At 44.4% G+C, this 72,089-nt stretch overlaps 1 protein-coding gene across 1 annotated transcript; it reads left to right on the forward strand.

Annotated features, from left to right (window-relative positions):
- Nucleotides 1-1,658: 1,658 nt before the first annotated feature.
- Nucleotides 1,659-46,250, forward strand: fgf10a (fibroblast growth factor 10a; the record flags this gene model as incomplete). Its single annotated transcript, XM_080742965.1, has 3 exons — nucleotides 1,659-2,202; nucleotides 30,948-31,051; nucleotides 46,050-46,250. The coding sequence occupies 3 exons, from the start codon at nucleotides 1,659-1,661 to the stop codon at nucleotides 46,248-46,250; spliced, it is 849 nt and encodes a 282-aa protein (XP_080599091.1).
- Between the last annotated feature and the right edge of the window lie 25,839 nt (nucleotides 46,251-72,089).

Consider the following 72,089-nt stretch of genomic DNA (forward strand, 5'->3'; position numbering starts at 1 on the left):
GCTGACAGAGAGAGAGAGAGAGAGAGAGAGGGAGAGACTCACTCACACACACACACACACACACACACACACACACACACACACACACACACACACACACACACACACACACACACACACGCACGCGTTGCGCACACACACACACAGAAGAGAGAGAGGGAGAGGGAGAGGGAGAGACTCACTCACACACACACACACACACACACACACACACACACACACACACACACACACACACGCACGCGTTGCGCACACACACACAGAAGAGAGGGAGAGGGAGAGAGGCAGAGGAGAGAGGGAGGGGGCCTGAGGAGAGGAAGCCACACACAGGAGGATAGAAGAGAGGCAGCACACGGCTGCAGCCCTCAGACTCCCAGAGACGGACACAGGAGAGATAGAGAGCTCAGCTCTACTGACACACACAGAGTGAGAGAGAGAGAGAGAGAGAGAGAGAGAGAGACAGGAGAGCTCTTAGTCTCAGTTACACACACACAAAGTAACTTCAAACCAGCTTTGAAAAAAATCCAGAGAGAGAAGAAAAGAAAGAAAGAAAGATAGAAAGGAAAAAAAAGAAACAAAGAAGGAAAGAAAATCTGGATTATGTGACAACTTTTTTTTTCTTCAATCATTTTCTCGTTCTACCTTGTGTGGATTTCTTTGGATATTTTATGAGAAGCAGCTTTTTTTAGTGCTTCTCTTGCGTTTGTTTGTTTGCCTGTATTTTGTTCCTTTTTTATTTACTGAACAGTTTGGCATCTCTGGCCGTCCATCTCCCATCCTCCACCTCCTCCTCCACGGGACAGCGGCCAGCGGAGCTGCTGCACACACAGTCGATTAGGAAAACGTGTATGAATGTACTTGCACTGCGCCAACGGGGCTTGGATGTGAGAGCGTGAAGAGCTACGGCACATGTGTACGACTGTATATGTGTATGTCCTCAGTTTGAGAAGGAGAGCGTGTGTGTGGTTGCCTTGTGTGTGTGTGTGTGTGCGTGTGTGTAAACGTGTGCGTGCGCGTGTGTGTGTGTGTGTGAGTGAGTGTTAGGGGAGTGAAGAGCGGTTGACTTGGGAGGAGAAGGAGGAGGGCAGAGGTCTCTGAGGCGAGCCCCCGGTCGTTCCCATTGCGAGGTGATCTGAGTTATGGATGTTGACACATTCCTGTGGCACTGCTGAGGAATAAACAACAGTGGGAACTGTAGCGGGATCAGCCACAGCACTTGCAGGCTTTCACCAGTATCACCTCCAGCTGCATATCGCTCTCGCCTCCCCGATAGTGAAGACCCAGCGCTGTCACCGCCGCCAGGGCAGCTCATCAGCTCTAGCACGGGACAGACGCCCCGACCCCATCGTCAGCGCTGACTGCCCCGCCGTAGAGACCCCCCGCCAGGGCCCCCCGGCTCCGCAGCGATACCTGTGGCACCAGAGGCGGTGTCGTCGGCAGCAGCAGCAGCAGCACCTCGGAGGAAGACAGCCATTCTGCGCGTTCGGGCGCCTGCCGCGGTCCAGGCGAGGTGGTGGGTCTCCGGAGGGAGGAGGTGGAGGAGGTGGTGTCCTCGGCCGGTCAGGGGGGGCTTCTCCCGCTCTACACCCCTCTCCCTGCCCCCAGCTCAGCATGCCCCAGCCCCTGAGCCTCTCCACAGCGCTCTCAGCTCCACTACCATGTGTAGATGGACAGTGACACAAGGTGCACCGGTCGCCTGGTCCTCCTCCCGCCTCCGCCGCAGACCTCCCTCCTCGTTCCTCCTCTCCCTCACCTTCCTTCTCCTCCTGGTGCTGGTGCTCGGCCCGTCGCCTTCCTCCTCCTTGTCGTTGTCCCCCGCTTCTCCATTGTCGTCATCGTCATCATCGTCGTCATCTTCATCTGCGCTGCGTTCAGACTCCGAAAGAGACCACAATGCACCAGGAGGAGGCAACCCTCGCTTCCGCGTCCTGCGTTCCTCCTCGTCGGCATCGTCAGCATCATCATCATCATCATCACCTCCGCCACCACTGCCGGCGGTCTCCTCTGCGAGGTTGCCACGGGCAACCAACGTGTCGTCGCCATCGTCCCCGGCAACGGTCGTCGGGCGTCATGTGCGGAGCAGCTACAACCATCTCCAGGGAGATGTGCGTCGGAGGAAGCTCTTCTCCTTCCAGAAGTTCTTCCTGCGCATCGACAAGAAAGGAAAGGTCAACGGCACCAAGAGTGAAGACGACCCCTACAGTAAGTCCAGCTCCCTTTGCACCTCATCTCTTTGAAGGGTTTACGGTTCATACTGTGTGTCCCCATAGAACGCCTCTCAGGGAATCCTCTCAGCTCTTAACCATGTAAACCCTATATTCTTAGTAAAAATGGACATGAGTACTGTACTTGGGTGGCTTTTTTTTCTCGGTCTACACCAAATCTCTTCGCCAACTATAGCAAATCTACAAACTTGCGTTGTAGATCTGCTATTCTTGCGAATGTCCCCCCCCCCAGAATAAGCATGCTAAGCATGCTGGGGTTCAAGTGGGTAACCACTTTCAACCTGCATGCCATTCCTATTTTGGATAATGTGAATGTATTTCAGACTTTAACAAAAACATAAAAAATGGCAAATGAGGTTGCCTGCGATGTTTTGAAAACAGGGCTTTGTTAAACGGTGGTTTAATTGATTGTGATGGTCATTTAACCTCCCTTTGCCTGGGCGTGCCAACATCCAAGGGAACGGGTGGGTGGCAGGGTGGTATGGTGGTTAGATTGACCAGCCTGTAATTGGGAGCCCCACGTTTAGTCTCCAGTGCTGCCATTTTGTGCTGTCAAAATGTCACTGAGCAAACTTATTGAACCCATGAGTGTACTTACTCGCTCGGTGGAGGTTGCTCTCAATAAGAGCACAAACAATATTGGATACATTTGGAGTGCTCTTCCAAAAATACTTTTCACCTTTTCACGTTTGCTGAAGAAACAATAACGGCCAAAACGGCCTAAAAGTACACAGCCTAAAAAATTATTTCCAATGTCATCAGCATTCATGATGTTTCATCCAGGCCATCTTTTTTTATACACTGTAAAAAATACTCTCTAGTGTGCTGACAAATGAATGGTCTGTCTCCCATTTTGTTTCCCACTTTATTTGGTATGTTTTCTGTGGAGTGTAATAGTTTCCCTTGAGCCCTTTGTGGGGGCAGGCAGGTGAAGACAGTAGAACTGAACTGATAACTGGGCTGTAGGCGGTTTGTTCCCTGGCTTTCACCATGTGTAGATCGGCCTGCCTACACATGTATGTCATTTGTAGAAAGTCTGGGACTAGAGTGCTATTAAGGAGGAGGGTGAGCAAGGTGATGGAGAGGAGAGGAGATGTTTTAACAGAGATTGCACAGAGAACGTTGTGCTTCTTTTGGGAAAACATCAAGAATAAACACATCATCAAACCTGACAGATATACTGTGCTCAGTACAAGCTGCTATTTTATGTTAGGATTTACTTGGTGGTGCAATGTGTAAAGTCATGTTAAATTAAAGCTGCAATTCGTAACTTTTTTTAAGTTACTAAAACGTGTGTTCTTCTAACGCATCTGTATGGGAGAGTATGTTAATACAATATAACTAATACAGCTGCTTGGTTAGAGATGCCCTTCTATTGTGACATTTATATCCTGTGGTAGGGGAGGACCACTACTGGTTGATGAGAGGTATTGCATGAAATTCAAATGGAAATATTTCCCCATATGAACTCTCCGTATAGCTCAACAGTTGAGACGTTGCTGCTCAAATGGGGGGGCCGCGGTTGGAATCCAGGACATGAAAGGTATAGATTGCGAGACTCCGACGTCATTGCGACGTGTTGGCTGGATGTGAATGTTTTAATAGTCATTCATAGAAGAAAGGAAAGCTGTAGTCTACAGTATTTGTATTGCAGGTTTCGTGAAGCAACAAAACGTGCTCTGCTTTAAACCAGTGGTTCTCAAACATTTCCATACCAAGGACCCCCATATTTATATGGCCGCGGACCCCCAACTGAAAAGATTTTTTTGCCAGGATCCCACATGAGAATAAAAGAAAGAAGAAATTATTCAAAAATGTTCCACAAATGTGCGCTTTCTGTTTTAGAATAACCGAAGTATGCAATAGTGTTAAAGTGGTTTCCGATGCTGCATTATATTAACTGGTCTTGCCGGGGGGACCCCCCGGATCCCCCACAAGGACCACCGCTTTAGACAAACACGAGTGAGGCAAAGCACAAGAACGCTCTTGTCTCTTTCGTTTTACCACCGTCATGCATCTCACAGTCTTTAATGCCTGGCAGCCACCCAAAACAATCCACATGTCTCTTCTGGGGTCCAGTAAGCTGATGGTGGGTTAATGTACAGTAATGGAGGGGGAACAATAGTTATTAATGGGGGGAGACATAACTTTATAAATATGAAACAGAACGCAGTCTATTGAAACCTTAACAGTAAAATTGTCAATGTTAATTTGACTCTGGAACTAAGTGTACATAAACGTAACCACCAAATGTTACGAGTTGATTAATTAACACTGAGGATTTCACGGCGTTGGGTAATCGCATTTGGCTGGCAATATTTACGTGTATTTATAATTGCACTTGTTTGATGTTAACTTAATGGGATATAATTGCTCGGTGCTATTTGCCGGCTTTGGAACAGTTTATCCCGTGACCCGTTTGAGAGTCAAACAAAGTTAAAACATTTCCGCTCACTCAAATGCATCGCTGTTCTTGTATGTATCAGAATAACATCGTCATCAGCAACAACAACAGCAACAACAAAAACAAAAACAACCATAGCGTCACTGTCATGCAGAAACCTTGTATCTCCAAGTTTCAAATTCGAATGGTTTTTTTCTCTCCAGAAATTAAAGCCCCCCTGCCTCATCGTACTGTATAATTTTGTTGCACAAATCTAGTGAAAATGGCAGATCTACAAGCACACAACGTCTTGTGGTGTGTGTCCATACAGTATACTAAACATGCTCTTATTTGCCTACAATCAGGTGCATTTACTGTATGTTTTTACAAAGACAGCAACTATATTTTTCGTACACAAGTGAGGGTTTCGTACACAACTGAGGGTTTTGATGTGCAACCCATGTGTAACACGTGATCAGGGGTGTCACAAGGGTGGGGAGGGTGGGGGGGGAGTGGGACTGAGTTACTAGGGCCCAAGGTGGAGGGGCCTTCATTATTTTATATACTTTAGCTATTGAAAAATAGCAGATATGCAAGCTCCGAGTGCCGCGCAAGATCTGCTATTTTTGAAAAGTCGTGAAAACATATGCAAATCTTTGAATATATGTACTTTTTAAGCGAACATTTGTAACTCAAATTTTGCTTCTGGGTGGTCCCTGGAACCAAATATTTTGAGATGGGGGTCCGTGGCCAAATACATATAATTTTGGGATTCCTTCACATAAAAAAGTTTGAGCACCACTGACACAGAAAGATAGGTTTTTAAAAAAAAACTTTAGAAGAATTTGAAATATTCAAAGACTAAGATTTTCACAAATTTTCAAAAATAGCAGATCTACAAGACTGCTACTGCTATTTTTCAATGGTTAAAGCACAAAATGTGAGTGAATCCTTGTACCCAGGGCACAGAATTTGCGTGTGACACCCCTGCACGTGATCGCATTGTTTCATCACACAGCTGGGCCTACTTGTTATCCCTAAGATGCAGTTTTCCCACCATTATTTGATGTTTCACATTCACAGCACAGTTGATACCAAATTAAATAATTGATGACCATTTCATCGTTCTCTTTTCCCCTGCCAGGCGGTCTGGGGATTCAGGGCTGAGGGCTTCCAGATTACAAGCTCTTTCCTCTAACCTACACCGTTTAATCCACGGTGTTAATTTAACTCTGCACACAGAGAGTATGAAAGGGAACCAAATTGACCCTCTCACGGCCACGGTTCCATTTGCACTCTCTAATGCAGGATTGCATAATAGGCCATATTTTCAGATAGGGGTCCGTTTGCATATCAATTTGGGGGCCCTTGATGGGAAAATGGTCTCCAGTGGTGGAAAAAAGTACTCAGATTTTTTTTTACTTCAGTAAAAGTATCAATACTGGAGTTTAGAAATACTCTGTAAGTAAAAGTCTGGAATGAAAAAATGACTTGAGTAAATGTACAAAAGTATTGGCATCAATATATACTTTGAAAAAATGTTTGAAAATAGCAGATCTACAAGCTCGATGCGTTGTGAGCTTGTATGACCGGCTATTTTCAAATGGCTTATAGCTATAAAATAGGGCTAAAGTGGATTAATGTATGTTTTATAATATAGTTATTTATATATGTGCATAGTTACTAGCAACTAAAAGTATTGGAAATATAGGACATACTCAAGTAAAAGTACAAATTCCTCAATTAAGTACGGTACTTAAAGGGGAAGACCACCCATTTTCAATATTGAACTATGTCATTAATATACCTTAGAGGAGTTGTTCCCCCCCCTTCTGTGTTGCCTAGAACTGGAGGATTGATTTTGGGGTTTGTATTGTAAAGTACAACTTGATGACATCACACCGTTGGATCAAAGGTGAATTGATCCCAGTGCATGACGAAGGACAATTTCACGATATATAAAGATCTCCACGATGCGATTATTGTGAGCATGTTCTTTTTTTTTTATATCACGATAACGATTATCGTCCCATCCCTATACTTGCAGTATCCCTACGGCCCACCAGAGGTTGAGCGTCCCTGTTTGGGACGGGTGGGAGGGAAGCAACAACACGTGTCCCGGGGCTCGTAACGTCTTTATCGCTGTGTTCACCTACACACACACACACGCACGCGTCCCATGGATCTGGTGCCGTCCATAAAGTGGACTTTATCACTCATTCTCCTACAGTACGTACACGTGTCATGATGTGTATCAGCCTGTCCATCTCTGGGCTCGTACAAGACGCCCTCCTGCTGAAAGAGAACATGGGCAACAAACGCACGGATGCAGACACATGCACACACACACACACACACACACACACTTGTGAGCAAGGAGAGGCCAGTTTTGCACATGGCCTCCATATGGCAAAGCCCATTTTTATTAGGGCCTGTGTGTGTGTGTGTGTGTGTGTGTGTGTGTGTGTGTGTGTGTGTGTGTGTGTGTGTGTGTGTGTGTGTGTGTGTGTGTGTGTGTGTGTGTGTGTGTGTGTGTGTGTGTGTGTGTGTGTGTGTGTGTGTGCGCGTGCGTGCGTGCGCGCGCGTGTTTCATTCAGACACCAAGGCTCTGCCAGACATGGCTGAAGGAATTTCAATTAGCGTCTCTTTCCCCCTCCCCTTGCCTGCAGCCCTCGCTAACACACACACACACACACACACACGCACACATGCACGCTCACGCACTCACACCCTCACACGCCTCACGCACTCATGCAACACATCGCCAACTATAAAAGGTCATGGCTTTAAAGAGATTGTCCAACAGATAAACAGTCCATTCTGTTGTGGTGTACTGAGATCTGACATGCATCTGCATTCATCTGAGAGCCCTCTGAAATATGAAGTTGTGTGTGAGGATGCCAGGGCTTTGCAGGTCATATTTCCTCTCTCTCTCTCTCTCTCTCGCCGTTTCTGACAATCGTTGTTGCAACTGAAAGTGGTTGCATGCGTCTGTCCGTTTGTTTCATAAATATTTAACCGATGAAATGTATTAACGGGCGCCTGTGACAAAGGTTTTTCAATTTCCTGAAAAGAAACTGTTATGGACACACAAGGTTATACCCGACAGCGACTATACAGTATATCGTCGTTATCGGGTGGAAACCTCGTATCTCCAAGTTTCAAATCTGTATGTTTTTTCGCAAAGTAAAGCCCTGCTTCATTGTACAAGGCCGTCACACAAAAGTAGTGAAAACAGCCGATCTACAAGCACACAACGCCAAATCATTTTTAAAATGATAAATGCAAAACGAACGGTTTTGGACTTACAAGGTTTTCACCCGACAACGACGATATATACCCTACCAGTCAAAAGTTTGGACACAGCTTCTTCTCACACACATTAAATGAGAGCTGTGTCCAAACGTTTGACTGGTAGGGTATATATACTTTCTTCCAGAAAGTGCAGATGTTCAACATATTTCAGACGCAACATAGCCAGAATTTTGAGCGATTGATATCGGTTGATAAAGGGGAGAGAGTTGTCTGTCTGCGTAAGCCTTAACCACTTATGTCTATACATACGTCATTGTACGACAAAAATAGCAGATCTACAAGCTTGTAAAGGTGCTATTTTTGGGGAAATGTATATAATGACTGTGTGTGTGTGTGTGTGTGTGTGTGTGTGTGTGTGTGTGTGTGTGTGTGTGTGTGTGTGTGTGTGTGTGTGTGTGTGTGTGTGTGTGTGTGTGTGTGTGTGTGTGTGTGTGTGTGTGAGAGCATGCGCGCGCCTGCAGGGCAATCATAGAAATGAGTTTGCTTATGTTAACACTAATCTGTCACGTCACATTAGTCAGGCTCTGCGGTAAAATGACCAGAGGTTAAACAAGTCCTTTCCTAAAACAACACGGTCAGATTCCAGCCCTTCAACCAAAGGACATGTTACGTTAACGTATCATATTAGTTGTATTTTATTAGATCTTACACTATAATCATGAGGATACTTAATTTTCCGGAGACTTCTGAGCATGTGTGAGAAACACACGCACGCACGCACGCACGCACGCACGCACGCGCGCACACACACACACACACACACACACACACACACACACACACACACACACACACACACACACACACACAGAAAGATAGAGAGGGTCCCAAGAGTTACTACAGGGGGGCCTCCAAATCTTTGTGTGATAGAAACCTTTTTCTCCTTTTTTATATTAACCACTTGAACCCGATTGTCCATATTCTGAAAACCTTTGCCAAAAATAGCAGATCTACAAGCTCTACAAGCAGCGCGAGGCGTTGTGAGCTTGTAGATCGGCTATATTTCTGCAAAAGTGTTTGGTGTAGAGGGGAAAAAAGAGCACACTAAGTACAGAGTGAAAGGTCAAGTTTATTAAGTATAGACGGTTCAAGTGGTTAAATATCTGAAAACACACATTGACATGAATCCAAAATACACTGATGATTGTGCGGTCAAACGATTAAACTATATATATGGAATCTATGAAAAGCTTGTGGGGGTCCCTGCTTCATTTCTCTCTCAACCAAAGGGTCCTTTTTTAACTTTGTCTTTATTTTAGATTGCACCAATTAAACAAAAATGATAAGACACTCCAAATCAACTAAGGGGTCCTTGGCCTGAAAACACTGAAGACCCCTGATCTAGAGTGAGAGAGAGAGAGAGAGAGGCTGCATGCATGTTGGTGAACACATTCATCAGCTTCCAGTATGCTCTGTTTGTTTCAGCTCATGTCGGTTTCTTTTTTCCCGTCTATCTACCATCCACCCCCTCTTCTCCCTGGAGTATTGTCCTCTTCAATAGCTCACATACAGTGGGTGAAACCCTACCCGGGTCCCAAATGTGTTGCTCCCTTTCACAATCCATCTGCTGCGAGTTGCGCTAAGAGTCTCTGGACTTTAGAAATATGGCCCGAATTCCGACGACAGCTGAACTCTTGTCGGATGTGTCAGATGTGTCAAATTGCAACTATAACAACAAAATAAAGCCAACCCGTCCCCACACCACACACACACACGCGCACACACGCTCACGCACGCACGCACACACACACACACACACACACACACACACACACACACACACCGCAAAAAAAAAGAATCACCATTAGAAATCGCTCTTGACCGTTCCGTACACTGCAAAGATCCTGCATAAATGTTTACAGAATACTGTCACTGTTGTTGTGCTGGACTCGCTATGAATGTTACAGTTCATTAGTTCTAGCCCTTGCACCCCTATCCTGGGAATGCCATAACAGGTGAACATTTGACAAAAATAGAAGATCTACGGTACAAGCAAGGTAATAATGCATCGTGTGAGCTTGTAGATCGTTCGTCTACTCTGGCTACAGTGGGCTCAAGGTGGTTGGAACTTGGCACTCATCGGTATCAGATATTAGCTCTGGACACACACACTCACTGTCACTGCACTAACGACACCTACAGGTCGACTGGGCAGTGGTGGAAAGTAACGTGCACTCAAGCATTGTACTCATATTGTACTTTGCGCCGCGTTGGGGGTTGTGGATCTGCTACTTTGGATGCGTTTGTGTGACGCTGTGGTATGATCAAGTAATCATGTCAGACGTTAATTTACCTAAACAACACAAATAGTGATAATATGGAGATGCCCATATTGCCCAACAGCAACGGTATCTTTCGTAGTTAAAGAGTGCAACTGCCCTCCTAAAGACCATTGACACAGTGAGTGACTGTGAATACAAACCTAAACATCGAGAGATTTGCCGTCTGTGTCACACGCCTGACATCATTTATTTGGCTAATACTGTGGGACCCCAACCTTTTAGATGCAGTTGGCAGTGACTTGTTTGCCTCCAAATCAGTGTCATTATGACAGATTTGATTGAGGAGATGGAAAAGGAGAGAGGCCCACACACCCAGCCTTTCTAATCATGTTGTCAAAGATCAGGGTAGTACATCACATGGAGGTCAGGGTCATAGAGTGTGTGTGTGTGTGTGTGTGTGTGTGTGTGTGTGTGTGTGTGTGTGTGTGTGTGTGTGTGTGTGTGTGTGTGTGTGTGTGTGTGTGTGTGTGTGTGTGTGTGTGTGTGTGTGTGTGTGTGTGTGTGTGTGTGTGTGTGTGTGTGTGTGCGTGTGTGTGCACATGTGTGCACGTGTGTTTGCGTGACTCTGTTGCATGCCGAAAATAGCAGATCTACAAGCTCACAACACGTCACGCTGTAAGGCTTAGTGAGCTTTTAGATCTGCTATTTCTGGCAAGTGACACTAGCGCGCAACTAAGTATAAACCAAGCCTTTGTGTGCATGCGCGAGCGTGTGTGTGTGGAGTGTTTAAGTATGCGCGTGTACCCACAAATAAGATTAGGCCAATGGCCATCGACAGTATTTATCCTCTCACTTCATAAGGCTCCATTCAAGGCTGAGCACTCATAGAATTAAAACCCCCAAATTCTGCGCGGCATTATGTGATTAGCATTGATAATGCTGCCAACCTAAGGCTACAGAACCGTCCTTGTTTTCTATCCTGCGTATGGCATGGACTGTCATATCTTGTTTGCAAACAAACGAATAAAACAAAAGACACAAATAGACATGTGTTTGCAGTTTGCCTGTACTCTTGTGTTTTATGTGGCTCAATTAGGACGGGCTTGTGCCAGCTTCACTAAAATTTGGATTGTGATTCTTTCTGCGGCCCAAAATCCGCCGCGCTCATTTGTTCATGTTGATAAACACTGTGTGAATATTTCACTGCACTCGACTGTCGACTCCTCTCCCACGTCAATAAAACAAACGAAAAGCCCTCGCTCAGAGTCCGAAGTCCGAAGTGTATTCATTAATAAAAGAAAATATTCAATCAGTTTTTAACGCATTTTGAATAAAATGTAACTGGGTTTGTTTGAAAAAACAACCGCAGCCTCAAGAGTTTCTTTAATAAAAAAATCTCTTCCTTTTTTTCGTACAAGGGCTTGTAAAGTGTACATTTTATTCTATATTTACCTTCAGGAGTGAGGAAGGTGCAGTAAATACAGCCAGGAAGCTTTGTTTATACATTTTTGGTTTTCCTCTTGCCATGCCAAAGTTGGGATGGGATGGGAGTGGAGATGGGGTGAGCTGAGCTGGCACTCCAGGGAACAATTTTACATTAGATATGGTAGAGCTTTCACTTCCTGAAATCTCTGCCATTCCCCCTCGATCTGCAAGTCTGATTCGTACTTTAATCGTACTGCTTTGCATAATTTAGGCGTTGGGACCCCCAGGTGGGTCCCCAAATTATTTTGGGGCCAGGGTTCCCCAGATGATTAACTGAATGTGCAACATTGTTTTCTCTCTCAAAAGTAAACAAACCAGCATAATATAGAGGATATCTGCACATTTCTAAAGTGACAATTTAAGGACTTTTTAATACCTCTAAAATTACAAATTAAACATTAGGCAAATTGTCAAATATTAGAGGCAGAAATTGTGAAAATATATCGGCTATTTTCACAATAGAACCGTGTTATACACAATAGAACCGTGTTATACAAAATGTAATGCTTCAACTCTTCATGCTCGTCAGGGTTTGGGGGTCCCCGGTTAAAATATGATTATTTTGGGGTCACAGCCTGAAAAGGTTGAGAACCACTGACTTAGGCATCCCACTTCCCTTTTCTCTGGTCCTCTCTCGCTCCTTCTCTCTCTCTCTCCCTCCCTCGCGCCCTCTTGATCTCCATGCTCTCTCGCCCTGTCCTACTCTCTGCTTGACAAGCCTATTAAGAGTTCTCATGGGAAAAGGTAACAGCATGCGCCATAAAAAGAGAGTTATGAGGAGGCACATGGATGCTGCAGAGGTTAGTGTCAGCGTTGCTTTTCATTCTATGTAACCCTGACATCTTCATAGACTTTCTTCTCCGCCGGTCGTAAATAAACCTGTGTGTGCATAATGCCACCACTGCTCAGGGCTGTTTAAAATCTACCTAAGATAATAACCATAATATTTGCCGCAGACCATTATGAAAATCAACATGAGTTAAATATACTTCAAGCACCAAAAGTAAAAGTACAAAATGTTGGAAAACAGCTTACCATGTGATTTCAAATAGCCTAGGTATAAAATAGTGTTAAAGTGATTAAAGTATGTTTTATAATACTATAATGTATATGTGCAAAGTAACTAGTAACTAAAGTTTTCAAATAATTATAGTGGAGTAAAGTAAAAGTATCAGAAATTGGAAATACTCAAATAAACTACAAATACCTCAAAATCTTACTTAAGTACAGTACTAAGTAAATGCACTTATAGTTGCTACTTTACACCACTGTCTGCCTTTGCGATGTAATCTTTCTTCCAGGTCCACTGGTATTACTGGTGTGTTAGTGGTAGACGTCCTGTTCCCATGGGTGTTTTGATTGACTGGAAAGAAAAAATATACTGTATAGATAAACTTTTTGGGCTCTGGGGGCCCAAAAATGTGTAAGAAACAGCAACTTGGTTTGGTTCTTCTACGTTCCTAGTCCACTTCCTCCCGAGTGCTTCTGTGTTTATTCCCAACACAACAACACTGTTGTTGTTATAGTGTTTAGGGCAATGGTGCTGAGAGACTACGCTCACCCTGATACTGAAGCTCACATAACATATTACAAGCTATTCGATTATACACCTTTCATGAAGGACCACAATGCAAAGTTCAAACAACTTTCATGAAGGACCACAATGCAAAGTTCAAACAACACTGAAACATGTTCAAACAGTTACAGTAAATAATAGCAGACATAATTTGCTGCCTTTACATCATCTGTAATACCACCAATATCCTGTAGAAACATATGGATCATCATATGGATTTAACAAGTCCCTTATTTGTCCAACATGTTTTGGTCGAATGTGTTTTCAAATGGCAAATCAGAACGCAATTATATAAAATATTGCGGAGAAACAAAGTAAACGCAGCACATTGGACCAATCTTATAATCCCACACAGATTTTCACATAAATTTCACTAATGAATCCCTGTTAAGTGAAAGATTCAGTCCAGGATCACACTCGATTTGAGTTTGAGAAATGAACACCTCATTACAATGGTTTGGCTCTGAACCATTCATTCCCCAAGACTGTGCTGGGGGATATTATAAATAATACTGTCGGGTGGGAACCTCATATATGTCAGGAACTGTTACTTCTCAGGATTCCAATTAAAAAAGTGTTGTGATGCGACGCGTTTTGAGCATGTAGATCCGCTATGTTGTTTGGGCGACAGTAGTATAATAATAATAATAATAATAATAATACATTTTATTTATAAGGCGCCTTTCAAGGCACTCAAGGTCGCCGTACAACAATATAAAAACAGCAGTTAATACAAAGGACAAAACACAAAATCACAACTAGATCAAATTGCAGCAGAGCACAACAATATAAAACAGCAGTTAATATAGAGGACAAATCACAAAATCACAATAAAAACAGAACAATTAGCTGCAGAGCAACAAAGAGGTCAGGCATATGCCTGCCTAAAGAAGTGAGTTTTGAGGTGGGTTTTAAACGTGGGGAGTAATTCACAGTTTCTGATGTCGGGGGGTAGGGAGTTCCAGAGGTGAGGGGCAGTATGATCAAGTAGGGCAATAATTTACGTGAAAGAAAACAAAAAGTTAAAATATGGAGAAACAATATCATACCTGATTGTATTATGGATACCATTACATTTGTAGCTTCGTAAGATCTGATACTCACTGGTGTGGGCCTTATATTTAGGAATTGGGGTTGAGTGCGGCCTGGCCTATAGAATGTTTGGTTTTTGTTGTGAAATTATAAATCAAGTTGATCTTCTTGACATCTGAAATGTATTTAGTTCATTAAATGTCTGAAAGAATGTGCCAATTGGTTGTTCATTGTCTTTTGATTTAAGTTTGGATTTAAGCTTAACCTTTGAACGTGGCACTTTCAGCTCACACATGGTATATATACACCATATCGTCGTTGTCGGGTGGAAACCTCGTATCTCAAAGATTCAAATTTGTATGTTTCTTTCGCAAAGTAAACCCTACTTCATCATACAAGGCCGTCGCACAAAAGTATTGAAAACAGGCGATCTACAAGCACACAACGCCTCGCGGTGCGAGGCGTTGTGTGCTTGTAGATCGGCTGTTTTCACTAGTTTTAATCCTTTTTAAAATGTTAAATGCAAAACGAACGGTTTTGGACATACAGGGTTTTCACCCGACAACGACGATATCATTTCAGCGTATCAATCTGACCACGTAATATCAGCTGTAATAAAACCACTCCTCACTTCTGCTCCCCAAACACGCCCCTCTTTAGCACTGTTCAGAGGTCACTCGCGTATGCGTGCATGCATGCACACACAGAAGTGTAGTAGAGGTCCGGAGGTCCAGATGTATGAGTAACCTTTGACACCATTACTCAGAGTACAGGGTCATCTACGGAGCGTGTGTGTTTGTGTGGGTGCATGCATGGCTGCACGCGTGCGTGCGTGCGTGCGTACGTACGTGCGTGCGTGTGTGTGCGTGTGCCAGAGAGAGAGCGCAACAGAGAGATGAGCACGGTTTGAGTGTTGATTTTGTCAACTAAAACTATGACGAAAAATGATTGTCGACTGCGTTTTTTTCACTGACAAAAACTAAAAAACGAAATAAAATCTGAGCTGTGATGACTAAATATATTGACAATTTCGTCAACAAAATAAAAACTAGACTAAAACGTTAGGGAGGGACTAGTGGAGAAGAGAGTCATTTTATGTTTGGTTGCTCTCAGGTGTTGCGCGCTGAAAATAGCTGCGACGCATTGTGAGCTTGTAGATCTGCTATTTTCAGCACGCAACCAAGTGTAAAATCAGTCATTACGATGCCATCAAGGCCTGCCAAAATACATTTCAGTTGACAAAATCAACTGTAGATTTTGTCACCTAAAACATAATGATATTTAGTCGACTAAGATTAGACTAAAACTAAAACTTTTCAGGTGACTAAATTATGACTAAAACTAAAAGACATTTTATTCAAAAGACTATGACTAAAACTAAATCAAAATTTGCTGTCAAAAACAACACTGGTGTGTGCGTGCCAGAGAGATGAGCACGGTTCGAGTGGGTGAACTTATCTGGACAATCATATCCGCCCCACAAATAAAAACCACAAATAAAAGAGAACATTCCCATTTCCTCACACACAGATAATTCATTCATACAGTCATGGTTAGACTGTAGTTTTTCATCTTTTTTCAAAGATGAAGAGCTTTTGACCAGACTCACTGGGGAGTGGAGCTGGGAGGACTGTGTCATCTCCCTTTTCAATCATTATTTACATATTTCTTGTCGTCATTGCCTGATACCCTTCCATCTGTTTAACTCTCTTTTCTATTAACTTGTCGGCTACAACATGCGTGAAATAAGGCCCAGATTTCGTCTGGAAGCCACAGGCAGCGACGCTGCTACAGCCTCATTTATACATTGGCGTACGAAGGTATCACTTGCCCGGAGATAGCCAATTTACAAGCTCATAACGCGTTGCCTCGCAAATGCTCTGGGTGCTTGTAAGTCTGCTATCTTTGGCAGACCGCTAAACAAAAAGTCTCAAGAGTAGAAAAATCTCTTCTCTGTAAGAGAAATCTCTTCTGTCACGTCGCGTCGTTTCAACTCTCGGGGGAGAGAGTGGCTTCAGACATCAAGAGACCCATTACTATCCGCAGGAATCTTAAGTTGGGGCTTATTTGTTTTGACAAAGCGTCTTTCTCATTGTTTATATTATGTGACAGATTCTCGCCGAGCATACAGTACACCGGACACACTCGCCAGACAGAGAAATTCAAAAAAAAAAAACATGACAAACAAACAGAGGAAGAACTGAAGAGAAAGGGGAAAAAGAAAGACAGAGAAGAGAGCAATAAAGCCCTTTGAATTGAATTGAGAGAGAGAAGTAACTAAATGAGTTAAATGAATGTTGAGGATTTTATGTATAATTATTTTAGTCTGAGCCGATCCATTGCTGCAAAATGTGTTTTTCTAGATGCAATAATGCTGGTCCAGTATTGGTCCGGTATTGGCCCTGGTATTGGCCCAACCGGAATTGGCCCGGTATTGGCCTGGTATTGGCCCGGTATTGGCCCGGTATTGGCCTGGTATTGGCCCGGTATTGGCCTGGTATTGTCCTGGTATTGGCCTGGTATTGGCCTGGTATTGGCCCGGTATTGGCCCGGTATTGGCCTGGTATTGGCCTGGTATTGGCCTGGTATTGGCCCGGTATTGGCCCGGTATTGGCCCGGTATTGGCCTGGTATTGGCCCGGTATTGGCCTGGGTGCTGGTGCAGTGTGGGAACATGCAGGATTTGTGGCCGGTAAAGCAGTGGGAGGTGGGGTGTAGCATCTGTGATGGATAAGATCCAGGGCTGCTGCCCCAGCCACCAGTTGCCTCAGGAAAAGCCCCCCTCCTAACACACACACACACACACACACACACACACACACACACACACACACACACACACACACACACACACACACACGTGCGCGCACGCGCGCACACTGCCATATATGTATACCCATTCTCCTGTATGCGTGCATGCCCCGACGCACACAGGAACAGATGAAAGTGTGTGTTTGTGTTTGTGCGTGCGTGCGTGTGTGTGTGTGTGTGTGTGTGTGTGTGTGTGTGTGTGCGTGCGTGCGCAGATGCGTGCACGCCTGTGTATGTGTGTGTGAGGGCCTTAATGGAGCCATCAAAGGTAAAACTGGGAGCCCAGGGTTGAGTCGACAGGGAAGCATCTGGAGAGCCTAGCCGTTTGAACAGAACAGGCAGGAATGCCGGCTAATTAGACTCAGTCTGTGTGTGTGTGTGTGTGTGTGTGTGTGCGTGCGTGCATGTGGGTGTGTGTACACGTGTGATGCATGAGTCTACATGTACTGTACTGTATGTAGAGTGCATAATATCTGCGGTGCAAAGTGACATGGTGGTTTCCATAACTAAAAAAGGTTGAATGCCAACAACGAAAACCACAACAATTAGACAGCACTGCGTTGGCAACTGTAATGTAAATGGGGGGAAAAAATGCGGGAAAACGCAGACTGCTGTCACATGTAGGGCCTCTCCTCGGAAAGCAAATTTTTGCCCCTCAGTCGTTGCCCTGTGAAATGTTTTGACAGAAGCTGGCAGTCGTCGTGTTACAAAGTCAACTGCGTTACAGGAATCACAATAACTCAGACGGCATTTTTTCTTTGATCTAACCACCATTAACATCACTGTGAATTTGCTTCAGTTGTTGTTTTTTTGTTTTTTTAACTCTAAATGAGAGTTACATAATGTTCTGCGGTACTAGTGGTGGTGTTGGTGTTAACCACTTAAACCCTATATCGTCACTGTCGGGCAGAAACCTTGTATCTCCCAAGTTTCAAATTGGTACATTGTTTTCGTAAAGTACAAGACTGTTGTGCAGAACTAGTGAAAATAGCAGATCTCTTCACAATTTTAAATCATTTTTTAAAATGATAAATACAAAACTAACGGTTTTGGACATACAAGGTTTCCACCCGCCAACAACGATATGCTTTGCTGAACACAGTCCCCCAGGGCTCCATGCTAGGACCGCTCCTGTTTTCCCTCGACACCACTCTTTCTCTTCGGGACCCATTTTTTTTCCACTATTAAATAGTGCTTAAAATGCTTCGATTTGTTTCTAAGTTTGCATCCCAGCTACTGTATAGGAGACACCACATTTATCTTTTGGGTCTCGAGCTCAAAAGTTTGGGAACCCACACTCTACGCCAACTGTCTTAAGTGAAAGTAGCCCATCTCCAACAAGCTCACACCTCACTGCATCGCGTTGCGCACCAAACACAACCAACTACAAGACGTGAGCTTGTAGATCGGTTGTCTTTGGCACGCTGGCAATCTTTATTACTTTGTTGCACGACTGTTTAACAGTAAAATGATCTACAGCCCATGCGGACCGGAATGAAGTCTGTGGCAGAGGAAATGTAATGCTATCTGTTGGCTGGGTACAGGCAGACCTCTGGTATTTTAAACATGGGCTTTACACTCAGGTGATCCTATTTGTTTTGTTTTCAGAATAATCTGGACTTGCTTTTCTTTGTGTACCTCGGCCAGATTTCAAATCACACACAGCTTGAACAGTGCGGTTTTGGCCCACTCTGCCCAGGGAGAGAGAGAGAGAGAGAGAGAGAGAGAGAGAGAGAGAGAGAGAGAGAGAGAGAGAGAGGGAGGGAGAGTGAGAGAAGGAGAGGGAGAGGGGGGAGGAGAGAGGGGAGAGAGAGATAGAGAGAGATCCTGTCAGGAAAGGAAATAAAACCATTATGTACTGTAGGCAAGAATAAGCTAAATAGATCAGTGAGCATAGGTCACAACTCCTCCTACTGACAGTGATGTAAAGTATCCTAGTGCATTTACTCAAGTACTTAAGTAACATTTTGAGGTATTTGTACTTTACTTGAGTATTTCCAATTTCCAATATACTTTTACTTCTACTCCACTACATCTCCGGATCCAAATATTATACTTTTACTCCTCTATACGCTTGCGACCACCAACCCCATGTCGGTTTTACGAAAATGTGATATTGTGGAGTTCCATGGGCAAAAGAATGTGATGAAATACCGTGAAATAGGTTTTGAAAACAAAAAAACTTATTTTTTTCTTTTCTACCCAAGAATTTTTACTCTACGTATAAAAATGTTTGGTCGTACTGAAATGAGAAACAGACTGGTGTTGTTTCGGCTCTGGTCAGAACCACTGGCCAGAGATGACTTTGATGTGAGCAGTTAGTGTAGGATGATACTGTTTTCAGCCACATGAGTGCAAACCAGTACCTCGGCAGTACCGCACAGTAGGGATGGGACGATATGAACATTTCAAATCACGATTATTGCGATCAAAGAAATCACGATTTACGATATTATCGCGATTATCAAAATATACCCAACATCCATTATCCTGGGGCGGAACATTTGCCAAAAAGTAGCAGATCTACAAACTCACAACGCGTCGCGTTAGATCGGCAATTTTTTGGCAAAGAGATTTGATAGAGAGTGGGGAAAAAAGACTGTATCAAGTAAGTATATTATAAGTACGTTTTACCAATAGAGGGTTTAAATATGCAGCTCGACACATAAAAGGTGAATTGATCCCTGCGCATGGTGGATGATTTCACGATAACTTAAATCTCCTCGATACGATTATCGTCTGAGTTTTTATCACGATAAACGATAATATCGCTTATCGTCCCATCCCTAACCGCACATGCACAAGTTCTTTTCCAGGCCCAATATGAGCTTCTTTTCTTGTTCTGTCACATCTGTGCTTATAGGAATGGAAAGAAAATCTAAGAAACAACCTGCTCAAGAAATAATATTGGAAAGTAAACAGCTGGGGTTTTGCAACGATGAAAACCTGTTAGTTTCAAATAATTCATTTTCATGGCACAACCCTGTAAGAGACACACAGTCTCGGAGAGGGGCCTGTGTGTGTGTGTGTGTGTGTGTGTGTGTGTGTGTGTGTGTGTGTGTGTGTGTGTGTGTGCGTGTGTGCGTGTGCGCGTGTACCTAGGGCTAAACTCGCAAACCACTGGACCGATCACACCAAATCTCTTGTGCACACTGCCAGTATGCCAAAGAAGTAGCTCCACAAATGTTTTTCACATACTGTACGTTTTATGTGTTTTGAAATATTTAACTTACATTTTTAATGGCAGTGAAAGGAGCTCAGATTGGGTGGAATTGGGCACCATATTGTCATATAGACACTTGATATATGACTTATGTCATAGCCTGTCAGATCAAATGTTTTGTTAGTTTATAAAATGCATATTTCAAGCATCTTGTTTATCCTATGAGGTTGCTACAGTCGCATTTTTCATTTCTGAATGTTTTGTCTTCTCCATTGGTATACATTTCTTCCTGCCAGTCAGTCATTGCCAGTTACATAGACGTACTGTAGATTCTCGTGATACATTTTCGGGCACTTTGTTGCCATACTTTAAAAGAGAAACATGATCTTTGTGCTTAGACCTCAACTAATGCAAATTAAACATGATATGCTAAAAACGCAGACGAGGTCCCTTTTTGCAAAGGCAGGGGAAAAACTAAAAGTATTTTCTTGGACATGACTTTTTTATTTAACATCGAAATGTTTGGGGGGAAAATGTATGAATATACACAGGAAAGGGGGGTTAATCTTTCCCCCCCAAAAAACGTAATAATGTGAGCACCAGGGACGTGCTGGGCCCCTGATTCAGCCCGGGAAAAAGAGTTGGAGAGGCCCTCATTGCGCGCTATAGAGAGAGATCTCTCTCTATAGCCAATTACATGAGTTATATTTTGTCGTTGTCGGGTGGAAACCTTGTATGTCCAAAACCGTTTGTTTTGTATTTATCATTTAAAGCTACTAGAAGCTGGGCCGCCCTTCGGGCGGCCCAGCGTCTAGTCGGCGACCTTATTATACCTGTTTTCATAGGACCCGTTTTGACCATCTGTCTGCCTGTGTCCATTTATGCCCATATATGGAGATATCTGTATCTGTCTGTCTGTCTGTCGGCGTCCATTTTATGTCCATATATGGAGATCACTGCAGTTATAGTTCTGGGTCCATTTTATGCCCATATATGGAGATATCTGTCTATCTGCGTCCATTTTATGCCCATATATGGAGTATCTGTCTGTGCCTCCAACTGTGTTGCAGACACAGTGCCGGTTCCCCCTTTAATGCAAACCTCATTATACCTGTTGTCATAGGACCCGTTTTGAACATCTGTTTGCCTGTGTCCATTTATGCCCATATATGGAGATATCTGTATCTGTCTGTCTGCGTCCATTTTATGCCCATATATGGAGATCTTTGACCATCTGTTTGCCTCTGTCCATTTATGTCCATATATGGAGATATCTGTATCTGTCTGTCTGCAATCCATTTTATGCCCATATATGGGGGCATTCATTTTATGCCCATATATGGAGAACGCGCGTGCCCGTGGGACGAACGGTTCTCGAGATACGCGGATTACATACATACATACACACTCACAGAGATTTTTTGTTGACTCATGTGGCGTACGTGATGTCAGAGCCTTTTATGAAGTGATGTCACAATGAGTCAGAGCTTTCGCCGATTTCCTCCGGAACAGCCTGATGTCAACAATCAACCCCGCATAAGGAGATTCCGAACGTTTCGCGCCGGTTCGGGAAAACCGCGCGTCGGGTCGGGTCGAGACCCGGCACTGCACTCCGTGCCGCGGCGGGGAACGCGCGTGCCGAATCTGAAGCCGGTGGGACGAACGGTTCTCGAGATACGCGGATTACAGACACACAGACAGACAGACAGACAGACAGACAGACACACACGCAGAGACTTCTCGCATTTATAGATAGATACTGTGTAAGTTGCTCAACTAGTGGTCAGTAGCGTCCGCGTCTTTCGGCCGTTTTTCGCCGCGGACCGGGCCTCACACCCCCGCGTCACCCCCGCGTCTGCCTCCACCTCGCCGAGATCTATCTTTAGAGGGGTCCCTGGTTCCTGTGCGTTCAGGCATTCCGGAGAAACGGAGTGTTTCACCCGAGTATAGATAGAGACACACGGGCGCCTACAAATATGGCCGCCCTATTGTGATAGCTAGCGACCCCACTTCAAGATGCGCTGTGATTGGCCGGCAGTGTATAACCCTCGCTGTGATTGGCCGATAGTGTATGATGACGTAGTTTTTGCGCGAAAACCGGACCCCGGTCAGGATCATAGAAAACATATAAAGAGAAGGCTTCAGAAGCTGAAAATAACGGAGTGGGTGTTCTAAAACTTTAGCGATTTAAGAGTTAGAACAATTTTAAGATTTGTTTTATAAAAAAAGTTACATGGTACAACTTTAAAAATGATTTAAACTAGTGAAAACAGCCGATCTACAAGCACACAACGCCTCGCACTGTGCTTGTAGATCTGCTGTTTTCACTACTTTTGTGCAACGGCCTTGTATGATGAAGCAGGGCTTTGCTTTGCGGAAAAAAAAAAATACAAATTTGAAACTTGGAGATACAAGGTTTCTTCCCGACAGTGAAGATTTACTTTGTTGGCCGCCCAGCCCCCAAAATGGAACGAAGGCCGACATTTTATTTGTATGAACCGGCCATTCGGGAGTTGTCCCGCTTTTCCCAATGGCCAGCACGTCCCTGGACTGAGCACTGGAATCGTATGAAAGAACCAAGTCATCATATAAACCTCTCACTGGGCGAGGGGTGTTCCCGACACTGTTAACAAGTGAAGTTATTTCACAATACACACACACACACGCCGGCTGCGGACCCCAGCACTCACTCACTGCGCGTCGTAGAGTGCTGATGAGGTCACCATGTGAGAGCAGCCGCAGTATAATCTTCAAAAAGCCCTTGGATAAACAGTGGAAACATTTTCACAACCTCCCCTAACCTTTAGGTTCAGCCTGGAGTCTCCCTGGCCGTGTTCCTGGAGACGGGGGGCAACCAGGGTACAGGGGACGGGGTCAAGGGGAGGTGTGTGTGTGTGTGTGTGTGTGTGTGTGTGTGTGTGTGTGTGTGTGTGTGTGTGTGTGTGTGTGTGTGTGCGTGTGCGTGTGTGTGTGTGTGTGTGCGTGTGTGTGCAGGGGTGTTTCTGGGCCCTGGGTACAAGGATTCACTGCGGGGCCCCCCATGAATGTTCTTCATAAGGGGATGGGGTTTAACCCATTTAGACTGGGACTGGGGATTACACGTTATTTTGTGCTTTAACTATTGAAAAATAGCATATACAAGCTCACAGCGAGCTTGTAGATCTGCTATTTTTTTTAAATCGTGAACATTTGTGCAGGTCTTTGAATATTTGAAATCCTTCTAAGGTTTTTTGAAAAACCTATGTTTCCCATCTCAAAATATTTAGTTCCAGGGACCCCCCAGAAGCAGAAATTTGAGTACAAATGTTTGCTTAAAAATACATAATATTCAAAGATTTGCACACACTTTCACGACTTTTCAAAAATAGCAGATCTACAAGCTCGCAGCGCAGCACTCAGGCACTGCCGCGCTGTGAGCTTGTATATCTGCTATTTTTCAATAGCTAAAGTCTAAAATAATTAAGGCCTCTCCACCTTGGACCCTAGTAACTCAGTCCCACTTACTCCCCCCCCCTTGTGACACCCTTGTGTGTGTGTGTGTGCGTGTGTGCGTGCGTGCGTGCGTGCGTGTGTGTGTATGTATGTGTTTGCACTATTCGTGTGTAATGATGGAAGTGAGAGTTTTTTTTCCTTCTCAGTATGTACCCCTCTGTAGCCCTTTGGTATTGGTCATTATGATGGCAAAGCACAGCTGAACCTCAGTAATAAAGACATTATTCGATACAATCATTTGACTTACCTTATCTATCACTATAGCAAGTGATATATTCAATGGCGGAACTGTCACGAAGTGTCAAATGATTAATCCATAAAGTAATTTTAGTTCTTGTCCTCCCTCCTCTGTTTGTGTGTGTGTGTGTCTGTGTTAGGGCATTCACGTATAGTGATTTTTAGTATTCGAATTATTCGACCTCAAAGTATTCGAATAGTCGAATATTCGACAGGACTGACCAAACTGTCAAATATTAAGTAAGCATCCACCAGGGGCATTGACAACTCATTATGTTGTCAATGCTCTTATGACTTCCTATCTAGCCAAGCTTTATAAACTATATATATTTTTAAAGAGAAACAATAAAAAATAAAAATAAGTGAATATTCGACTTCGGTGAACGACGTCGAATGGTGACTTTGATATTCGAATATTCGGTGAATGTCCTTGTGTGTGTGTGTGTGTGTGTGTGTGTGTGTGTGTGTGTGTGTGTGTGTGTGTGTGTGTGTGTGTGTGTGTGTGTGTGTGTGTGTGTGTGTGTGTGTGTGTGTGTGTGTGTGTGTGTGTGTGTGTGTGTGTGTGTGTGGCGCGCGCCTATACTCTCTGGCTCCTTAGCTCCTTTGAATGACACTTACTGATGGTTTCTGAAAGAAAATTGGTTTCAGAACCGCATCCGTAAGTGTCAGAAATTCACTGTTCCAACACACTATACTGAGTCTAACGTAGACTCGGTATAGCGTGTTGGACAGTGAATTAGTGCTCCAGTGCATGTCTGGCTTGTTGCGAGACTGCAGCTCCAAGATGGTTGGAGTTAGCTTTTGTTTATTACATTACATTTGGTGGTAATACAATGAATATCCATGGGAGCATGATCCAGTCTGCACACTCTATTTTCCTGTTTTGGAGATGGAAGCCAGACATGAACAAGGTAGAAAAAAAAGAGAGAGAGAATTGAGAAAGAGAGAGGGGATGAGTGAAGTGAGGAAAGAAGGTTTGGTTGTTTCTTGTCTGGCGGAGAGGACATGACACCATGTAGGCGAGAGGAATACTTCATGACAGAAGTTTAAGTAGCAATGCCACAGAGTAAACGTACTTTGTTAGGTGAATTCAAAATTGCACTTGAGTTGAAGTACACAAGTATTAGCATCAACATATAGTCAAGGTAGAAAAAGTAATTACACAGAATGATAGATATTATGTTATTCAATGTGTTCATCACTTCAGTGTTGCCGCTGGTAAAGACGGAGCTTATTTGAATAATTTGTCTGCTGTTTGGTAGCTTAATCCATGTAATAATATATTTGACGTAATTTACACATCCTACCTGGTTCCCATTCCCCCCCCCCCCCCCCCCATTCTGAATTCCCATAGACTTGTTTCATATCGCGTTATATAAGAACTGTGTTCCAAACATAAACAAATGATCTCAGCGGTTTGAATCATATGGATATGAAGAAGCTGATGGTGAGAAAATGCTAATGTTACTGTCGCCGAATTAGTTTCATTTTCACCAGAAACAGACTGTATCAAATATTAATGACTGACTATCATAAACCATACAGAGCCACCTCCCCGACAATATCGCGGAGAACGCTTGTTTATTTTTGGAAGATAATGCTTATTTAAGATGACTCAATGTTATTCTCCATAGAGAAATTACTTCCGTGAACAGGGGGATGAGCGAGTGATGTCATGACTTGGTTACTCTATAATTGAAATTTTTTGTTTGTTTTATTTTATTAATAATTTATTATAAAACTGTAAAGTAAGTAGTAAGTAATTAAAGCTGTCAAATAAATCTTGTGGTTTAAAAACTACTATAGTTCCCTCAGTAATTCAGTAGAAGGCGTATAAAGTACTGAATGAAATGCAAATACTCAAGTAAAGTACCGCGCCTCTTAAACACACTGTACTAGAGTACATGCACTTAGTGACTTTCCCCCACTGTACGAAGCCAGTGAGTGGAGGTGAAGTGTGAGAAAGAAGAACAAGAGTAGAAGGGTGGGAGAGCGAAAGTGGTGGAAGAAAAAAAGAAGAAGAGGATTGCACTAAATGAGATACAATGAGAACTGTCAGAAGGAACCAGACAACTTTATGGCGACCACCCACAAAGCATGGAAGAAAGACAAAAACTAATTCAAGGCAATAGCAGCCAGCAGAAAGCCCGCGTTACAAGCAGTGATTTATGAAAGCACTTATTGATAGACTGCTCCAGTGCACACGAAAAAAAAAACCCAAGCACCGGGTGTTACGGAATCAGAAGTCTGTGTTTCATACCGAAGTAGAGTCGCTGAGTGTGAATGGATCCATTTGGAACTCTTGAGAGGGTTACAGATGTACGGGTCCATTTGGTTACCTTTGTACCCTCTCAGTACTTGCAGTTATGAAACACAGGACAGATACAGAAAAAAGGAGATACTGTACAGCAAGGATGAACAAATTCTTCTACTACTACTACTACTACTACTTACAGATGGGACAATACGCGATATTATCGTTTATTGTGATTAAAAACACTCACGATAATCGTATCGTGGAGATTTAATTTATCGTGATATAATCCTCCTTCATGCACCGGGATCAATTCACCTTTTATTTGCCGATCTGCATATCCGGTTCCACTTAAACTCTCTATAATTGGTAAAAGGTACTTATAATATACGTACTTGATACAGTCTTTTTTTCACTCTCTATCAAATGTCTTTGCCAAAAAATAGCCAATCTACAAACTCACAACATGTCGCGTTGCGACGCGTTGTGAGCTTGTATGTTGTAGAATGTTCTGCCCCAGGATAATGGATTTTGATTATCGCGATAATATCGTAAATCGCGATTTCTTTGGTCACAATAATCGTGATATGACATTTTCATATCGTCCCATCCCTACTACTAAAACTAATAATAATGCTGGTACTACTACTACTACTACTACTAGGCTACTAATAATAATAAAGAGTAAGCACCTAGTAATGTACGGGGATTAGGAATAAACCAGAAACCAGGAGATTTAGGTACACTAGCTGTCAGAGTCCTGTCAAGGTAAATTTCACTTTGTTTACAGCTGACAGATTCCTGCGTCTTTCAGCACTTCATCCCGGTGTCATACTATCTGACTACAGAACTCCGCAGACATTGAGGTTAAACACTTTCTAAAGTGCTTCATAAACAGTTTCCTACAGTCAGAGAGCGCGGCTCTGTGTGTGTGTTTAAAGGTCTGTCAGTGTTAATGTTCCTTCCTAGCTGGCCTGCTTTTATGAAGGTTGTACTGCTGCCCTGGGCTTACACACACAGGTGTTTGCCCTTAGTCATTTCCCCCAAAATGTTGATAGTGGAAATATCGGGACCCTTTTTTTCCCCTCCTCCTCTTCTTCCTTGTTTGTTAAGGAACCTGCGTGTTATTTCACTTTCAATGTCAATCATTAAAAAAATATTTTCTTCAAAGGCTTGAAATGTTTGAAATAAAGATTTTTCGGCTGTGGGCCAGGGTGACAGGAAATAGGTGGAAACAGGGTGAGGGGAGAGAGAGAGGGAGGGAGAGACAAGATTCAAGATTTTGTATTTGATACATCTCATATAGTAGTGTATTTATAATCACAAATACACTACGTCTGTCATAACCATAACCCTGCACGCACGCACGCACGCACACACACACACACACACACACACACACACACACACACACACACACACACACACACACACACACACACACACACACACACACAGTTCGCAGTCATAAGCCCTTTGTTGCAACGCAGTCTTTCAACTCACTAGGCCAGCTAGACTGAAGGCTTCTGGTAACTGGTAAGCAGGCCATAAAAGACCCCTGCGCTTGTTCCTGGATCACCACATCAAACAGGCTTTAACCATGTGAACCCCAGTGCCGCTATCCTGAACCCTAGCGTCATAACGGGTGAACATTCTGCAAAAGATCACACCCGGTGTGAAGTGAGTGGTGCTATTTTTGAGTTGATTTCACTAGGTAGGCTAGCATTCAACGGAAATAGCAGACATACAAGCTCACAAGCTTGAGCTCTATTTTCTGCAAAGGGATTTCGTCGTAGAGTGGGAAAAAGGAGGGGACCAAGTATAGAGCCTGGGGTACTTCGGTCAACAAAGTACTGTACGTTGGGTTTAAGTGGACGAGAGTGCTCACAAAATGCTGCGGTGCGGAGGAGATGGTGTTTTTATGAGTTGGGTTGATCTGTGTTGTTCTGTGTCGAGCGCTGTGATTGTGTGTGTGCGCATAATGCAGCTGTTTATCACCAGACCTCACAAGAGAAATAATCATACAAATTAAGTGGACTGCAGTATAAATATTCGCAAAATAACATTGTTTACGGGAGATAAAAAGAATGGGAGACAGCAACGTGGAGAACAAGAGAGAGACATCAGAGAGATATCAAGAGAGAGAATCACCAGTAGTGGAAAAAGGATTGATTGATTGATTGATTGATTGATTGAAGACTTTATTAGAAGTTTGCATAGGAAAAGGTACAGTTTCATGACGGTACAGTTCACTGGTACAAGGTCTACTAAAAGGAGATCCATGAAAAGACTAAGCTTATTTCCACAGGAAACCATTAAAGTATCTCATATAACATTGAATGACAGACGAATAGAACACAGTACTATGCAAAAAAAAAAGAAAAAAAAGAAGAAAAAAAATGAAAGAACAAGAAAAGGAAAACAGTAAGTCTAAACAAACAGAAAGTATATACAAAGAAGGGGCAGGGGAGGGTAGGACTCAAATGTTTTACTTAAGTAAAAGTATCAATACTGCAATGTAGAAATACTCTGTTAGGAGTAAAAGTCGGGAATCCAGTAAAAGTAAAAGTACAAAAGTATTGGCATCAACTGTATCAATCAAATGTTCTTAAAGTGCCAAAAGTAAAAGTACAATGTACGCAGAATGTCCAATTTCAAGTTTTCAAATGTACAAACATATTTTGAAAACAGAGTACAAGCTAACAAGACACACTGTTATCTTGTAGATCGGCTATTTTCAAATAGCCGAAATGTAGAGATCTATAAATGTATAAAATCTACCAAGTAACTATTAACTAAAGTTTTCAAATAAATGTAGCGGAGTAAAAGTAAACTATTTGGATCCGAGATGTAGTGGAGCAGAAGTATTGTAAATTGTAAATACTCAAGTAAAGAACAAATACCTCAAAATTGCATTTAAGTACAGTAAATCTCCTTAGTTGCTTTCCACCACTGAGAATCACAGTCAGGAAGATGGACTATATACATAAACAGTAATAGATAGGATAGCATGAGAAAGCCAGAGACAGAAAATGAGGATCTATAGGCTGCTGAGCAGAAGCACTTAGTGGCCAGATGCCTCCAGATGAGTCGGAATGCCTGAATGATTTAGCCCTGATCAAAGAATGATGTGACAGGGCTCCTAAAGTGCATCCCCCTGGCCTCCGCTTGTCTTTGAACTGCTATAAAATCACACCAGGGCTGCAGGATGTTACAAATCTCTGACTGTCCTCTCAGAGGCTGAGGGTCAAAGAAAGGCGATGATTGGACATGATGCACAATAAAGTCTCATAACTGTATATAATCTTCTGTGCTGCTTTTCCTTGAGTGAAATGGCAATCAAAATATATAGCCCAGTGATACTGTACGTTGAGTTTGTGTTTTAGCTGCAATTGTTTTGTAGGAGCTGTCAACCAACCACCATTCAATACAGGTTTCAGCCCACTTTCTTTTTAGGTTTAACACTGCTACCAGTGGGCACCCCATCAGTGACAACAGTGGACTTTACCAATCATTCCACCAGATGATGCCTGTTTACTTTAGGATGTAATGCCCCTGTTTTCTTCATCCTTTCTACCGTGTCTGTGACCCTGCTCCACTTCCTACTGGCCCAGACCCCTTCACCTAATCCTCCCTAACCCCTGATAGCTTTATGGCTTGGTATAATTGACTTTAGGATGAGAGAAGAAAGGGCCGGGAACCACAGCTTAAACCAGTAATTGGTTCAGGCCTGAAAACTGATACAGACGCTGAGCTTCTTGCCAGTGAAGCGGCCAGCCAGGCCTCCCTCCCTCCCGTCCGTGCGCCTGCCTGCCTGCCTGCCTGCCTGCTTGCTTGCCTGCCTGCCTGCCTGCCTGCCTGCCTGCCTGCCTGCCTGCTTGCCTGCCTGCCTGCCTGCCTGCCTGCTTGCCTGCCTGCCTGCCCGTGCTCCTCTGGTCAGAAAAACAAACATGGAACAGAGAAATGTTTTTTCCTGGCTGACGCCTCGGTCCCAGGGCACACGGCCTGCCAGCTATAACCGCTGGACGAATGAAGGGGCATGGGGGCCGCGTTCTCAGTTCTGTGACTGTCACACAGTGAAGGCAGAGAGAGAGAGAGGGCAAGGTTTAGGTTCACCCAAAAGCATCATACTAAGGCTATTCAGTTTATTCCTATAAAAATAAAGAAAACGATGTATATCCCACCATTTCTGAGATCTACACATTGAGAAAGGGCAAGAAAAAAGGTTCTTGCCAATGATAGTTAAATTCTCCATCACTGAAATTATTTATTAACCCATTTAGAACGGGTACACATTATTGTGTATCATTATTATTTTATGCTTTAACTATTGAAAAATAGCAGATATACAAGCTCACATCGCTGCACTTTTGTAGATCTGCTATTTTTGAAAAATCGTGAAAATTAGAATTTTGACCCGATTCTATAAGTGTCTTTTGAATCCTTCTAAGAATTTTTGCAAAACCTATGTTTCTATGTCAGCAATCTGGCCAGCCATCGTCAAAGAAAAGGTCCTTTTCACATAACTGTAGCTCAACGCAAGGCGTTGTGAGCATGTAGATCGGCTATTTTCACAATGTTCGCCTCTTGCTTACTTAATATTTGACAGTTTGGACAGTCCTGTCGAATATTCGACTATTCAAATACTTTGAGGTCGAATAATTCGAATACTAAAAATCACTATTCGTGAATGCCCTACCCTAGTCTGTACAAAACTGTATTGAAGCTTATATATTCCCCCCATCTGCTTCAGGTGTGTTGGAGATCAAGTCAGTGGATGTTGGAGTGGTGGCGATCAAAGGCCTCAGCAGTAACTACTACCTGGCCATCAGCAAGAAAGGAGAGCTGTACGGAGCAGTGAGTCATTTTCTTTCCTCCCTTCAAATATTCAGCCACATGTAACCATGACAACTGTGTACCACACTGATCCGACCTCAGTGCTACGTCAAGGGGATCTCATCTTCTCCTCACTGCCACCTATCAGTTCCTTGTTAGAAAACTAAACATGAAAGAACAAAACAACAATACTTACCAGGGACGTGCTGGCCATTGGGAAAAGTGGTACTCCCGAACGGCCGGTTCATTCCCGGCCGGTCCAGGCCGGCCATTAGGAAAAAATTACAAATAAAATGTCGGCCTTCGTTCCATGTTGGGGGCTGGGCGGCCAACAAAGTAAATCGTCACTGTCGGGCAGAAACCTCGTATCTCCAAGTTTCAAATTTGTAAACTTTTTCGCAAAGCAAAGCCCTGCTTCATCATACAAGGCCATCGCACAAAAGTAGTAAAAACAGCAGATCTGGTTGTAGATCGGCTGTTTTCACTAGTTTAAATCATTTTTAAAATGATAAATACAAAACAAACGGTTTTGGACATACAAGGCTTCCACCCGACAACAACGAAATATAACTCATGTATTTGGCCCACTGGCAGAGGGACAGAGACAGACTGCAATGGGTACTACTCTGACAACAGGTACTGTACAAGGGCCGGGCCGGGCATGCATTAGCAATTTGCATTGTTCCTGGCTTGCATCGTCCTAAGTAGATAGGTGCCCAACGGGCACCGGCCTAGTGTTGTTGTGACCGTAGGTAATACATTGTCAAAAATGACACAAATGTTTCTATTTTGAAAATCATCAGAAATAGCGGAAATACCTAATGGTGCTGCTTTGTGAACATGTAGACCGCTATAATGTCATCCAACAAACTATATAGGGCTTAAGGGGGTCAAACCCAATGTTGTACAACACTGCATTCAAGAGAACTCAGGAGTGGACTATAGTTCCCTTCCCACCCTGAAAGCTCAATGATGAGAGGAGAGGGCCAGGTTGACACAGAGAGCCTGCACTCCAGGCACTCCACAAGAGCCTGCACTCCACGACACTGTCCTCTTCAAAGTTAGAGACCGTCCATCTCTGGGTTGAGTCTCCACTTAAAAAGAAAGAAAGAAAGAAAACAAAAAAACAAAACAATGAACAAGGCAGCAAGACTCTCTGTTCCAGAAATATAGGAACCACAGCCCAACCTGTGTGAGCTCTCCTGTCCACTACCTACCTCCGCTCCGCCTCCATTCAGAAAAAGGAAACACAATCCTTCAGCTTCTCTATTCTGCACCGGTCCCTCTGGGGAGAGCGGCCCTTGTTTCATCTGTCCCTCTCTTTTCTCCCTCCCTCATTCTCCCCCCCACCCCCCTTTCTGTCTCTCCCGTTACTTTGAAAGACCTAACTTTTTCGGCGTGTCTCCTGGAGTCACACCACAGATGAAATGACACACGGTAGAAAGAAAGGCCTGAAACCGAATTCCCATGACGTCTTCCTGCACTAGCTATAGTAACACACCGGTGAAGGCCCGGGATACCATTACACTTGATGGACTTAGACAGTGGCTTCTTTATCCGGCAGTAGTCAAATGAAAACATTATTTCATTAGATCACCAGATTGATACATGTAAATGAAACAAGTGTAAATGGCACGCCTCGGTTTCTCTGCCAAAGTCAAACTTAATTAAACCGCTGAATGAAAATGGATTTGGTTATAAATGATAAATGCATTAAACTGTTCATATTTGTGCTATACGTCATCATTTTGTAGCAAAGCGATAGTTCTTCAGATTGTTACAAGCCATTTCTGGTTTGAACATCTGGCAAAGTGTTAATGGTTTGGTGTGTTCCCCATCGAGACATTGCTTCATTGCTCTACTTTCATGTCACTTGTGATTGTTATTTCAGTCCAAGCGTTGTTTATCGTCACTGTCGGGTAGAAACCTTGCATCTCAGAGTTTCAAATGTTTAATGTTTTTCTTGAAGTAAAGCCCTGCTTCATCATACAAGACTGTCGCACAAAACTAGTGAAAATAGCCTATCTACAAGCACATCGCGAGGAGTTGTATGCTTGCAGATCGTCTATTTAAAATGATAAATAGAAAACTAACGGTTTTGGACCTACAAGGTTTCCACCCGACAACAACGTCATTCATCACTATTCACACCACTTTAATCTCCGCTGCCTGGCCTGCATGCGATACGTCGACGTGTTGGGAGCTCGCGGACCGCCTATTTCTCAGCACGCAACTCTGCTGTACGGCAGAGTATAAGTTGTTGTGACCAATGTTAGTTACAGTAAACGGCTGCACAGTGTCTACAAACTATGCTCATTTTGCTTTGGGAACATTCAGTTTCACTTCTGGAACCAATTTGAACAGCTGTGGCCTGGGAGAGTGAGAAAGAGAGAGAGAGAGAGAGAGAAAGAGGGAGAGCTAGAGAAAGAGAGAGTGAGTGAGTGTGTGTGTGCGTGTGCGAGCGAGTGTGCACGCGCGCGTGTGTGTATCCACATGTACGCGCATGTGCGTACATACAGTAGGTGTGTTTTGCGGAAGGTACATTCTTGGTTGTGAGTATCCACTGTATTTGGTTAACATGAATGGTTAAGTGATGATGGCCCAGAGCACCAGTGGATCTTCCAGTAAACTGACAAATGCTATTCTCTCAGATCATTTTTCTCCCAATTGACCGGTGGGTGGTCAGCGGCGTAGTGTAAAACCACAGTCATCGCGTCACAACGGTCGAGTTTTGTCACAATGATCTAGTCGTTTTCAAACTCAAACTAATTAGACGTCATATCTCATCCTAGCTCCTAGCTTTGCTCCCCTTTTCACTTCTTCCATTTACTACACAAGCCTTACAGTATGAGTATAGCCTCCCAATTCTGGGTTGAGCAGAATTCTGTGAAGGCTAAGAGAAAATGTATGTGGTGGGAAAAGGAGGGGACCAATGATGGACTCTGGTCACTGAAGTATATAGGATTTAAGGATTCACGATGAATTGAAATCATCACGATACGATTATTGTGAGTGTGCAATAATAATAATACAATTAAAAGGGCATCAGTATATGATGTCATTGTCTATTAATAACTTCAACACAAATATCATACATGAATATAAACCATATTAGCCATTATTCCTGCTAAAGGCTTTATTTTGCATTTGTTTACATTTTCTCCTTAAAATGCTCCCAAACCTACCAGAATAACTGATGTTGGCCAAATTAGCCATCAATCATTACAGTTTACAGTTTACAGTTTAGGCATTTAGCAGACGCTTTTAATCCAAAGCGACTTACAATAAGTAGATAGGAATCATTATGCACTCAATAAGTCACTGATGTTTTAAGTTGTGCATCATTCATATCCCATGGGGAAATGTTTGGCTAGACTTTTCATGTAAATCTGTGCTTTAAAACCCATTCAAACACAACGATGAAGTAACTTTCGTAATCGATTCCCTAACCCACGTTAGTTTCATGTGCCTGATTGTCATGCCATAGGGCCTACTGAAATTAACCGAATACAATGGCTTCCTCGGAAATCAAACAAACCACAATATACTTTGGAAAAGGGTCGCCATGTAATGTCAAGTCATAGTGGAGTCATAGTCAATGGGTTAAATATAGTAGACCACCGCTATCGTCCCAGCGGCGTCAGTTCAGAAAAAGCTAAGGTATGGCAACATGACTGGTGTCTTGCGCGTGCAAGACACCATACAAGACGCATTTGTAGTTATTTTACTGTAATTTAACAACATAATAAACAGCACAGATAGACAAAGAGACATTCATGGATTTATATTTAAAAGTAACTTTTATTTTCCCCCAGGGTATGGCAGCTGCATACCCCTGCCATACCCAGTTGACGCCCCTGTATCGTCCTTTAACAAGCTTAAATTTAGTGTTGTGCTGCATTGGCTTTTATTACTCTAAAAATAGTACAACAGCTTGTACATCCTCAAAACAAATTGTCCTCTGCATTAAATCAGGCTTTATGGCCCACTGTAGTACCAGTGGTGAGAAGATGAATCAAAGAGGACACAGTGTCACTGATTGGAAGAGGATTTGAGAAGTGTCAGAGCTCTCCAACCACATTTTTACGGTTGTGTTGCTCAACGAACAAATAGCAGATTTCCAACAAAATGTTTTGGTGGGGGATACCCCCGCGGTGCATCCGGTTTGGCCGAGCGTCCAGGGGTCTTCAACGTTTTCAGGCCAAGAACCCCTTAGTTGAGAGAGAGATGAAGCAGGGACCCCCACAACCTTTTCAGAGATTAATCGTTTGGCAGCACAATCATCAGTGTATTTTGGATTCATGTCAATTTGTGTTTTCAAATATTGAATCACTTGAACCGTCAATACTTAATAAACTTGACCTTACACTCTGTACTTAGTCTGCTCTTTTCCCCCTCTACACCAAACCTCTTTACCAAAAATAGCCGATCTACAAGCTCACAACGCCTCGCAGCGCGAGGCGTTGTGATCTTGTAGATCTGCTATTTTTGGCTAAAGTTCTCAGAATACGGACGCTCTAGGGTTCAAGTGGTGAATATAAAAAAGGGGGAAAAAACAAGTTTTGGAGGACCCCCTGTAGTAACTCTGAGGATCCTCTAGGGGTCCCGGACCCCCTGTAGAAGACCCCTACAATTGGCTGTGTTATGGGGGAGGAGGGAAGCCTGGTGAGGAGGGTAATCTTTGTCACCGCATGTACTGGGCTGGCACCTGTCAGCGGGGGATGTTGGAACAGGAGGCGTAGGACGGATCGAGGCACTGCGTCCTCCCGATGGGGATGGGGCGATAATCGCTATTATCATTTATTGTGATAAAAAAAACACTAAACGTATTGTGAAGATTTCAATTTATCGTAAAATGATCCTCCGTCATTCACCTTTTATTTGCTGAGCTGCATATCCGGTACCATTTAAACCCTCTATAACGGGTAACAGACCTGGAAATAATGTACTTGATACAGTCTTTTTTCACTCTCTACCAAATCTCTTTGCCAAGAAATAGCCGTTCTACAAGCTCACAACGTGTTGCAATGTGACGTGTTGTGAGCTTGTAGGGCATTCACCGAATATTCGAATATTCGAATATCAAAACACTATTCGATTACTATAAACACTATTCGAAAAATCGCCGAAATTAATTTTAATATTATTTTCGTTTTTTTTTTTTTTTTTTTCGTGACAAACAATATTTCTACAGTAGACATGCAGCTGTGAGCTCTGGTGTTAGTATTTCTCCTAATCCATTCATGTTTGATTGTTGTCAAATCCAACCACACTGTAGTGGCTAGCTTATGTGATTGATGTGCCGACTGCCGACATACACTGCTGGCCCGTCACTATAGATGACACATGACAGTCACTCAGTGTAGGAGGGGAGGGGAGGGGAGGGGCTCTCCAGAACGGTAGGTTCCGTACGGAACCATTGTTTACTTAGAGATGGAAGGATGACCTCCCACTTGGGTAATGACGCCCCCTGGCGATCATTCAGAGAAACTACTTCAGCTCCCGTACTAACGTAGGTAGGAAGGGCCTGTCACTCAAACCGGAGTGACCCGCCTCCAGGCTATATAAGCCCCCGGAGGCGGAAGTAACATCCTCTTAATACCACTCTCTGCCACATTCAGTGAAACAGAGGGGCATTACGTGGGAGGTCATCCTTCCATCTCTAAGTAAACAATGGTTCCGTACGGAACCTACCGTTTACTGTCAAGATTCCAGGATGACCTCCCACTTGGGATTCTTAAACTCCCCTCTAAGCCACAACCTACTCTCATACCCCCACACACCCCTCATACGGGTGAGCACAGCCCAAACGGGCGTGACCCATCACCCAGAAGGTCCCAGGCCCACCGGACCTGGGTGTGAAGGCATGAGAAAATAAGGAGAGACCCTGACAGACCGAAGTCCGCCTCATTCAACTAAATGAAAAGGACAAGTCCGCCTTATAAGTAAGACACACTATATAAGGAAAACACAGGGTCCCCCCCAAAATACCCCAGGTGGCTACATGCCCACCTGTGGGAGGGGAAGATCCGACTCCTCTATGACGTAGAGGAGGCAACTGCACCCAGAACCGAATGCGCTAGCGAAGAGGATTCGATATCCAGGTGATAGTAGGCTGCAAAGGTAGAAGGCGAAGACCAATTCGCCGAAACACAAATCTCCTGAACGGAGACTCCCTTTGCCAGTGCCCACGAAGTAGCCACACCTCTAGTGCTATGGGCTTTAAGTGCCGCCGGCACTTCCACACCCGCACTAGAGTAAGCCAGCCTAATAGCATCCACAATCCACCTCGAAAGAGTGGGTCTAGACACCGGCTTTCTGACAAGAACATTGCCCATTTCCACGAAGAGCTGAGAAGAAGCTCTAGAACCAGCAGTCCTGTCACAGTAGGCCTTCAATGCCCTGACAGGACAAAGGCAATTCAGCCGTTCATCCTCCACCGAGACAAACGGAGGAGGATGAAAAGCCAGAAGAACAACAGGCTCCTTAGGAACCACCATGTTCTTAGGAACAAACTTAAGATGAGGCTTGAGCAACACCTTGAGATCATTGTTCATAAACTGCATGCACTCCGCAGACACCGAGAGAGCTTGCAGGTCACCAACTCTTTTAGCCGTGGCCAAAGCCAGCAAAAGAGCCGTCTTGAAACTCAAAAGTTTCAAAGGCATCCCTACAAGCGGCTCAAAGGGAGCCCGACATAGGCCCCCTAGAACCACCTGCAGATCCCAAACTGGGAACAAAGACCTAGTCACCGGCCTCAAACGTTCAACTCCTTGCATGAACTTGATGACCTCCGGGACTTTAGAAGGTGCCTTGCCCGCCACCCCCAGGTGACAGGCATTAATAGCCGCCAAATACCCCCTAAGGGTAGAAAATGCAAGACCACTCCTCAAGCGGTCCTGCATAAATTCCAGAATTTCCTGGGCTGACGCCACATGGGCCACCACCGGTGGAACACGCGACTCACACCAGTCCTCAAAGGCATTCCACCTTCCATCATAAGACGCCCTCGTAGAAGGCGCCTTAGCACTCTGAATGGTAGCAACCACTTCAGAAGAAAAACCAGCCGCCAGCAGGTTTAACCTTTCACGTGCCAAACCCACAGGTCTAGGACCTGTAGGTCTTGGTGGAAGATCTCCCCCCTGGCCTGACTCAACAGATCCCTGCACTGAGGCAGCTGCCAACCCGGTTTGCAAAGGAGAGGGGCGATCGCCGACCTCCACGTGCCCTTGTAGGGAGCCACCAGGAGCATCTCCAGACCGAACCTCCTGACTCTCTCCAGAGTGGGTCGGATTAAGTCGAAGGGGGGAAACGCGTACAGTAGACCTCTCGGCCACGTGTGCGCTAAGGCGTCCAACCCCAAGGGAGGACTGCCCTTCACCGCGAAGAACAACGGACACTTCGTATTCTCCGCTGACGCAAACAGGTCCGCCACTGGCTGACCGAACTTGCGAAAAACCTGGCTCGCCACCCTGGGGTGGAGAGACCAATCCTCGTAGCGAGAACCTCCCCTGGACAGGAGATCTGCTCCGCTGTTGAGGAGACCTGGGACGTGTAAGGCCCTGATCGACTTGAGGCGCGACAAGCACCAAACCGTCAATTCTCGAGCCAGACGGTCCAGTGGCAACGACGACAGGCCCCCCTGTTTGTTGACATAAAACATGGCCGTCGTATTGTCTGTCCTGACCAGGACGTGACAATGCAAAATCCAAGGCTCGAAATGCTTGAGCGCCAGGAGTATAGCCATCAACTCCAAATAGTTGATGTGACGACCCCTCATCTCCAGAGGCCAAAGCCCCTGCGCTGTGCGCCCCTCGAAAGTGGCTCCCCATCCACTGAGACTGGCGTCTGTCGTGATCGACTTGCGGGAAACCACCTCGCCAATCGAGACTCCGCTGGTGAGGAACCCCTCCACCAGCCACGGAGACAGGGCGATCGCGCAGGAAGGGGAAACCGTAACCTTCTTGTACTTCAAGGAGGGCGGGATCCCGAGGGATAACATCCATCTTTGAAAAGGTCTCATATGAAACCTGCCCAAACGCAACAGATGTACTGCGGAAGCCATCATTCCCGTCAGTACCATGCAACTCCTGTAAGTGACCTCCTGGCCCACTTGAAAAGAGTCGAGACATTCCCGAAACCTGTCCACCCTCTCCTCTGAGAGACGGGCCGACATGTCGGATGAGTCCAGAAGGACCCCAATGAATGTAAGACGACTTGCTGGAGTCAGCATGCTCTTGCCGTGGTTGACTATGAAACCTAAGGCCTTCAGGTGAGCCAAAACCACTTGTGTGTGACGCGCCACTTCGTGGGCGGAGCTCGCTGAAACCATCCAATCGTCGATGTACGTCGCCAACCTGACGCCCTGCTGTCTCAGCGGGGCGATGGCTGCTTCGGTCACTTTCACGAAAACCCTCGGGCTCAGTGACAGACCGAAAGGGAGTACTGTATACTCGTACAGGCGACCCTCGAAGGCGAACCGTAGGAATTTCCTGTGTGGGGGATAAATCTGGACGTGCTGATAAGCATCCTTCAGATCCACTGAACAGTGGAAATCCCCTTGCCTGACCGACCGTAACATGGTGGGTACAGTTAGCATCCTGAAAACGTATTTCTTCAGGTACACGTTTAGTGCCTTTAGGTCCAGGATGGGACGTAGCCCCCCCCCCCTTTTTGGGCACCAGGAAATAACGGCTCCAAAATCCCATGCGGGATTGGGTCCTGTCCAGCTCCACTATAGCACCCTTGCTTAGCAAGGAGCTGATCTCTTCTCTCAAAAGATTTGCTTTTAAACCACGCGCCCTGGTATGAATAACCCTGCTCGAAAGCGGGGGTATGTCTGCGAACTGTAACCTGTAACCCCTGGTTATCGTTCGAAATACCCAATGGCTCGGGTTGCATAACTTCCACTGGCGCGCGCAGCGTGCTAGCGTGTTTTGAGCGAGAGAAACCCCACCACTGTGCTTCCGTGACGGCGGAGCTTTTTGGCGGCCGGACTGGAAGTGGGGAACCTGCGTATCCGTATCCGGAACACCCGGATGCGGAGCGCAGGGGTTCAATAGGCCGCAAGGCGGGAACACCTTCTGATTGTACCGCTTGACTAGCGGAGCTTTTTTGCGGCCGGACCGGAAGCGGGGAGCTAGCGAATCCGTATCCGGTGAAACCGGAAGCGTTCGGTTTTCGCTCGATAGCGCAACAGGAAGAGCAAAGCGATTCGACTGATAAACAGACTCGCCCACAACTAAAGCATTCTCCCCTGACAGGAGAGGAACTTTTACGTTTAATACCTGCTCTAAGGCCTTTATGCTTGTCCCTTGACCCGGGCTCATAGTAGGCCGACAGAATTTCTGACTCAAAGTTAAATTCATAGCATCGCTCACGCGAGGGAAAATCCACTCGCGCGCATGAGGAACCACATAATTGTTTGACGTTAACATTACTGGTTGCTGATAAAACCTGTGACTGATTAAAGAGTCCTGACGGGACTTCATCATTCTTACAGGAGGCATGCATAAAGGAGTCATATTGTCGACGCGAGGGATATCCCACTCGCGCGCTTGAGGAACCACATAATTGTTTGACAATAACATTACTGGTTGCTGATAAAACCTGTGATTGATTATCGAGTCCTGACAGGACTTCATCATTACTACAGGAGGCATGCATGATGGGGTCGTCTGTGCTAGTGCGAGAGAGTTGGACAGAGACAGACTTTGCTCTTTCAACATATTTATTGCTGACACAGGAGGCATCAAATTCAACATTTTCATTTCCCCGACACGGGGTACAGAAAAACGCCCTCGTTTGGGGGGAGGGGGACCGAGAGACACCTCGGACCCCCGCCCCAGCACAATCCCCCTCTTCCGAGTGTCATTTGCGCTGTCCCCTACCGCGGCCACCGCGGTAGGAAGACGGCTGCCTGCCATCCTTGGACGGGCGGCGCGGCTGAGCGCGCTCGGGAACCACAACCTTGCTGCGGGGCCTGTCAGGCGCCCTGGCTGCAGAGGCTCCCCTGGAGGAAGACGAGTGCTTCTTATAAGAAGCAGAGCGGCCCCTTTCCTTGACGCGGGAGGAGCGGGACGCCCTCCTAGCTTGCTGCGGTTCTTCCTGTGGCACTGTGGTGGACTCGACAATGTCCTTAGCAGCCTTAAAGAACGTGACTCTGCCCTGCAGCAGCTCCAAACCGCCGCCCATGAGGGTGGTGGGACTGTTCTCCATGTTGATGAGGGATTTATACATCTCCCCGCGAGGACCCAGAGGCTTCTCGCCCACGTCCCTCTTAGGCTCGAGGTCGACATAGTCGAGCCAGCGGGCTCTCTCAGCTTGGAGGTTATAATCCATGGACCTGCCCATCCACTTGACCGCATGCCAATTGACCTTCAGCATGATGTCGAATAGTGTGTTTAGCTCCGCAGTGTGCTCCCCCGTGGGCAGACCTTTGACCAGGTCCTTGGTGGAAGCTAGCAAGAGCTGGATAAGGTTAAGGTCCTTAGCAGCCAGAGCAGCGGACCGGTAGGCGTTACGAGCCCTGTCCGACTGCATCTTGTCCTCCAGGACAGTGAACCCCGGCGGGTTGGTGCCGACGGGGCCGACAAACGGCCCGTTTTTAGCCGTGCCCACATCCTTGTACTGGGGTCTGACGGAACCCAGAAAGGATTGAGCCAACAGGTGGTCCAGGTTAGGGCAGGTGGACATGCCTGCCTCCGCACCGCCAACCACATCCAACACAGAAAAAGGCAGCTTCCTGGGGTCTTTGTGTGTCTTCCATGAGGAATGGAGGGCCTTGGTGAATCCTTTCACCAGCGGCAGCCTGGAGAGGACATACGGGGCGGGAACCGAAGGCTCCTGCCCGGGCATTTCGTCATCATCCTCGGCCTCTTCAGAGGGGAGAGGAGGTGGCAACTCCTCTCCAACTCTGGCAAGAGCTCTCATGTAGACCGTGAGATGATCCAGCATTTCTGCTGCAGAATCGACGTCCTCTGCTCCCGCTTCACCCGCTTGACTGGCGGGTGGAGGGGCAGTGGCGCCTGAGGAGGACTGGGAGCTCCCTGCGGCGTCCAGTTGACGTGCTGGAGCCGCAGGGGCATTACCTTTCACTGTGACCGTGAGTCGAGAACCATCGTCCTCGACGGAGTCCTCCTCCTCCTCCTCGCCCGTGTATCCAGAGTATTCAGAACCAGAACCCTCGCTCTGACAGGAGCTCAGGTCCGACTCACGCCTGAAGGTCTGGACTGTTTTGGTGATGCTCACGTTGAGGGGAACGTCCCCGACGGTCACATCCGAGCGTTTCTTTTTGGGCACCGCGCCCGAAGGGGAAAAGGCTACCGGAGGGAAGTTAGCCTTCTTGGTCGCCTTCTTAGCGGCGACTTCACCAGACCCGCCAGCTCCAGTGACAGTGGAGCTAGCTGCGGTCGGTTGCGCGGCAGGCGGTGTCTCATGTAGCACGGCGCCATCTTGACTTGGAATGGCGCGCTGTTTGCCAAACGGATCTCCGGAAGGCAGCGCCGCACCTTGACCAACGGTGCGGGCCGCCTGGGGAAGGAAAGACTGGGCTGTGGGGTTGAGAGCATTGGACCCACCTGGTGGAGCGCAGGCCCCGAGGCCTGCCCTGGCTAGGTAGAAGCGGTGTACCAGTACATCGTGGTCGTAGGCCACGCAGAAGTCACAGAAGGGTCCTGCTCTCCCCTGAGGACTCAGTGCCGAAAAGGCGTGTGCAACGCCCATGCAGCCGACACAGAGAGGGTGAAGATCCTGTCCGTCGATGAGTCCTGGACAGCCTGGACATTGCCTCGGCAGGAAGGCCAGAGGATCCATGGCGAAGCAATGTAGCTAGAGTTAACAAGGAGCAGACGAGCTAACAAGCTAACGGCTAATGCTATGCCACGCTTGCTTCGGCGGAGGCCTGAACAAGCAGTAATAATCCTTTGTTATAGAAGGAAATAACCGTCGTTTTAGGACGGGACAAGAATAAGTATTCTTAAGTACGGGTTAATTCAACACTCGCCGGTGGGCGACTCCAATGCCACCGCTTTAGGCTAATGCGCGAAGAATAATAATACAAAGGCTGAGTTTCAACTTATCTGAATGTGATATCGCAGAGAGTGAAAAGAGGATGTTACTTCCGCCTCCGGGGGCTTATATAGCCTGGAGGCGGGTCACTCCGGTTTGAGTGACAGGCCCTTCCTACCTACGTTAGTACGGGAGCTGAAGTAGTTTCTCTGAATGATCGCCAGGGGGCGTCATTACCCAAGTGGGAGGTCATCCTGGAATCTTGACAGTAAACAAGCAAGCTCTGCTCGTTGCTGACAAAAGTGTGTAATTCTTTAGGCTACTTTACTTTATTGCTGCTGAGTTACGTTCCTCTTGCCGAGTATATCCAGTTTAGAGGACACCCTTCTCTTTACAGTAGCTCTTTCGGACCGCGCTTCACCGCAACCACGTTGATGTCATGCTTCATATTCAAATGTATCTCCTCTTTAAACCATAAAGGTACAAGCGTCCGCTGTTTTATTTATGATAACGGGTCGAGAGTTTCGCGACACGGATTGGAGTGGAATTGATGATCTTGTAAAGCTTGTGTTACATACTGTATACTTCTATACTATAGCATGTGATGTAATGTAATCATAACCCATCTTAGCCTTGTCTGTTGTACTGGTCGAGACTCGAGTCACACCAGCCTTCATTAACATTGGAATGAGTCTCGGTACATATTAATGGCCTGCTAAGTAGCGGAGGTGTCAACGACATGCGTGTGAAGTCATTAATATAGCGTTCATCCCATCAAACAATCACTATAATGCCTGGATCCCGAGGCTAAACAATTCACAATAGCCTACAACACTGCTTGTAACGAACAAGGATGGACAGTATAAATGTGGTTGTTGAAGATAGATAGGATAGGCTTGAACAGTTATTTTCGGAGTTTTCCTAGTAAAATGAACTCGTTTTTCGTCGCAAGTTTCATCAGCATGTTTATGCTATGTTCAGTCGTAAGACAGTGCAGCGTGTCAAAAATAGCAGATGTACAAGCTCACAACGCGTCTATCCGCGACGCATTGTGCATTGTAGGTCTGTTCCAAAGGTTCCGTTCTCTCTCTGCTGCTTGAGTTCTGCATCCACCAGTGAAAACCTCTCACAGCCAATCGATGGCTGTTATTTCACGAACAGAGGTTAACCCGTTAATTGCTGGTTGTTTTTAAGGCTCGCAAAGGAGCGTTTTAATGATTTATTAGATTACAAAAATACCCGTCGAATTCCGAATATTCGAATACTTTGAGGTCGAATAATTCGAATTCTAAAAATCACTATTCGTGAATGCCCTATGCTTGTAGATCTGCTATTTTTTGGCAAATGTTCCGCCCCTGGATAATAGATGTTGGCAGTGTTGCCGTGGTCTTGGGTCGCGCGCCCCCGACGACCCATATCTTTTTTGAGCCAGGGTCTCGCACCCCCCCAAGTTCACACCTCGACAACTGTTTTAACAAAGAAACTAGCCTATTTGCATATCAATAGACCTGTATAGTAGGTGTTGAGCGACGTTCGCGACCCCCCAAACATTGAATCACCACTGCACCACTGGATGTTGGGTATATGTTGATTATCGCGTAACTCGTTTCCATCCCTACCTCTCGATGGGGGTTACTCACTGGCAGGTGAGACAGATAAATTAGGAGAAATACAAAAACAAAAACAAAAGAAACATTGTGTTAGTTCGTGCAGGACACAGGAGTCATACTCGCCCTCAGCTGTCAGACCGCTGACTGAGTAATTGTTTCTAATCAGCCATGCTTTTCTACACGCCAGCTCATTCTCACAACAAGGCAGTCCATACAATTATGGCTCTTACACTGGATCTCTGCTATTCAGCTGCTACACACGGTGTGGCTGGCAAAGCTTTGCCACTTTGCCCCCACTCCATTCTCAAATAAAGGTTTTGTATTGTCTCTTGTATGTCTGTACCGATTTAGCTTAGCGTGTGTTATTAGTCAGAGTGTTCCTGACTAATAATTAGTTCAACTGAAGGAGTCACTTGCAACGGAGTATAAATTATTCTTCATGAGGCTTAGTAAAAGTCAGATCAGTGGCTCTAAAATGTAATCCATTTACGTTCTTCTACTGGTGAGCACAGCTGTCCCTTGACAATAGCATGATGTCTGATCATATCCTTATGCCTGTTCTATAAAAGAAAAGCATTGCCTCAGTTTAACTTTTACATAAAGTTAATTGGTTCTCTCATTCCCTTTACTGAGAGTGTGAAGTTATTGTCAAGTCTAGCTCTAGTGCCAAAATAACACAGAATCAAAGAAAATAACGTTGAAAATGAACTCATGTGGACCATCAGCTACACACAGCTAAACGAACACACCCCAACTCTACTTCTAATACAGGGGTCTTCAACATTTTCAGGGTTGGGACCCCTTAGTTGAGAAAGAGATAAAGCAGGGACCCCCACAACCTTTACATAGATTCCATAGTTTCATCGTTTGACAGCATAATCATCAGTGTATTTTGGATTCATGTCAATTTGTGTTTTTAGATATTTAACCACTTGAACCATCGATACTTAATAAACTTGACCTTTCACTCTGTACTTTGTACTGCTCTTTTTCCCCTCTACACCAAATCTCTTTGCCAAAAATAGCCGATCTACAAGCTCACAACGCCTCGCAGCGCGAGGCGTTGTGAGCTTGTAGATCTGCTATTTTTGGCTAAAGTTCTCCGAATATGGACACTATAGGGTTCAAGTGGTTAATATAAAAAAGGAGATAAAAAAGTTTCTATCATTCAAAGATTTGGAGGACCCCCTGTAGTAACTCTGAGAACCCCCTAGGGGTCCCGGACCCCCTGTTGAAGACCCATGTTCTAATACATAAAAAATACAATCAGTTGCACACATCTACGGGCTTATGTCCAACTCGACGAAAAATGGCTGAGTTTCATCCACTCTGAGAGCTTCTGGGAACTCAGATTATACATCCACTCATACTATTTATTTTTTTCTTTTCCTTTTCTCCAGAAAGACTTTGGTCCGGACTGCCGCTTGATTGAGCGCATTGAGGAGAACAAGTACAACACGTATGCTTCAGCCGAAAACCGCAACAGGAAGAGACCCATGTTTGTTGGACTCAACGCCAATGGCAAACCAAAGAATGGGAAGAAGACACGCAGGAAAAATACCGCTACTCACTTTCTGCCCATTGTGGTCAAGCCACGGTGATTGGACAGTTTCTCTACCGCGTGGCTCGGTGAACTGGGGGGGCTGGATGTTATTTTGGAGTAACAGTGGGCTGGAGTGGTGGCTAATTTAATCAGATCTGTATATGAGGAGGATTTGCTGCACTGAGGAGTAAAGAAACAGAACTTCTAGACAGGAACTTATCACTACGTGGAGGAAGAAAACGGTTTCTGTTCCAGCTAAAGACATTTCTATTTTTAAAGAGAGGCTCTATGTTAAAAAGAACTGACAGAAATGATACCAACAGGACAAGGGATGTTTTGTTTCTTGTGTTAAATTATAATGTACATGGGCACAGATGAAAGTGTGGAGAGAGAAAGATAAAGAAAAAGACAGCTTTTTCTGTGCCAAACTTTTATTTTATACCTGGATGAAACGGTTGGAAACAGAAAGGGAATGGATAATGGGACCCTGATGAACTTGGGGGCGGGCTATAGTTTGTCTTATATGTGTAAATGTGTGTGATCTGCATGGATGCAGTTATTTATACAATACTAACTCCTATGGGTTATTTATGCTGTACTAACTCATATGAGGAGCTGAGATGGAACAGATTTTTTTATTTGTGTCCACGTGAATTACTCCATAACTACATTTACCACCAGAAGCACTTGACCGGGGAGAGACTAAGAGGAGAGCAAATTTATGCTTTGTCGTACGGCCGCGTCGCTCGACAAAAGTAATGGATTCTTTTCGTGGAGTGACATGGTCGTGTAACGAAGGATAAATCAGGCTAGAGGGGAGGAGAAGGCAAAAGAAGGAGGCAAGCGAGGGAACAAAATAAGGATAAAAGAGTAAAGCCTGATTTATGCTTCATCAAACTGTCGTTGTACGCCGAAAATAGCAGCATTGCAATGCATTGTGAACTGGTAGATGGCTATTTTTGACGTGCAATACCGTTATATGACAATGTACAACTCAGGCTTAAGGAAGAACGGTGTGGCGAAAGGAGGTTAAGGGAGAAGGGGAAAAAAAGTATTGACGAGGGAAGAACAGGAGAAAGGAGGATTAGCAAATTTGGAACACTGCAAAATGAGTCAGAAACAATCATTTTATCAAGCTAGCACCATCACATAAACAACACATATTAACATGAAACAGTCACTGCATTGGGTTTGTCTCCTTCATTCCTTTCACCTGCTTTAAAAGATTATTTATTTTATGTAATATTTAACAAAAGAAAAGAACAAAAACATGGAAAGGACAAATTCTTTTTTAAACATTTATGCTTTTCTTTTTTGAATACTAATCTATCATTTAAACATGAATAAAATAAATATATTTCTCTTTAATTTGTTCAGACTTGTCTTCTATTTATCTTGTCATGTTATTTTCAGACACTTTAAATTTATTTTCTATTTTGTCATATACTAGACTTACAAGGGAGTGGTTCTCAAAGTGAGGTCTGGGGACCCACAGTGGTCCTTGAGAGTACACCAGGGGTCCTCAGCTAAATGTGTTAATGTAGCATTCAAATCAGTGAAATCAAATTAACCCTATTTATTTACACTGGCTATTTGAAAATAGCCGATCTACAAGCTCACAATGCGCCACATTGCGATCCATTGTAGCTTGCAGAGCAATAAAAACAGAAAAATCTAAACCTTTAAGTAGCATGTGAGGGGTCAAACTATGAGTAAACTTTGCCCAAGGAATGTTTTTCATGCAAAACAAATGCTTGCAATGGATTCAGAATCAGAACCCCTAGTTTGACCCCTCACATACTACGCTTTTTAAAAAAATATATATTTCTAGTGGAGTCAATGGGACAGTGAATATACAAATGTCCATAACTTTTTTTTTTCTGGCAGAGCAGGCCTCTCATTCTGTGGACCTTAATGACCAAACTAATAGATAAAACAGAAATTAAAAAGTACAGCAGAAAATCACAGGTTCAACCCTATTCCTTGAGCTTTTGGGCTTGTGGGTCCCTGACTATGAGATACAAGGTTTTTGCACCAATATGCTAGTGTACCACCTCTGCTTTAACATGTACACATGTCTTCCTAGAGGATAAAGCTGTCTTTTTATGTGAGAACAACAAAGACAAAGAGGGGTTTTACCTATCACATGCACGCACACACGCAGATGGCCACATCACATGCACGCACACACGCAGATGGCCACATCACATGCACGCACACATGCAGATGGCCACATCACATGCACGCACACACGCAGATGGCCACATCACATGCACGCACACACACAGATGGCCACATCACATGCACGCACACACGCAGATGGCCACATCTCACACACACACACACACACGTGCATTTGGTTGAATGCTTGATGCTGATTGGTTAATCACTGAATTCAGCTGTGTGTTATTATGAGTGCTGAACTCAACAGACCTCTGTCACCTAGCTGGCTCATATCAATCTGCTTTGCTTGATTTGTGCCGTATCCAACATGACAGCCGAGCCATGTAGCAAACACATGGAGCAATTTAAAGCTAAACACTAGTACTGTACGAAGAACAAGAAAAACTAGGTGCTCATGAGGTGACAGCAAAGTTAAAAACATGTGGTGGGTGCTTCTAGGATGAATGGGATAACATTTGAAAAAGAGAGGAGCAATCGGAGAAGTTAAAAAAGGAGGGGAACGGACTAAAAACTGTGTTTATTTCATTACCAAATAATTAAAAGCCAACATGTTTCGACCAACGCAGGGTCTTCATCAGGGCATATAAGTACTGTACACTCAATAGTGTTTTTTTTTTTTTTTTTTACATTTGAGGCGAGGAGTATACAGTAGACAGTGCAGCAACAGAGTAATTATTAATATTTGATCAACACTTCTGTCTGTGTTGCACTGGACTCACCTGGCATACTTTCATACTCATTACCGTAAGCTATGAAATCCTTTTAAAATCAATCAAATCATTATTTTTTTCACCATAAAACAAAGAGTCTACTTGTGGGGGCTCTTACATAGCCTATAGTAATGGTGATACACACATGTGCACATGCGAACACACACATGCGTGCACATCGCACACACATATGCACGTCACGCATCCACACTCACGCACACACACTGGTGTAAAGTTACTCAAGTACTGTACTTAAGTCAAATGTTGAGGTACTTTTACTTTAATGGAATATTTCAAGCTCACAATTGGACTTTCTGCATAATGAGTACTTCCTATGTTTGGTACTTTAAATACATTTTGATATCAACATTTTTATTGGTATCACTTACTTTTAGGCTACTCAAGTACATTTTGAATTCCAGACTTTTGTAAGTATATCTATTCTACATTCATTGCAGTATTGAATATGAGTATACTTTTTCCATCGCTGCACGCGCACACACACGCGCGCCCACACACACGCAGTGTGGTCTATAGCAGCTGGGACCGGCCTCCTCCTTGACCTGGCTTGTCTGAAACCTGTTGCTGTGCCCCAGAGACAGACACACACGTGGAGGAGGGTCTGAAACCTGTTGCTGTGCCCCAGAGACAGACACACACGTGGAGGAGGGCATATGGCCTAACGTAAATATCACTCCCCTGTTTATCACCTGATTCTAATTAACTATGATGTCATGCTTTCTTTATAACCCCCCCCCCCTCTCTCTCTCTTAAACACTCTTTTTCTTTTTTGGTGTCTTGTTCTAGTTGTACAATGTAGATGCTTTCTCTCTCTCCCTCTCCCTCTCTCTCTGCAAACCTCTACTTCTACTCTAGATCTTGTATCCATACCAGCAATTAGTGAGATCAGACCAAGCGCAAAGTTCACACACACACACACACACACACGCACACACACACACACACACACACACACACACACACACACACACACACACACACACACACACACACACACACACACGCACGTGGCACTCGCCCTTACTGCAACCACATGCATGCACACACACACAGGCACACTGCCACACACTGACATATTATGTACATGCCAGACTATATGCTCTGCATTATGTGCAGACACACACACACACACACACACACACACACACACACACACACACACACACACACACACACACACACACACACACAGTGAGCTTTACCATGTTGAGTATGATGGAATCCACCAGACTGTGTTTATTGCAGAGGTCCTGGATGCTCCGCTGGGCTCAGGAATCCTCCATGTCTAACGGTCATGTCAGAACGTGAGTAAGTATGATGCATCGAAGGGAGATTCAAATTTCCTTTCATCCGCCCAGGGCATCCAGCTCTTTGTTTATATGATTACTTGGGTGTTCTGTAAACGACATATCAAGTACAATTACTCTGAAATGTGTTCAAGACACTGACCCCCCCCCCCCCCCCCCCCTCGTAAAGTTCAAGGGCTGGCATTCCTCAGCCAAAAATGTCTTTATTATTTGGTCGTACAACTCTGACAGATCTACATAATGTAAGCTTCACTATTTGTGTGCCGTTATTAGAACGTGGAACTTTGGAATAAAGAATTGCGGAGGGGGCTTCGAAAAGCGGAGGCAGACTTGTTTATTTGCTCATTTGAAACGAGTCTCCTTTCGAAATGTATATATAGATCTCTCGGAAAAACTGAATTTATGGCAACTTGAATGTAAGTGAATGCGGTCTAGCCGTCAGCCATTATGCATAACAAGACCAGACTCAAAAAGCAGACCCATTTATTTAAGACAGATGTTAAACACTCATTATCAAGGCAATGACATCTGAGTGGGGCTGTTCAAATGCGTTGAACGACGCACCATTTCTCCCCTTTCTGTATTACCTCTAACATGTTTCTCAAAACCGTGTTTGCCGATGTCATTTGTGTGTGTGTGTGTGTGTGTGTGCGCGCGCGTGTGTGTGTGTGTGTTGTGCCTGGGTATGTTTGGTTAGTGTTTGGTTTGTTGAGGCATGTGGTGAGGCTCAGTATGCGGTTTCTGTTTTGACTACATCAGGATCTATCGGACCTGTGTCGGACCTCAAATGAAACGTACACCATCGGCTTCACACGTTCACAGCTCCTCTGTTTGCTCAGAGAGACTTGTGGCCGCACGACCTGACCGCAGCAGCAGCTGTGAATATTTTACATCCTGGGGAGAGAGAGAGAGAGCGAGAGAAGGGGAGAGAGAGGAGAGAGAGAGTCCTGGAGGATAGAGAGAGAGAGAGAGAGAGAGAGAGAGAGAGAGAGAGAGAGACAGAGAGGAGAGGGACGTGCTGGCCATTGGGAAAAGCGGGACAACTCCCGAAAGGCCGGTCCATTCCCCACAGAGCCATCACATTGGCCCCACTGGCTTGTATATCATCTGAATACCAGCCCACTACTCCGTGGCATTCCTTGAGTACTCCTGGATGGTCTACATACTACATCATTAGACTCTCTTTATACCGGAAAAACAATGAGACCTAAAATTACAGTAACCGTTCATTGGTTAGTATTTGGGGCCTCGCAGCGCGTCCAGAAAGGGGAAAAAATCTGGTGCGCGGCCAATGCCCCCAGCACGTCCCTGCGGAGAGAGAGAGAAATGTGGAGGAGGGCAGATATTTGCAGAGGTGGAGTGGGGGGGGGAAAAGGAACGCGTTGCTGCTGGGGTTGTAGGGGTGAGTGTGTGAGGGAAAGATGGGGTGATGGGGTTGATTAGAAAAGTTGCCAGAGAAGTTGTGTGAGAGAAGGGGGATGGGGGGTGTTTGCAGAGGTGGGGGTGTGAGGGAGAGGCTGGAGCTAGGGGACTCTGGGGGGTGCATCATTGGAAGCAGACCAAGGGAGTTCCAGGAACCCAAGAGGTGAGAGTGTGGTACATCAGAGAACCAGGTCCTCTCCCTCCCCCCCTCCCTCAGTCTCCCTCTGCCTCGGCTGCTTTGCCTTTTCCCCCACTTATCTCCTCCGCAGAAGCTCTCATAAAAAAACGTAATAATAATAACCAGAAAGGTGCATTTCTGGGAAATTGCAAGTGTGGTTGCAGTGGCACAAGTCGTGGGGTTGCGGCCGACGGGACACAAGGAATCCCGTCGGAGGCCGTGCGCCGTGCGATTCAAATTGGGTGATCGGATCCTGCGATCGGGATGCATGGCGCTTCGATTACAATAAACAGGCCCTTACCCCTCCCACTAAAGAAACGGGCCCCTCCCACAAAAAGTCCTGAATTCAAAATGTATGTAGCCGGTCAGAAATGAACCTCAGGGGCCACCGTAGGACAGGTGCCTGTCACTTCCTCATTGGCAATCAGTGTTGAGTATTTAAAGGCCTTGTGGTCTACCAACATGGGCTGCTTGGTTATTTGCAGGCTGAAGGCCTTGCGACCTGGTTCTGTGTTCATGACTCTTCTTTTCCCTGCCGGGGTGAGTAACTAACTTGACAAATGGATGTTTTGATCTTTGTACTAAAGCAGTGTTTTAACCATTATTTGTTACTGCCCAGATTGAGGTCACGTGTCTCGAGTCCTGGAAGTGACGAGTATGTGCCGAGAAGGGATAATGTGAAGGGGAACACCGACAATTACAAGGTACGTTTATACTGTAAACATTAGTGGTGTTTGATTGATTTGATTTTGTTTGTATAATGTACTAAAGTTTTATTGTTTCCACCCTAACGTATGAAAGTGTTGGCATAAAAATGTACTTAAAGTACCAAAAGGTAAAGTACAAAATGTGTATAATAGTCATCCCTGTTTGTGTTAGCCTAGCCCTAGTCCCTGTGTCCTTTAAACTCCTCTGTGTATCAGTTCCTTGTCAGTTCATCGTTCTGTAAGCCCATCCGCACTGCAGCGACGTGAGCGACACAATGCAGCGGGAGGGATGAAATCTCATTCAAATACATTTGTTTCTACCAATAAGACTCCCTAATCGGGAGATGCGACCGTCAGGTCGCATGTAAGAATCGGCCTGATGGTGGCGCTAAATGGTACAGATCTATGTTGATGACATGACTCTAGACATACTGTGTACCGCTTTGCGTGATTTTAGGGCAAAATCTGTGGGAGCAATGTCCAAAAATGTGTACAAAAGATCTGCCTTATGGTTGCGCTAAATGGGACAGAGGTCGTGCCAATTCTTGGCCTTCTGGCCAGTGATGTATATCAGACCAGTTACCCATATATGGAGACACCTGGTAGCCTACCCATATATGGAGATCCATCTACTAAATATGGTATATCCCTTTTATGCCCATACATGGAGATCCCTGTCTGAACCAGCCACATATGGGCTGTCTTCCTCCAAAAGGGATTCTGTTAGAGTGGTTCCCATGACATCACAATGAACATACAATCCCTTTTATGCCCATATGTAAGATGGGCCAGTCTTACTATTACGTTCAAAAATAACGGTATTATAATAATACAATACTATTAACCATTTACCATTAAAGGAATATATATATTTTACTGTTGTATGATTACTCTTATATAAACCCAAATGGAAAAGGGGGACCTTTGTTGCCGGACAACGCCAGTTGGACTTTAACCAACAAACCATTAAAGGTTTACACACCACTAGGCTAAGACACAGGTTCGTAAATAGTACCAGGCTGGGAGAGCAATAAGTGGGCACGAACACCCTTGAGAGACTGACACCAAACGTTTGTTTCAGGGGGGTACAAAAGTACAACATTTATTAGATCCTATACATGGGTCTCTAATATGCCCTGCAACAATAAAATATAAAAGAAAACCTACTACCTAAAAGGCGCCGCTAACTAAGAAACAATTAAGATCATTTATTAATGGTTAAAATGTATTTAAAATGTTATCTGTAATCGTCTAGTAAAGTGGCGGTGCAGATCGTGGGTACACTCTACTAGGCTCGTTATTCAACGATTGGTAGCCAGGGGGTGGGCACCAGAAAGCCCAAGTAGCCAACACAGCTCAGCAGTATTCAACCGCGTACATCATCCGTCATCTCCTGAAACACACAAAGGGGAGGCCGCCAGCTCATATGTTCACAGGTGCAGCATAGTTGTCTTAAGAGTACGGTGCTTAACTTCATGTGTCGCTATGGAAAGTTACTTACACACCAGGGAAGCGGCTGCTTCCCGGTGAGTGATGTAGACGTGCGACACACACAGGACCGTCTCTCTCCGCCTCTCTCACCGGCGGGTCAGGTAGTCGTATCTCCGCCTCTCTCACCGGCGGGTCAGGTAGCTGTCTCTCTCACAGCGGGCCAGGCACCGGTTCGCCTCTCTCACCAGCGTGCCAGTCTCTCCGTTCGCTGTAACTATAAGGTTCACACAATGTCTCTCGGTCAGTGTAGCATAGCTACTCCACTCAATCACATGAGCCTCTGCTCTTGCTCAATACGTCTGTGCTGCTTCCCCTGCTCAGCTCGACTGAATCACAGTGTCCCATTTCATAGTCCTGCGTTCCGCCCAGCCGCCACCCAATTGGCCAGCCGTAACGTCACCCCACACCGCATAGGCTGCGACATAGCCGCTAGTTATCCTATCCAGGCAGTCCATTCAGAGAAAGAGAACATGATTAGGGGGAAAGGAAATTGTTACAACATAAATACCATAACGAAAATACAATGTGTTTAAATAAAATTAACAAAAAAAGAAAACATCATTGTAGTTAAGGAAATAATACAAAAATGAACAATAACAACACCTTCCCTTCATCCCTATCACACATACATGGAGATACCTATCTGAACCAGCCACACAGATATGGGCCATGTCTTGGCCATCTTGCCAGACATCAGGGATCTTCATATATGGGCATAAAAGGGATTCTGGGGAATACCCATATATGGACTTTTACATAGGTGATGTCACGTGTGATGTCACAGTGATGTGGGGAACCACAGTGTCAGGCGTGACCTACAGACAGAGATATGTGGACAAGATGTGCCGGTTTCTGTGTGTGTGCGTGCGTGCGTGTGTGTGTGCGCGCGTGTGTGTTTGCGGAGAGGGTCGCAGTCCCAGCCTGAAGCCTCAAAAGTCTAGTATCTCCCTCATTCCATTGGTATATCCATTTGGAGTAATGGTTGAGATATTCGACTTTCGCGTGGGAGGCCCGGGTTCGCATCCCAGCCATTAATATATATAGTATATAAGAGTAATACTGTATACACTATGACTATTATACAGGACTAGTCTGTAGTTGATTATAGAGAAAATGCAATGAATACAAAAGGCTTGATTACGTATAGTCATACATTGTACAGGCTACAACCGGACTATGATTAGATTTAGCAAATAAGCATACTATACATGTACAGGCTATGTCTGTTTAAATCCAATATACAGTAATGATACAAAGGATCTTGCTACTGCAGACAACATCCCTTAACCACCACCTACACACACACACACACACACACACACACACACACACACACACACACACACACACACACACACACACACACACACACACACACACACACACACACACTCTCTCACACTCACACTCTCTCACACTCACACTCTCTCTCACACACACACACACACACACACACACACACACACACACACACACACACACTTCTCCACCCTCTCTCTCTCTCGTTTTGGTGCAGAAGCGAGCAGGAGCTGGAGCTCCGCCCTACAGCCTCCATCCTCCCATCTCCTGAGGGCTTGGGGTTTCCTGCAACAGGTGGCTCAAACATTTGCCTTGGCCCGCACTGAGGTAAGGCCTCTGTTTATCGATTCGGAAAGAGTGAGGAGAGTTATGCTGGACTTGTATTTCGCCGAATGGCCGTGCCGCCGACTGATCTACAAGCTGTCGGTCAATGTGTGATACGAACCGTTGTGAGATTATAGATCTTCTATAGATCTGCGTTGTTGTCGGGTGAAAACCTTGTATGTCCAAAACCGTTCGTTTTGCATTTATCATTTTAAAAATGATTTAAACTAGTGAAAACAGCCGATCTACAAGCACACAACGCCTCGCGGTGCGAGTAGATCTGCTGTTTTCACTACTTTTGTGCAACGGCCTTGTATTGATGAAGCAGGGCTTTACTTTGCGAAAGAACGAACAAATTTGAAACTTGGAGATGCAAGGTTTCCACCCGACAACGACGATATTAAGAGGCACAAACAAGATACAGTCGGTGCATGTACTGTAGAGTTGAATGAGAAAGGTAGGATGTGCTTTCCTAGATATCGTTGTTAATGTAAAATATATGACGCTGTCGGCGTGAGTCCAGGTCGTTTAAGAAGTCTGTGCTTCATCCTGTGTAGGCTATGCTATAATGAAGATGAATACTTTACGAATGTAAATATATCTCTCGTGGTGATATTGTATAGTCAAGGTTGTGATAAACTTACAGAACATTTTCCAGATCCAGAGCCAGACCCATGCTTGTACACTGTCAATCCTCTCCTCTCCTCCTCACCCAAGGAGAGGGAAGTCACTGTTCGAGGTGTTGTGACTTGTAGAGCTTGTAGATCTGATGTATTCGGTGCACGACACCGGCACGCAACCGAGTATAAATGAGGTTTCACCCCTGCTTTGCCCGCGGCTCTCCAGAGAAATATGCTTGCAGTCTAAATGAAAATCTATTTATTGTTATTGTTGGCTGTATCCCCTGTAACTTTGCTGGCACGATAGACCCAGGATCTGGCATGTGTGCCTGTATGTCAGTAGAAAGCTTCTATTAGGCCTTGATCACTGGCTGCCTGACAGCAGAGTCAACATGCAGGGCATTAGGGCCTGACACACCATCAAATACAAGCTAATTTATTGGGTGGCTGCAGCTAGTAAAACTATATACTGTACCATTCTGCTGAACAACATTGTATTTTCATGGTGTGGCTCCTCAGAGGCCGAGCCGTCAAGAAGAGTCTTCGCAGTGTCTGTGTGTGTTTCTGAGTGTCCTTTATACCATGGGTCTTCAACAGGGGGTCCGGGACCCCTAGGGGGTTCTCAGAGTTACTACAGGGGGTCCTCCAAATCTTTGAATGATAGAAAGTTTTTTTTTCTCCTTTTTTATGTTAACCACTTGAACCCTAGTGTCCATATTCTTTAGCCAAAAATAGCAGATCTACAAGCTCACAACGCCTCATGCTGCAAGGCGTTGTGAGCTTGTAGATCTTCTATTTTCGGCAAAGAGCTTTGATGTAGAGGGGTAAAAGAGCAGACTAAGTACAGAGTGAAAGATCAAGTTCATTAAGTATTGACGGTTCAACTGGTTAAATATCTGAAAACACAAATTTACATGAATCCAAAATACACTGACAATTGTGCTGTCAAACAATGAAACTATATGGAGGTTGTGGGGGTCCCTGCTTCATCTCTCTCTCAACTAAGGGGTCCTTGGCCTGAAAACGTTGAAGACCCCTGCTTTATACTCTTGCAAACAACTGGGCCAATCAGCACAGCACCAGATTTACTTCCAGTAGGCCACAGAACTATCACCACTATTTCTTTTATACATATATTTATATGTAAAATAGAAATCTCTGCCTTTGTGCGTGCGTTTTGTCTGCACATTCTTTGTTTATTCATTTCCAATTCCACTTGTTTGTATGAGTCCTCTGTCCTGATTGGGTAGAATTGGTATCCCGGCATGACAATATATATTTTCTGTTTACTAAATAGAGAGACAGACCCTGTTACTGAACAACCCCTATAGTAATGATTTCTACAAGAATAGGCCTTTTGACATCATTACGCCAACAAAATGACAATGAACAGCCCTTTCAGAACCATGGATAGCTCATCGTAATATACAGCATGTCATTGTGTTATCATTATAAGAGTGGCATCATGAGGCCTCTCATACAACATTGTTGTAGCATTTAGTTGACAATTTACATCCCTTTATAGGACTTGCTATAGGGCTGGGTCTGGGTGATATGACTTCAAATCAAGATCACGATTATTTATTTTGCCGTGATTACGATGAATGAAAATACAAGATCTACAAGCTTAATGTTTTGCAAATTGTGATGTGATGCGTTGTGAGTTTGTAGATCAGATGTTTTTGCTATTTTTGCATGCCACCATTTTACAATGAAGTATAATACAAGGCGTACTTTATCAGATTAATTGAGTAGCTTATACAAATCTATTGATAATAAGAAATCAAAAATGAATTATATATTTAAAAAAAGTTAGTTTATTTCATTAACCTACATTTGTAATATATTTTCGGTTAATTACCCTGCCCTAATCATTTCGGTGTAACTTTGAATTACCCAAGTATGTAACTCTGCTTAAACACACATACAGTGAGTACATGAGTTAGTGACGTAATAGGGTGTGAGTCAATAGTAAGTAAGAGAGAAGCACAATTCATACAGTAGGAATTGGTTCTCAACCTGTGGGTCAGAGGACCCCCTGGGGGGGGGGGGGGGGGGGGGGGGTTCCTAAATTATTTTGGGGGGTCCCCAGATGATCTCACTCAACTGTAAACAAACCAACATAGTTTAAGTGCAATTGCAAGTGACAATTTGAGGACTTTTTAATACCTCTTAAGCTGTCAAATAGACATAAATTGTGAAAATAGCTGATCTACATGCTCACAACGCCTTGCGTGGTGAGCATGTAGATCGGCTATTCTCACAATAGAACCGTGTTATACAAAATGTAATGTCTCAACTCTTAGTGCTCGTCAGGGTGTGTGTGTGTGTGTGTGTGTGGGGGGGGGGGGGGTCCCCCAAGTTAAAAAGTTAAAATGTTATTATTTTTGAGGGCTCGCGGCCTGAAAAGGCTGAGAACCACTGGTCTAGGACAGTATTTAGTTTAAAAAAAAAATAGCACAAGCTCTCAGTGCATTGCCATAAAATGTGTTGTGAGCTTATACTGTAGATTGGCTATGTTTAGTATAAGTATAAAATAGGGCTTTAGTGCTTAACCCTCGTAGGGTCTTCGGGTCACTTTGACCCGGTTTTCAATTTTCAACATCAAGAAAAAGTATGTTAAAATATATCTTTTTCCACGAAACTTCTTCTGCTTGGCTTATTTATTGTACTAAACATGTGATATGAAAATGGTACATGTCATGCATTTGCAACACCCCCCTGTATCAACATATAACACCCAGGGTCTTCGGGTCACTTTGACCCGGCCATTGAAAGTGTATGCTAAATGGCTAATATTTAGACCATTTCTTTCTGAAAAAAACATTGGACAAATGAATTCTCTAGTACATAATTTGCTCACCATTAGAAACTACATTGATAACAATTCAATCAATATTATCTCCGCCAGGCCGGGATGGCCAAAGGTGAGTGATTATGTTTTCGTTGCTTCTGTCTGTGAACAGCTAATCTCAGTCACCGCTGGACCAGTCAGCGTGAAACTTTACATGTACTCCCCCAGGAGGCCTAGGAAGATATTCAACCCCAAATCATCCTGTTATAGCGCCACCATGAGGCAGAATTGAGCAAAACAAGTTTTGGGGGATATTTCCAAATTTTCTCTGGTCATTTTGATCAATGTCATGACCTACAGTATGTGTCACATTTTCTATTTAGAGTGGCCACGATTCCAAAGGTGCTTACGATTTTTGCGGGAGTGGCACATTTTGCTACCAAATGGGAACTTCATCCCTATGCCACTTTACAAATTCCAAGTTCCACAGCTTTCCGACGTGATTTGTAGCATTTATTTTATTTTATTTTATTTTGAGTAGCCAATTATGGTTTACCCACTTTTTCTCCCCAATCCAGTCCTTATGCCAATTGATTCCTCCCCTATGTTGTCACTGCTGTTGTAGCCTACCAAATCACCTGACAGTGAGGAGCCCCCACCGAGAGGACTATAGGGCCTTCGCCCTTCGTCCTACTCCTCCCTCCCAAAACCAGCTGCCACCCAGCCTGGCTGTAGGAATTCATGTAGTGACAATTATCACCCTCTCCGCCCAGCTTCCCATCCCTCGAACAACAATTGTGTTTGCATAGATGCCCCACGATTGATTCAAATCCACAACCTCTTTAGTGGTAGCAGGGACACTGTGCCACCCGGGCACCTGTAGCACCTTGTGCAAATCAGAATGGGAGAAATATTTGATATAGTTCTTGATCAAATGACAATAGGGATAATATGTACCAATTGGTGTGAGGTTTGGACAAAGTCTATATGGTAATACCAACAAAATATTTTGCAAAGATCAGTCTCATGGTGGTGCTATGAAAGACAGATGGGAAAGATTTCTAGTGGAGTTTCTTTCTAGGCCTCCTGGGCGTATGTGTGCCAAGTTTGATGCTGAAGTGGTGCCTGAGATTAGCTGTTCACACAACGGCCTGATGGTGGCGCTGTGAAGAATTTGGGGAGGAGGTTCTTCCTAGGCCTCCTGGGAGTGTGTGTGTAGTTTCACACTAATTGGTCCAACTTTCCCGAGATTAGCTGTCCACAGACAGAGGGGTGAAAACATAATCCCTCACCTTTGGTAGCCTCGCGTAGCCAGGCTTACTCATCTGCGAAGAGAAAAGCCTGGTGACAATAGAAGGCAGAAGACGTTCTGGGAGGGGGGGCTGAATTTTCCCGGAAGCTGTATTTTTTTCACAGTGCGGTGTTCCTGCAAACGTATTCCCTGCACGAAAAAATCTGGTCTACGTCTCCTGCTACGTCGGTTACGCTCGCAATAAACAATATACAAACAAAAACATTGATTCAAGCAATGTTACACCTATTAAGAGTGAGTTAAGAGCTACAATCTATTTTAGTTTTTTCGCTGGGGAATGTAAACAGACCCGCATCGCATGACGTAACGTCCGTTAAACGCAGCACTTCCGCTAGGAATTGTGGAACACACCGGAAGCCCTATTGTCTACAGGGTGCACCTTTGGCCATCCCGGCCTGGCGGGGATAATAAAAAATATTGATTGAATTGTTAGTAAAGTAGTTAGTAATGACAATCAAATTGTGTTTAATATGATTTTTTGGGATTTCTAACTACTTTAGAATGGTTTAATATGAGCCGGGTCAAAGTGACCCGAAGGCCCTGGGTGTGACTAGAACACGAGGATCCTACGAGGGTTAAGTTGTTAAGATGTTACCCAGAGTTCAACATCCCAAAGTGATGCTCTCCAGCCAATAGCGACCTTAAGCAACGCTACGGCAACGGCAGATGACAACGGTAAACGGAAATGATCCGCGCTCGATAGATAAACCTGCCGTCACCCCAGCCGTCTCTACTACGGCAGAAGGTCCCTTCCCATGTAGCGCCTACTCCGTCTACAGCGTGTACGCGGCGCCATGGGAACCGAAGCGTTCAGTGAAAGGGGTGGGAACCCGTCACCGCCGAGGCTTTGCTTAACCATTTTGATCGCTACGGCGATTACGTCATAGCAGCCGTAGTCCGCCTGGCGTTGCCGTCCTGAAAATCATCTAGCTTAAAGTCGCTAATGACTGAAAGCTACTGCTGCTCCAGTAATAATCCCATTCCCCACGCGTAGTCAAAAAGAATAAACCGGATAATTACAGGGGAGTAGGGCTCCCCAGGGTTCTACTGTATACTGGTCTCCTGCTTTTTTCCCTCTACACCAAATCTCTTCTGCAAAATAGCCGATCTGCAAGCTTGTACAGTAGCCTATATTGTCTAATTCCATCCCCAGAATAGGTTTATATAACAAGGACTGGCAGTGCCAGTATGCATGTACTAGCCTGGCATGGCCAGACTAATATCACTGCGAGGGCACTTTTTTGTTTTGTTGCAATGGCAGATTTGTCTGGTTTCCAGGCTAAGTACAGTACTTGCTGTTGGACATAACACGGGACATGGACATGATTTGGCGCTTGCCACATTTTTGCAGCCTGATTCTCAAACTGAATGTTTTCCTACATATTGTGGAAGCATGGGGCGAATATCATATTGGTTTAATTTGAAGGCTAAATGGATCCCAGCCAGATAATTGTGTTTCATTGGAAGGCATTTGCTGATGAAAACAAGTGAATAAAAATACAATGGAGGCCCGAGGTTAGGAGGATTTAGTTGAGTGTAGTGTTTACACTGCATGGTATGGATTTTTATATAACGCACTAAAAGCTGTTATGATAGAGAATACCTTTACCATCTGCTATGGATTGGTATGGGCTCTCACATATAGAAACATCTGTCATCGAATGGATCAAAATAAGGGTATTACAGTACTTCCCCCCAAAACTCCCCCTCCCTTTTAATTCTGCCGAGTTTCACCATAGATGTAAAGCTGGAAGCAGAAGTGCTGAGTCTGGAATGCATGTGACCACAGGGGCGTCACAAGGGGGGGAAAGTGGGACTGAGTTATTGGGCCCAAGGTGGAGGGGCCTTACTTATTTTATACTTTAGCTATTGAAAAATAGCAGATATACAAGCTCACACCGCGGCTCCGAGTGTGAGCGCGGGCGCACCAAGTGCCTTGTAGATCTGGTATTTTTGAAAAGTCGTGCAAATGTGTGCAAATCTTTGAATACATGTATATTTTAAGTGAACATTTGTAACAAAGATTTTGCTTCTGGGAGGTCCCTGGAACTAAATATTTTGAGATGGGGGTCCTTTGCCAAATACCATTTTGGGGGTCCTTCACATGAAAAAGTTTGAGCACCACTATACGTTTTTCAAAAAACCTTAGAAGGATTTGAAATATTCAAAGACTTGCACAAATTTCAATGATTTTTCAAAAATAGCAGATCTACAAGCTTGCAGCACGGCACTCGTTGCCGCACGGACACGGCTGTCGAGATAAGTAGTCAGATTGGTATGGAGTATGGATCACATGCATTTTCATTCTAATGACTGATCAATCAATCCATTGTGTTCAAGCTTTTGAAAAAAAAAAAAAAAGAAATACCAGGTTGGTATTCGGAAATCGCTAGTCTAGACTGTTCAAGCTTTTTTTCTTTCTTCATGTATCTGTATATACAATATATATATACATACATATACATATACATACATATATATGAATGTCGAATTCACAGGTCAGGAATTAGGATAATACATATTTACCAGAGCCATTTTATGTTTGAGATATATATATCTATACTATAATTTTGCGAATGTCTGAGTGTCTGAGTGTCACAGCGTTTCTCCTCAGTGGCTGGAGCAATTGATCTGAAATCGCATCACCATTAGCATATGAACACACCTGACATAACTGTGAAGCCCGTTTGTCACTTTCACAAATCGTATGCTGTATATTAGCATTTTTATGGTGTATCTACTATCTATTCTGCATCTAGCTTGAGGCTCATCTATTCTGCATCTAGCATGAGGCAACATGTTTAACTAGCTCTCTGTGTGTGTGTGTGTGTGTGTGTGTGTGTGTGTGTGTGTGTGTGTGTGTGTGTGTGTGTGTGTGTGTGTGTGTGTGTGTGTGTGTGTGTGTGTGTGTGTGTGTGTGTGTGTGTGTGTGTGTGTGTGTGTGTGTGTGTGTGTGTGTGTGTGTGTGTGTGTGTGTGTGTGTGTGTGTGTGTGTGTGTGGCAGGCAGGCAGGCAGGCAGGCAGGCAGGCAGGCAGGCAGGCAGGCAGGCAGGCAGGCAGGTGTGTGCGGGTGGGCGGGCGGGCTGGGGGGGGGGGGGGGGTTTAGCCATTAAACGAAACAGGTATTTCTTACATTGATGCTCCTACATATTATCATGCAAGCACCAGTTAAAGTTACTTTCCATCCCTCATATACTGTATGCACAGTGCACATCCCATAACCCACACACTGCACATCATTTTGGAGCTCATATCTTTGAACGGGGAAGGGCTAGTATATATAACTCATGAGCTTGTAGACAGGCTATTTTCAGCCTGGGGAAGGTTAAACAAGAGTTCACTGACTACAATTTAATTCAAAGGTACATATTACATATACTGTACAGTACTGAAATATCTAAATGGTGTCTACTGCCAGCATGATCTGACCTTCTAATAGCATGCAGTCCACATAAAATTACATTTATTCAGTGCCGCAGAATGTATTCCTCCAGAGCAACGTCGTGCCAATAAAAACTGACTGGGAGTTCTCTTTCTATGACACTTGAAGGGTGTTTTGCTTCATCTACACAGCAAAAATAGTTAATTTAAATCTGTGTTTACACTCTCAGTGTTAAACTAACACATTTAACAGATTCTTCAGCATAACGTAACCCAGAGCGAGGGAGTGTGAAGTGTGGTCCGTTGGTTGTTGAGATGGTTGTCCAGTCTGAATACATTCTGATACATGTTTAACATGCCTGTGGTGCACGTTAGACTTAAAGGGATAGTTTACTCTTACTCTTCTTACTCTAAACAAGTAAGTATATTACATATACAGTACTGAAATATCTAAATGGATATCCTGGATGGCTGCCCTGGCCTGGAGGCCAGGGTCTCCTATCTAACATCAGGGTCTAGAGTTCTACGGTGTTGTTAGCTGACCTGTCATGTCGCAGTGCATCTACGTACAGTAGATGTACCCTTCTTTTTCAGGTGAACTGGATCATCTCAGTGACCTTGTGGTTAGACTGTGTGCCGTGAGACTGGGAGGTCGGGGTTCGATTCCCGGCCGGGTCATACCAAAGACTGTAATAATGGGACCCAATGCCTCCCTGCTTGGCACTCAGCATCAAGGGTTGGATTGGGGGGGCTGATCACCATTACTGATTCCCGAGCGCGGCACGGCTGCAGCTCACCGCTCCAAGAGATGGGTTGAAGGCGGAGAACAAATTTCAAATCACAGCAATGTGTCTGACTAATAAATAAATTATCATGACAGAGGATTTTGTTTTTAGTTAGACTATAAGTACTTATTTATTCTATTTGCATTTTTAAAGAGTAGCCCGTGTAGGATATATGTAGGCTTGGAGGATGTATGTTTTTTCTGACTTGTCTTTAAAAAAAAATGCTGAACCTGGGAGCTGTGCTCCAAGATTACCTAGGCATTCGTGGAAATGGCAAATAAAGTATCTTCTGTTCTTTAGCTATTTAAAAAATATATACATTTCTTTAAATCTTTTGAAAATGTTGAACATTTGTGCCTATAATGTCATGCCCAAAGCAGGCATGGCAGGTTGAATGTGGACATGGTAAACTATCTAGACTGCTTCTCAACCTGTGGGCCAGGGCCAACTGATGCCCCCCTGATTTTTATTGATGTATAACATTACAATATAAAAATTAGAATTGTATTTATTTATTTATGTAATTAAACAATTAAACAGTTCTCATTGTGTATCATGTTAGTTCCATTGATCCAAACTGGAACAAAATCAATTGACTGATGGTTAAAATAAACATGCTCCGAAGATGCACGCGGCCCACCCACTCTGATCACTTAACAAGATGTCCAAGTGGGCCTTGATCTAATGAAAACCATTGTTATTTGAGGTCAATGGCTGGGCCTGGCCTGACACCGAAGAGAGTGTGTGTGTGTGTGTGTGTGTGTGTGTGTGTGTGTGTGTGTGTGTGTGTGTGTGTGTGTGTGTGTGTGTGTGTGTGTGTGTGTGTGTGTGTGTGTGTGTGTGTGTGTGTGTGTGTGTGTGTGTGTGTGTGTGTGTGTGTGTGTGTGTGTGTGTGTGTGTGTGTGTGTGTGTGTGTGTGTGTGTGTGTGTGTGTGTGTGTGTGTGTGTGTGTGTGTAATAAGGAAGTATTTACTGTGGCATAGCACACGATTGTACAAACAACTGTGTAAGTAAACTGTGTGTGGTGTTACAGTAAGTTTGAGTTGTGCAACTGTTCTTGGATGTACACTGCACTTCAAGGGAGAGTGTGTAAGCATGAGGGTTTGGCGCACGTGTGCGTAATATGTGTGTTGTACGTGTTAGTCTATGCATGTACCTACAGATGGACTGTGTGAGTGGTTTCCGATGCCTGCTGTGGTTGGAGTGGTTGCACAGTATACGGGGGGCTTTGGGTGTCCTCACCAGATCTCCAAGTGAAAGAGTCTGGAGAAGCTGCTTTGATGTAGCTGGCATATTATGAATAATGAATGAATAAATGGGTTTAGTTCTCACTGGGGGAACGTTATCTGTTGTTGAATTTTGGATTAGACTGTTGATTTAGCTCAGTTACACAGACGCACCACCGCCTCCCCCCTCGTTGTTGGAACAGACGCTACACTATTGCTACACTATATGCAGCCTGTCGAATCACTGGAAGCTTGGGAGTTGAATCTGATGATTGATGCGGGTGTGACTGATTGATGATTGATTTGATCTGGCTGCGTAGTGTAAGTGGTTGGGCTCGCTATAGGCTAGTCATGCTCCTCCATCGCTCACTGTGTGGAAGTAGTGAGTTTGTGGTTGAGCAGAGGTCTACAACGGAGTTTCGTCGCTGCCGGGCGGAAACCTTGTATGTCCAAAACAGTTGCTTTTCAGGAAAGGGGGAAAAATAACCTGTTTCCCAATATACAATGTAGTTATTATATATTCACAAGCTCTGGTTAATACTTTTATATGAGTTAAAAAAGGACCCCAATTGAAACAAGCCCAAAAGGTTTTTTGAGGTATCCTTTTAGTTCACCTTGTACCAGTGAACTGTACTGTCTGTCATGTCATGAAACTGTACCTTTTCCTATGCAAACTCGAATAAAGTCTTCAATCAATCAATCAATCAATCAATCAATCACTTTTCATTGGTTCAGTAACCCACCGACACGTTGACTTTCAAAATGTTATTAAAATTGCAGAGGGAAAAAAGCACATCTACAATCTGTCGCAACGAGTCACATTGTGAGCTTAACAGCTTTGTTCCGCTACTTTTGCAAGACCCTCTTGTAGGACAAAGTAGGGGGGCATATCATTTACCAAGAAAGATGCTACTTGGAAATATGGAGATACAAGGTTTCTGCCCGACAGCAACGGTTATGTATGTTGTTGCACAAATAGCGGGAGGTCTGAGAGTGAGTTAGCGGTGGGGTTTCTGTGTGATATGTGTGGTTTCACTTTGAGTGGGGTCTGTGTGGATGCAACAGAGTGGGAGTTTTTTATGGTTAGACAGCGTGATGGAGCCTGGAACTTGTACTTTGACGAGGAAAGCTGTGCAGCCGTTGAGGGCTGTGTTGCGTCACATAGCCACAGAGCCAGGGACATCTGGCCCTGACATGATATTTCCTTTTATCACCTGCTCTCTCTTTCTCTCTCTCTCTATTGCTCTCTCTTCCTCCAACCCTCTCTAACTCTCTCTTTGTCTCGCTCTCTGCTACAGAAAAACAATGCCTGCTTCTTCTCAGCCAGACGTATGTTCTCTGGGCCTTGCATGGGTAATCACGGAGAAGATGGGCCCTGTAATGGTGTGGTTGTGTGTAAGTGTGCATGCCTGTTTGCACTTGGGTGACTGTGTCCTTGAATACTGCGTGCGAGAGAGAGTGTGCGTCCCGTCCGTGCATGTGCCTGCAGGGGGTCTCAGCGATCCAGAGGCCTGAGAAACTCTGATGAGGATGGCCTCGGCAGTCCACTTTTCATTTCAGCACAGCTGAGTAACATGTCACTAATTTGTATCTCCACGAGACCAAAAGCCCGGGAGGCAGGGAATATTGTGTTCCCTGTTTGAGTGTGTGCGTGCACGTGATCGTGTGTGTGTCTGTGCAGCTAATCCCAGAGACCACTGACCGATCAGTGTCAAACGTCTTGTGCACACTGCCAGTAAAGGAAGGCACTTCAAATTGGCCTCATGGTGGTGCTATACCAGACCGCTTCATGTTTTGGCCTATAACTCTTGAACCGTCGTACAATCAAAATAAAATGTTCTCTGGGGTGATTCCTTGCATCTCTTGCAACTCCTCAAATAGGCATGCCCATTTCTGCTTAATACGATTTTACGCCATTTTTCATTTTCTTCTAAACACACTTTTCGATACTAGTTTGTCCAAAACTCCCACAAACTCCCACACAACCGTTGATGTTTCAAAGACTCTGACCTCTAATGACATTCCTAGGGTGGGGTTCTTTGTGCTGTTTTTTGCTGTGAGCACTTTCACTTCTCATGCTTTTGCACTGACCAAATGGACACTTTTTTGATTGGCATTGCACTGATCCTTATTATTATTTGTTTTATGACGAGACACGGTGAGGCACTTCTGAAGCACTGATTGTAATGTACACTTTATTTGTTTTTACATACGTTTGCCGCTGCTCTGTATTGTTGATGCTTCTTGTTTTAGTTTTTTTCTTTTGCCTTGTATTGCTGTACACAACAGTACCTTTCTTTTTCTTACTGGATATAACCTATCATCACTGATCTGCAGCTACTCAGTCAAGTGTAAATAAACTGAATGTCCTTGGGCTTTATGGGATTACAGTCACATACATACAGGATAGCTGTTTGTTCAGCCTCTTCTTAAAGGCATACATGAATACTACTTTATGTAATGTAAGAACCGCAGGGGGAAGGCTGTTCCATATTGTTGCGACCATAGGTCGCAGTTTACTATAAAACCCGGAAGATCATGTCAGTCAATGTCCATAGCTGACCTGTTGAGTCGTCACATTGTTGACTCAATGACCAAGACAGCCTCTTCTGGCAATCATATACCTGTATGGAGATCCCTGATGTCATCAATATTAAGCCCATATTTGGCATGCCCATATTTGGCAATGCCAATATATAGACGCTCCATATGGCCAAGACAGAATTTATTTGCAAATCAAGACTGCTGACTGTCATCACCTGGATATCCATATATGAAGATCATGACACTGACCTTATCAAACCCTGGATATCCATACATGGAGACGACTGGATCATTACTTAGATCTCCATATATGGAGCTGACCTCTATACATCTGATTCCCAGATGATGCCCTGTTAGGCCAACCACACTAATAGAATCCCTTTTATGCGAGTCTTTCGGGTATTCAGTTGTCCAGAACCGCCATTCCGACTGATATGCCCATATATGGGCATATATTGATGAAATCGGGGATCTCCATATTGGCATAAAAAGGACAAGGTCTGACAGACACAGATCACAGATCACAAAAGGGACACAGACAGATGGGTACAATGGGTACTCTGACAAAGCCCCTGAAACAGATTCAGACATATCTGTCGGATCGGCAGTGTGGTGTACTGTGTAGGTGTGAGGTCCGCATAGCGGCCAGAACCTCTATATCTTACAAAAACGCATCATGTATCTACAGTATGTATCATGAATGCAACGTCCAATCAAACCAAAATTGGAATCACATGTTGAGGGGCGTAATACACCTCAGGTTACACCGCAGGTCAAATGCTATTTACCCCTTCAGCTTCCTCGGGTCCTGAAGGCTGCAACCCGCAACTTACACAGCCCTGGATAGGCAACCCAGCCTGGTGGAGATATGCGCTCCGCTTTAGTTTGTTATTTTAACCTGCCAGCCAGCAACATCATCATTTAATAGTTTATTTGTGTTGTTACCCAGCAACAATTCAACATGTCCAGAGTACTTCTCCTTTACAAATACTGTCAAATAAGGAGTTAAAATTAACACTACATCCTGTAGTGGGCAGGTCTTTATTAAAGCCCAGATCGAATTGTGCATCATTGGGAAAGAATGTTTTGGCCGTTTCATCTTCCGCGAATTGATTTGTTTATATTTGAGTGTGTGCTAGAATATGTGTTTGTTCAATTATATTTGTAAGTATAACTTTTGACAAAATCAGTTGATGTAATGTTCCTGATGAGAGAAATGGGGTTGAACCATTCAAGACATGAATGGGAAGGTAACTGACTGAAATATGAGCTTTTCCTTTTCTCAATGAAGACATCGGGAAGAAAACAAGCAAAGAAATGCAGATGGCTTCCAAATCAATTCTTAGTCACGATTGGATGGTTTACAAAAAGTGATGTTTCTCAAAACATGGCAAGTAAAGTCAATTTTAAACAAATTTCAATCAACACATCTAAAGTTCATTTAAAACCGCTTCATAACTCATGTGAATGTTGCCTTGTGTTATTGAAAATTAAACATTTACGCAAAAAAAAGGAAAGTATTATTTTCCTCATATTGATAAATCGGAAGGAAATTAAGATGTCAGTTTGACCTGTGGAATCCCCCCCCCCCCAACAGAAAGGGGAGAAAAGTAAACCAAGTATGCAAAACTATTCTGTGCTACAAAACAAAAGTTATTATAGCAGTATGGTGGTTGTTCTCATACCGAATTAGTCAAAAGTTACAGACGCCTATTTGGCAAAAACAATAAAAAGGGGAAACAAATAAACTAAGCATGAAAAACTATCCTGGGCTAATGAAAAGTTATTACCAGTATAGTGGTTATGTTCAATAGTTAATGAAGCCTATATTGGAGAAAATACATAAAGGTTTTGTGAGAGAGAAGCGAAATAGCTCTACTTTTAATGTGAGGAGGTGATACAAAGGGATATGATCAGATGTCATTATGTAGCCGCTAATTCTTGCAAGTCATTGTGGCTTGTCAGGGCCTTTAAAGTGCATAGAAGCTGTGTGTGTGTGTGTGTGTGTGTGTGTGTGTGTGTGTGTGTGTGTGTGTGTGTGTGTGTGTGTGTGTGTGTGTGTGTGTGTGTGTGTGTGTGTGTGTGTGTGTGTGTGTGTGTGTGTGTGTGTGTGTGTGTGTGTCTGTGTGTGTGTGTGTGTGTGTGTGTGTGTGTGTGTGTGTGCGCGTGTGCGTGTGCGCGCGCGTGTGTTTTTTATTGAGTGATTGCATACGTTATTATACAAACAGCATGAGTACGGTCATACACATGGTCTAAAGGATAACCCCAAAAAGTCCTGAGGACTTGTCTCCATTGAATCGCTATTATCGTTTATCGTGATAAAAAACACTCAAGATATCGCAGAGATTTAATTTATCATCCTCCGTCATGCTCTGTGCCACAGTCGACGTGGCGTCCCCATTTTGACCATGTAATTCTAGACAAATGCATTTTCTATAAGCATTGTCAGATAATTTCAAATAGTAAAAAAAAAAAAAAAGAAAACGTACAGGTCTAAATGTTTCAAAATAGCTCACATTGGCAGTCCACCATCTCACGACTCATCGCAATGCGGTGCTATGAGCACGTAGGTCGCCATTCTTTGCTATTCGGACTCATACGATGATGTATACAGGGCTTAAGTGGGTACAAATTATAATGACCTTGGACATTGCAGTATAGCCTGTGTGATGATGACTCAATGGTAAGAGTACCCAGGGTGTACCTATTTAAGAGCCCCCCTCTTGGCAAATGTGAACCACATGCTGGTTCCATATGTCAGCAATAAACAGCTCATGGCCCCATGTCCCCAATTCCAGCCATCACACGGGGCAAGCGTACATAATGGCAATGAAGAGAGCCCAAAACACATTTATTGCATTTAATTGTTTTGTGAGCTGATTTTCAGCCCCCAAAAGTTTGAAACTTTAATCAGAGTCATGTGCCAAAGCTCAGTGTAATCCTAGTAATATGTTATAAACTGTCTTGAAAATGTTACACTCAATTTTCACGATGATAGACGCATAGACAGATAGACAGATTAGACACATAGACACGTAGACACACACACTCTCACACTCACACCCACACTCACACTCACACTCACACACACACACGCGCGCACACACACATACATGCATCAACACTACGACAGCTTAAGCAAATAAAACAAAAGACTAAACCATTCTGTGACACATTCTTGTTCGTTATTTTGCGAGACACTGTGGACAATAGTATCAGACACTGACTTCAAAACTACAGCTTAGGAGAAGAGAAAAACAACAGGAAGAAAAAACAAAAAAGCTTTTCCCGAGAAGATTCTGCTTTATTAGACTGTCAAAAGTGATGGCTGGTTAATAGGAACCGCAGGTCACTGGAGACTTTGCGGCCCGAATCTAATGCAGTCAGCCTCTCTCCGTCTTTTTACTGTGGAGAAAGCAGTGGTTATGGGAGATCAAGACTTGGAGAGGCAACCGCAATGTCATTCACAGCCCTTGTACGCAGACTATGTGCGCGTGTTGTGTGCACGCCTGTTGTCTGTGTGCAGGACGCATCTGTGTCCGTGTGTGTGTGCGCATGTGATGTGTCTCCTCGCTTGTGCTTGGGCTTGTGC

This window comes from Nannobrachium achirus (assembly GCF_963921795.1).
Source record: "Nannobrachium achirus genome assembly, chromosome: 15".
Classification (NCBI taxonomy): Eukaryota; Metazoa; Chordata; class Actinopteri; order Myctophiformes; family Myctophidae; genus Nannobrachium; species Nannobrachium achirus.